The 72,089-nt window shown below is 39.4% G+C and overlaps 1 protein-coding gene across 2 annotated transcripts; it reads right to left on the bottom strand.

Moving 5' to 3' along the window:
- Positions 1 to 18,185: 18,185 nt before the first annotated feature.
- CEMIP2 (cell migration inducing hyaluronidase 2) lies at positions 18,186 to 68,953 on the bottom strand. Of its 2 annotated transcripts, XM_005530356.3 has the most exons (24): positions 68,706 to 68,953; positions 55,301 to 55,637; positions 50,750 to 50,890; positions 49,638 to 50,199; positions 46,364 to 46,533; positions 45,060 to 45,248; positions 42,213 to 42,382; positions 39,525 to 39,734; positions 38,910 to 39,115; positions 38,281 to 38,350; positions 35,534 to 35,662; positions 33,834 to 33,922; positions 31,835 to 31,966; positions 31,313 to 31,348; positions 30,451 to 30,606; positions 27,712 to 27,889; positions 27,008 to 27,223; positions 26,222 to 26,433; positions 25,512 to 25,697; positions 24,130 to 24,349; positions 23,451 to 23,549; positions 22,188 to 22,336; positions 21,367 to 21,473; positions 18,186 to 20,629 (listed from the first exon to the last, which is right to left on the bottom strand). In XM_005530356.3, exons 2-24 carry the CDS (start codon positions 55,623 to 55,625, stop codon positions 20,433 to 20,435), a joined length of 4,149 nt encoding a protein of 1,382 aa, XP_005530413.2. In that variant the 5' UTR covers positions 55,626 to 55,637; positions 68,706 to 68,953; the 3' UTR covers positions 18,186 to 20,432. The 2 variants fall into 2 exon arrangements, with proteins under 2 accessions (XP_005530413.2, XP_087910473.1); XM_088054347.1 differs by lacking the exons at positions 18,186 to 20,629; positions 21,367 to 21,473; positions 24,130 to 24,349 and having other exon boundaries at positions 22,198 to 22,336.
- Between the last annotated feature and the right edge of the window lie 3,136 nt (positions 68,954 to 72,089).

Below are 72,089 nucleotides of genomic sequence, written 5' to 3'. Positions count from 1 at the left end.
GCCCATGGCTGAGACAAGAAAAGCAGTTGTTCCAACCCATCACCAGTGTGCAGGAAATCTTCAAGAGGGGCCAGCATTACTGGGGAGGTGTCCCTCGAGGAATCGCAGACTGCACGTCTTACTGCTCCTCTGTTCTCAGAACAATGTTTCTCAGTGTCATAAGTGAGAGGACACAGAAAAAATGTTAGTAGAGTTTTTCATTTAAGCTTCAAATTTATAGTTAGAGATTGATGGAACAATTTACTTGATAATGGATTCATTAAAAAAATTAGGCTACTACTCAGTTCATCATTTAACAAGACAAGAATGACTTTTTAAAAAAATATTTAATAGCATTTCAACATCATTCTGTACACTAATTACATGTATTTGCCTAGTTCTGTAGAGAATCAATCCATTTTGTATGTTTTTAAGAACCTTCCCTGACAGTACTTTTTGACTATGGAGGACTTGGAAAGTTAGTCATCTAGCAGAAGGTGTCTGAATCACCCTTCACATATGCAGTAAAGGTCACAAAGATCACTCCTTTATTCAGCAGCATGCCAGAATGTGTGGCTTCTATGAATTCCATGCTGTATCTCTCTCATTCTTTTCCCTCTACTTCTACTTTACTAGTGTGATAAGAGATCCCCTATGTCATGACCATGCTATGAATACAAATATTTACATAGTTTCTTTTCCATTTGTGGGTTCTGCGAATGAAATGATCAAAGAGAAGTGAAGATTAATTACAGACTGGAAATGGTTTGGCCTTCTCCAGCATCTAGTCACAGGAAAGAGGGTGCTTCTGATGCTTCTGGCACTGAAGAATAAAATGTAGAATAAAAACCCAAAGATGAAAATTAGATCATACTGTTGAAAATACAGTTAATTTGCATGAAAAGCATCTGACAGAAGAGGACAAAAAGTTGGATCCACACTAAGGGTCCCATAACAGAGTATTCTATATAAAATCGCCATTAATATAGAGATGTTTTAATGCATAAAGAAATATATCAGACCTTTGTCTTCAGATGTTTCTATTTTGTACTTCACTAATTTTCAAAATGCTACTTTTTTTTCCCACAAATGTAGATCCCTTCTTCTCCAATACATAAAATTACTGAAGATGGTTAATGATACATCCAAACAGAGATGAAAGACTGAAGTAAGCGTGGAAAAGGCAGACTAGGAAGTCAGGAAGTTACATCAAACCTCTGGAGCTCCAAAACAAACCATCCTTAGAGGGAGTGAGCAGAGTGATGGAAGTGGTGCAGTGTGAAGATGTGCAGGCTGCACAAAAAGGCCTCTCATCCCCTCCCAAGGAGATGTGCAGCACATGCTTTTCTATTCAAAGAGTACCTCTGGAGGAAGAGAAATTTACATCTCCAGGTAACCAAAGATTTCTTGAGAGACAGCAAACACTTTTAGCTCTCACCTTGACTCCCAAGGGGGCTGTGTTCCTCACAGCTTATGTTCTCCCTCCCCAAAACTATTCACCATTCTCCACAAATTTTGCCTCACTCCTGAACCTATACTATTATGGCTGCTTCATTTCCAGCATTTTCTTTCTAGTGATGGATTTCTTCAGGAAACCAGAACTTTCTTGTGCATAAGATGCAGCTGTGAATATCAGTGTACTGTGGTAAGATTAGAGCAAGGCAGTGGGTGCTGATTGTGTGACACTACATGCAGCTTTCCAGGTTTTGTTAAATTACTTTAAAAGAGAGAAAAATAATCCAAAACAAAGATTTGGAGGAACTGGACTGCCAATATAACTCTGATTTAATGTTTATGCATGAAACATTTATGCATGGGTCTTCCACCACATACTCAATGTTTGGGTCCACATAAAAATTAATGATGCTGAAAAATTTCATGGCTTTAATTAGAGTGAAAAGTTCTAAAAGCCATGTGCAAGGTAGCAATTCAAGATATTTAAAACTATTGAAAAAAAATTTGGGAAATTTTGATTTATGCTTCAATCTTTGAAGCCATCCACACTGCTTCTGCCTGATATTCCTCCTGGGGTTAAGTTTAAAGTCTGCCTTGCAATCAGAACAAATGGAGACTATCATGTGTGTGTTACACTTCTGTCTTCACTCAAAACCTCAAATTATATTATTAGTTTCTAAAATAAGCCTCAGACTGAGCCAGAAGACTGCGATGAGCTGTACAATTTAAGCATTCTCCAATATAAACATGTTCAGGTTATCCAGAAAGATATCTCAGTTATTTCTGCCAAGGTGCCAAATTTTTGAAGGGTTTCTCTAGCTGCACTGCAAAACTTTTAAGACATATATTTGTACTTGAGGAAAAAAATCTGAAGTGTCAGACATATGTAAAAATACACATATGTATTTTTCTGTGTGTAACTTTTCATTTATATAAAAACAGGTGGATGCTCTGCAACAAAAAAAGATTAACCTACCAAAATTTAGATGAAATTACTCTTTTTATTACTGAACAGTAAAAGGTTTCACTAGCACTGATTAAAGTACTAATTATTAAAGCATTCTAACAGGTAGGAAGGAACACATAAGAGTGGATAAGATAGCTGCACCTGATAGGACAAAGGGCAGAAGCATTGCTACAAAGCAAAAACCTGTTAAATCTAGCTAGTGGGGGCAGCAGCCCAGCATGTAAATTAACTAGATAACAAGTTTGAATGTGACAGATTTCCAATGGGTGTACCTTATTTTCCTTCAAAAAATCTGTATTTCTTTTGCAGTTACAGCAAAAGCATGCCATACAAATATTGACTATTTATATTTCTCATAAAATTTAAGTAAAACCTCACACAAAGTCATCAAGAAAAACCTCTTCACAACAGTTCACAATAGTGGGAGAAAGTTGCTATACAAAACTTCTCCAGACAGATTTCCATGCACAAAAACATGTTGGCAGGGTCTGTAGCTGGTGACATTTAATGATTCTAATGGTCAAAATTACTTTCAGAGGAAAATAAGGCAAAAAAAGGAGCAGGGGGGGAGTGCAGGGAGAAAAAGTGTTGTGGTGTCCTCAGAGGAGCATCCTCCCAAGTGTGGGTGTCCTTCTTCCCTCATGCAGCAGGTGATTTGCCTCAAAGCATTTTCCCATACTAACACAACCGGTTTTCATCAGGGCCTGTTTGAAGTCTCTGCTGTGTGGTGGTGCTTTTGATGTCCAAGTGAAAAGACAAATCAGTTTTTGGTAGAACCGCTTTGTTAAAGTTTAGGGCTTGACATGCTTCAATGATCTCAGACCTAGGTGGGAGTTAACAAAGCTTAAGAAGAAGGATGTATCAATCATATCAGACACAAAGAATGCAGAATTTATGGGCCACAAGGACACTTGGCAGAGCTCTGTTGAGCTTTGTGCTGGTGTGTTACTGGATCTCCTGGGGCTCCAAATGGAAGCCAGAGCAGCAGCTGCAGGGTAGGGAAACAGAGGAATGAATCTCATCCCACTGGCAACTGCTTCCCAGGAGAATCTGCTATAACAACAGCACAGGACTGGCCATGGAGAAGGCTGTGAGGCCTACAGCACAGCAACAGCAGTGTGGCCACAGCACAGGTAAAACACTGCACTGGAGACCCTGGGAAACACTGTCCCCACAGCCCGGGTCAAAGGGTGCAGAGCTGTTAGAAGAAAGCTGCAAAGGGGCTGCAGGTAGAACATCCAAGGAGCTGAGCAGCAGCGTGACACCCATGTCAGAAGGAAAAGAAGATGGTTATGGAGATGCTGCCAGTAAAACCCACAGGGCTGTCTGACAGTCATCTATGGAAATCAGTGAGGAGCAAAGGCCAGTCACTCTTTAAACCCCTCAGCCTGGAGCCTCATTGTTTCCCTTTTCTTATTCAAATATCAGAGCAGTGGCTTCAATTCCAGCTGATTAGGTTAGATTACCTGATTAGAAGAATCCTAGCACATGAGGGCTGCTGATACTGCTCTTTGCAAGACCTGTCTATTGCAAATACCTGCAGAATCTGCAATCCAATAATCTTGTTGGTAGGTCAGACTTTAGGTATAGAATGCAGTCTTCTGTATAAGTCAATTTTGTGCTATTTTGGCAAACAAGGAGAAAGGAAAAACATTAGAAAAATAATGGAAAACTGAGAGACAAGAATAAAAAAACAAAGGACAGAAAAAGTAAAAAAATATTTGCTCCAAAAGTACCCCAGAAATACATTATAAGGAAACTTCAGTTACTTATGAAGTCCAACATTTACAGAGGCAATGGAATAGTGACATGCGTGGTTAACTTGACTAGTTTGAACATAGCTGATGAAAAAATAAATCTTGCTTCAAAATATTTTTTCCCCAAAATCTCTATTCAGTATTTATTTACTTGATGGAGAGTGATTTGACAGAAAAATTTCTTTTCAGGAAAGGAAGTCCTCTTATCAACGTTATATGTGATACATGAGGATTGAGCTGAACAGAGAAGAGCCTTCTGCACCAACAAGAGACCAAAATCAGAGTTTGGATGCAAAACCTTTCATGTAATTATCTCCCGTGTACAAGAGATAATTTCATGAATCCTATGATACTTAAAACAGAGCAAATGAGGGCCCAAAAGAGCCACTGTGGTACACGCTGAATGTGAGGACTGAGAGCTAAAGTTTCCGCCAGGATCCTGACAAGTGTTTGTATCTTTATATATCTATCTGTCTGCATCCATTTTTACTCTGTCTTATGGACTGTATCTCAGAATCTGAACTGCGGGAAATAACGTGTTTTAAAATATTTGTCTTGTAATAACTACTCGCCTAAGAGTTTTCTCCTGAAAAAAAGTAGCCATCAAACCTCTTGCTTGGAACATGAAAACACCAATTGCAAAGCAAGAACAAGCTGAGAAATTAAGCTGTTAAAAAGCAGCACATGTCAGAATTGATGCCTTTTCCACCTAAAGGTTTTTTTCAAAATGTAAAAAACTTCATCAGATCCTGATAGCACTAAACAGAGTCACTGGAACAAGCTCCCCAGGGAAGTGGTCCCGGCACTAAGCCTGAGAGAGTGCAAGGAACACCTGGATGCTTTGAGCCATATGGTTTAGTTTTAGGTAATTCTCTGAGGACTAGGCAGTGGGACTCAATGAGCCCTGTGGGTCCCTTCCAAGCTGAGATGTCCTGTGATTCCATGATTCCCTGTGAACATGCCTGGAGATCTTCATGCCATCAGCATTGTAGAGTAGCAAAGCTGGGTCTTGAGGTAAACATAGTCTGCTGCTCTTGGCTCTCCAGTGTGTTTGAGAGTGTTTATAATACAGTATCTCCTGCTGGGCTAAACATGTGCTTAGATTGTAAACTGATGGGTTTGAGTGACATGCTTTTATAGGCAGCTGATCTTGGGCTGACTCAAGATTTTACTCTCCTTACCACACCACTCTTTTCAGGTCAAAGTTTCCAAGCCTAAGCACAAAGACAATGCTCTTCATCCATCTCAACAAATTTTCATAAGGACTTGATTGCCTTGTAACCAGCTTAGACTGAGAGAAGCAAAAATCATCTTGGGGAATCAAGTCATATTAAATCACAACATCCAGGGCCTGACAACATTTACTAGCACCTCATCATAAAGAAAACAGGAATGTGATTTTCATCTACCTCCCTTTTACAGTGAAATGTATGTGTGCTCATCCTGAGAGTTTCTAACAACCAGACTAGGTGTTTGCACACAGCAGCAGGTGCTACAAAAATTTGCAACAAAAAACCAGTGCTGAGCGGGCTAACAAAAAATCTGCATCAAAGATTGGGAGATGGAGAAGACCAGAATGAAGTCAGCAAAAATTGCTGGATTTGTGCACAAATTAGAATGAGATACCCCAGCCAATGTTAAATGTGAGGTAAGAAATCATCTTCACAGGTATCAGATCTAAATTAGGTAAAATTGATTATGAAATGAATAATTACAATCTAGTAACATGCTTGTATCCCTTTTAAATCAAAACACACCCAGAGAATCTGCAATATTTCTGAAGGGAAGAGCATTAAGCTCAGAATGGAGCCATTTAAACCATTTGTGCGGCAAGAATCAAATAGGCTTGATGGTTTAAATTAAATTGTTTATCCAGAGTCATCAGTCTAACTAGCATGATTGATTTGGACACCGAAAGAGAGGCAACCCCTGCAAGGAGGAGTATGTAAGGAAATTAAGGAAATGGGCAGAGCAAAGGACCTGATGGGGAACCAATGACAAACCAGATCATGTTTCTCTTTCCTTACTTCCCTACCTTAATCTCCCTGCCCTCTCTTCTGCCCTGCAGGGTCTCGTTTGTCTACCAATGGCCACGGCAGAAGTGTGCCACAAGTGTGTGGATGAGGGTGGCTCTCAGAAATCTGCTCACCCTGGGGACACCTGGACATCCTGCTCTGGCTCTGGGAGAACCAGCTCCACTGCCAGCCACGGCTACCCATGACCACTGTGAGCAATCCTGTTTCCCCCACTCCTGCTTGTGGCCCCCCAATTGCTCCTGTGGCTGATGGGCTCCTCAACCCTGCACTTGTGTTTCCCATGTCTCCAGTGCTTGCTCTGCATCACAGCTTCTCATCTTTAATATTGTCCCCTCTCAGGCCAGCTCTTCATCTAGGACAAACCTCCATGAGATGCAACTATAGCACACCCATTTTTTTCTGCAGTCTGATGCAGCCCGACAGGGCACAGCTGAGCTTTCATGGGGGCAATCTGCAGTTTTATCCACAAGAAATATGTGGGGATGATCTTACATGACTGAACTGCTATTTACACTGGCAGACTGGAGTTTCTAACTCATTTCTGTTGCAATGGATGTGCTAAAAATTACTATAATTCAATTTAAAATTTTTGTTCTATTTTGTTGGCTTTTTTTTTAAATCCATAGATATAAATGACAACATGGCTACATAAAGTCCATCTGCTCATGAAGGGAGGTGTTTGCCAGTCATGCCATAGTTTATTCTCATCACTCTGGTCATCACCTGTTCCTTTTCAGGCTAATACAAATGCACAGTGTATCTCTTCCTCCTTCTTCTCACATTATGTAAAATCATTTTTTAAAATTCTGAAAAAGTTAAACATTTAACCTCATTTTCCATGCTTCTCATTTTATACAAGCCTGGGGGTGATAAATAAAAGGTACTGTAGCATCTATTTGTGTATTTTATAAGACAGAATGAATAGTATGTGGCAGCTGTATTGTAAACGTCAGTGTACAAAGGCAACACTGCTTTTTTAGAGACCTGCACTACCTACAGGCTTACAAGAAGACACCAGAGAGAAGCTTTTAAATGCAATGGGAATGGCATCATTTAGAATCACAAATGGGGGTAAGCACATTTTTTAAATTGCTTGGTTTGGCCATGCAGGGCAGAATGGCCACAGAGGTTATTTCTGTGGGGCATTGGGGGACAAATGGAGTCACACAGTAAAAGCCATCAATCTTCTGAAAGCAACAAGGGTGGTAACATGTCAAATGAAAAACACAAGTGAAAACAACAGGCATTGTTCTCACATTGTCACTGAGGATCCTGTTAGCCTCAGCTGTCATGCTTACCCCCAAATCAAAGACATAAAAAATTTCAGACAAATTGTACCTCTGCAACTCTTCCTGTGGGTGGAATAGGAACAATAATTAGATAGAGGTCTACAAACAGGTAGATTTGTTATTTAGTACATTTTGAAGAAAAAAAGTTATCTCATTAGAAGGATCCTGCTGACAGTTTCTTGCTAAGGCAAACTTTCAACAAGGTGGTGGGCAAATATGCCATAAACTTCTGCCTAAAACCAGTGCATAACTATAGAGTTTGTCAGCTGTATTGCATATCCATGGGGCTAGAAAAAAATTCTCAGGACATATGACTCCAGCAGGGCAGGGCTCTACCACAGAGCCCACAGGAAAGCCCTCTTTTTGTATTACCTATTTCCAGCATCAGATAGCAGTAAACCACAAACAGCCTCCCAGGATCTCCCCAGGTCTCTCCCAACCTTCCCAATGTCTTTTTGCCCTGTATAATGGATCAGAACCAACCAGCAGGACAACCAAATGGAGTGGATCATGTGCCACAGAAAGCAATAGGTATCTATCACCACAGCACCCTGCAGAACCCAGGATTAAAAGCCCGATGTCTAAAACACAAGGTTCTAGTGTTCCTGTTTCGCAAAAAGATCATGTTTAATCCGGAGAGGAAGGGAAAGAAGAGGGTCATTCTTAAAAAAACAAATTGTTTTTCCTCAGACATACGCTACCATCCAAACCAAATGGAGATATCTTGACTGAGATTTCCTATCTGAGGAACTCAAAGCAATCCTGCCAAGTCATGGATGATCTGTGAGAAATACAAATATCATTTTTGGATAAAATAGCATTAAATTAACTTAAGTTTTGCGCAGTAGCGACTCCACGCAGAAAATATAAAGGATGGTTTTACTAGCCTGTATTATTTTCTTTTTGTTATCCTGACCTAATTTTTTCAACACCTTTGCTTCCTATTCACACAGGAGCTGCTCAGCTCACAGCACCTGACAGAGCAGGGGCAGCCTGGCAGCTGGAGGTGCTGGAGGTGCAGTGGCCAGTTTACCCTGGGCTACAGCAGGGACAATCTGCTGGTTTTGCCCCTTGTGTTCATATCCTCTGACACAGTAGCTTCTGTAAATTCTTTGTTAAATGCCTACATTGTACTGTGAGAATGCCTACTCAGTACATCTTTGTACTGTGGAAAAATATGGCACCCTAGAGGAAAAATGTCCAAGCCTTTACTTAGCTAACTTTCCCCTACAGGGAAGTGAGGAGATGATATTATTTTTAAATATGTTAATTCAACAAGTAGTTTTTCTCACTTGCTTTCTGTCTTTTAGCTATGATGAGGAGGCAGTGATTAAACTGGAGAATAAGTAAATCCTACATGTATAGCGCAGTGGTTTAAGGCCCGAGGAAAAACAGAATAATATTTTTCCATTTTCATGTGACCCAATCAATGGACTGAATTCTAAGTATGGTCACAGTGCCCTCTGCTGAAATATAAAGCCCTACATGAAAAATAAACAATGTTAAAAAAACACAAACAGGCAAAAGAACAACATAATTCCTATTCAAATATGAATGGTAAAATACTTTTGAAAAGCTATTTGGGACTCCAGACTTTCCCTTCACAGCAAAGTTGTTGGGAAATATTTAGTTTCCAACTTTGCTGCTCTGCTATGAAAACTGCGCAGCAAAACTCACAACAAAAACCAGAAAGCCTTTTTAAGGGATCTACCTTCCCAGCCGGAGTGCTCAGAATGAGACCCTAGCAGTCATACTCCCAGCACCAGGGACTGTCACTGCTGGGACCAAAGCCCCTTTGTGCTGGACTCTCCAGTGACCTGACCTCACTCCTACACATTCTCACAGGCCCACGTTTCCTGGCTGTTTCTTGAGCCTTTTTTCTTTGTGGTTGAGGGAGAAAATTATGGCTAAGAGCAGGAGAGAGAAAAATATCTAATAGGTGCTTAAGTCTGAACTAATGTCAACTAATGTCAACTAATGAGCTTTATGCATTTGGTATCTCTTAAAAGTAATTGATCCGGAAGGAAGAGCTCTGTAATGGGCAAGGATAAAAGGACCCAAGTGCCTCTCCTGATATGGTGTGCTGGGCAATGCATGGGGCCTGACCCCCTGCACAGTATTTTAAGAGGATGTGTAGGCAGTGGGTTAGGAACAAACAACTCCACAGGCTCAGCTGCAAGTGTGTTTGGAGCAGGCTGTTGTTGCAATTATTAGTTGGCATCAAATATCCCAATGCAGTTGCTGTCCTCTGTCTCCATCTGTACCTTTCGATCTGCTACTGAAAGGCAGAAGCTCTTTATTGCCATGCATATCTACTCATCAGAGTCCACACCCTAATGTTTGGTGAAAGCATAGCTTTAAAAGAAAAAACTCCAAGATCAGAAAACTCCTATCTCCCAACTGAGTTCAATTTCTCCTGTCTCCAGTGCATTGTTGCCATGTTTTATACAAGAGGCAACTCCTTCTGATGTTTTGTTGTTGCTTTTTGTAATTACAATGTAAAATGGCATAAGAGCTATGTCAGAGATATCTGAGAACATTTCTGCTGGTTGATTAAACCATGTTCTTCAGTCATGCTAAGAGTTAGCCCCAGAATTTACTCAACAGTCTGCTCTCAGGTTTGTGTTTGAGGATGGACATGTGCTGGAGATTTTCTGTGAGTTTAATGCTTGGGTTCATGTGGAAGCTAAGAGACAAGAAAAATCTCTTCTTCAATAACTTGTGTTGTCTCTTTTAATTCTTCCTTCATTTCCCCAGTGCTCCCATCCAAGATACTCTTTAATCTGCACTCATGGCAATGCACACTTTATGTTTCTCATTTTGGTGCTCAAATGATAGCTCCACCTAAGTTCACTCAAAGGTTATTCTAATTCCCTCCATCAAGATTTCAATTTAGAGGCTTACACTAAGCTATTAATTAAAGTGACCTTTTTTTATTACAGCAAATTCATCTTAACCAGTTAATGTGGTGGCAAGTCTTTGTTGTTTTGCCTGGCAGCAAGATCTCCTGAAATTGCAGTATCTGCTGGAGGGGTGCCAAGTGGTAAAGCAATCCACAATCCCTGCCATTTGGCACTGCCTCTTCTGGCTCCAAGCACACTGGAGCTGCCAATACTCCAGCAAGGGACCCCTCACCATTACAGGCTGTAGCTGAGACACACCAAAAACACCTTTTGCAAACAATCACAAACCTCCCAGGGGCTGAGATACCATGCACTAGCTAACACTCCTGAAAGGTTCAAGAAAAGCTGTGTTTCAAAGAAGCCTCACTCCAAAACATTTCACTCCAGAAATACTTGGCTACAGATTCTTCTGAATTTCCGAGGTGCTCAGCCATATCCTTTCTCTCTCTGTCTGCTGGCTCCAGCCAGACAGGTGTGACACCTCTACTTCTCATCTGTGAGCTTGTCCATGGTTTCTCTGAGTATGAGACCACAGTGCATGAAGGGTTTTCTCTCCATCTGATGGCAGTGCTTGTAAAATCAATAGGAGTAAATTTTAGTTTTGCAGATCATAGCACATCTTGCTTCACTGGCATTACCTTGCTGCAGACACAAAAATGTAAATTTTACTGGTCAAAGCGGTCGATAGCCTGATGCTAAGCTATTCTTGAAAAACTTTCTTCAGAAAAGAACTTCCATTTTTCTGGTAATATTCCTGGGAAAATTATTTTGCTGGGAAATGTATTCATCTTCCCCTATTTGCTATTCCATATCTGTTACCTTTTGATCTAAGTATCTGTTAGGGTGAGAGCATACATTACTCTGTCTGAATCAGATGTGATAACTGTGTTGAAAGCTGGAGCATTTGCTTCTCTGCAGTTCTGCAATGAATTATGCATGGCAGAGGAAGGAAATCAGTAGCCACTGTACTTGTTTTGCTTGCTCTGCCACTGTCTTGGCCTAACACACTCTGTTCCCTGGCCCCTCTTACGGAAGGGCTGTTTCCTGCACAGGAACCTATTCCTGTTTGTGACATACTTTATCTGAAAAAGAAAAATCATGCCAACATTTACAGACATTTCTCTTCTAAACTAATTCTCTTCAGTGACGAATCAACTATCTTTCTCTATCCTGTGATCCCCCCGCATTTTGTCTGGGATAGTCTCTACATACCCAGCAAAAGAAGCTTTGGGGGTGAGCTTTGGTGACTTTGCTGGGAATTAAAAGATTTCTATATATAACTACTGCACTTGATTTCAAAACCAGACTTGAAATGTGCATATACTCTTCCTACTGGATTACTATATGGACTGTATATTCTTGTATCAGTGTAATTAGCTCCCTATGTTCCAAAATATTATGTACAATTACATTCCTGTAACTTACCTGTCACATGAAAAACAAGCAATATTACAGCAAATGTATCAATGCCAAAGAAGGGCAGAGAAATTTGTGAAAATCAATGAAAATACACACACACAACCCACCCCCAAACCTTGCTACCCACTGTTACATGGAGAAAGGTGGGTTTTGTTTGACTTTCTTTTTCAAAATCTTACTAGTTGGTTCTCTGGAGGGAGCTGGGTTAATTAATTGTTTAAGGAGAATGTTCACAGGTCCAATATAAGAACTTGGTTTACAAGGAGTAGAATTTAAAGCAAGAATTAAAGGACTTCAACAAGAAAAGCAGAATTAAACTCTCACTTTAGGTACAAATGGCCAAATTACTTCTCCAACAATCATGAAGAGAACCTCACACTTGCATTCAAACACTTGTTCCTATGATCTTAACCTCACATTGTTGATTGTTCATAAATTAAGCATTTTGGAATGAGAGCTTAAAAAAAATTACCAAGATGGCCAGGGTAATTGATGTCTTTAGAGATCAAGGATTTGCCTGTACCTATATTGTCACATCTCTGCCTAGTGAGAAACTTCATCTCACTTTGTACTTTCATTTTGCAGGTATATTCTAGCAAATGACATGTTTTTGTACAGCTCCATTATTTTTGCATAACATTTCTGAGAATCCTTAATGTTTACAGTCGAGATACAGAGTGTTTCAGTCCTTTAAACACACAACCAGAATTTGGCTAATTGCAGGTGTGGGTTCACATATTGGTTATAGTGTACATCTAGTCACCTGTGAGAGAGAAAACAGGATTTTTACTCTAATTTACCATACACTGCGCTCCTAACAGAATGTTTGCTTCCCTGTTATGCTCTGTATTGAGACTTCATGCTCTGGGGAGATCCAGCAGTGACCTTCCTTAACAACTTCAGTTCTAGGCAATCTGTAATATCATTTACTCTTTCACTGATCCAGCTTTCACTGGCAAACAGAGGAACTGTTTGCACACAGAAATATTTTCATAAATTTCAGGATCTTTTTTGGAAAATGGTGTTTACGCACTTATGTATTAAAGACACAAAAATCTAGAAACTGAAATTCACTTGGGACCCTTGTTTTCTAGTTGTATAATCAATAACTGTTAAACATATGTGTATTAGTGTGAACTATATTTATTAGCTTCATTTTAGAAACTGAGCTTGTATGTCACTACTACTGGTGATGTTACTTGAATAGGACTGCCCAGCATGTGGGGGATAAAGAGTGCACAGTGACTGCAGTGAAAGTAAGAAATCTCAAGAATCATAAAAAAACCCAGCCAATTATTCCTACAAAGAGGGGTTATCAACATTTCCAAGCTTCATATTGACACTCATTCTAATCCCATAACCTGCACCACCAAGTGTTTAACCTGGTTCATTCAACGTGATGCTTATGGAAGAATTCAAACCCACCCTGACTCACAAAGGGCGTGTTTGGTGCCCAGCAAGCAGCACTGTACACAAAAATAGGGAGTGGAAATCAACAGTTTTATACAAGTTCTGTGCTATTAATTCCTTCAGTCTGAGGCTGAGAGGTTGTGGAGCCTCCCTCATTCGAGGTACTCTAGAACTGTGTGGATACAATGCCATGTGCTCTGGAGCAACCCTGCCTGAGCAGAGAGGTTGGACCCCATCACCACCTGTAGTTCCTTCCAAGGTGACTGATTCTGTGATTCTGTGACATGGGCAGTGTCCCCACACCTGATGCCTATTCACCCAAGACATTTCTATGCATCTCTTTGATTTTGGACATGCTGCTACAATGTGAATGACAAGGAGCAGAGAATTTTATGAAAGAGGTATATTTTGAGTGATGGCTCTTTAAACAGAATCATGAATGAGTGTATTAGGTTGCTCAAGGAATCACTGGCAAAGGTAAAGCAGGTTTAATATAGAAGTGAAAGTGTAAAAAGTTTGTTGGCAAAGTTCACTCTATTATTTACTGGACAGAGCACACAGAAAAATCTGACTAAAATCTGGAGCAATCAGTCTAAAAATAAAGTCAATTTAAAATCATATATATAGAAGCTGGGGATGGGAAAAAGGTAAGGATGGGAAAGAGTAAGGATTAAAAGAAATAAGGTAGACTCTCCTACTGAATCACAAGCTTTAGAGTGGATGCCCTTGCTAAACTGAGCCTTGGTCTTGACCGAAGGTTTAGGCCTAAAGGGTTTAACGTCACTTAAACTTAACAGCACTCAATCAATATCCTGACTTAAATAATTTGTCAGAAGATTACATAGAATTTACTGCAGCACAATAGTAACTTACAAGACTAATTCTCTAAGAGAGCAACATGCACAGCACATTTGCTATAGCATGTTCACACTTGTATGCACACAGACACAGAGGAGGATGTACAAGGTGTATACCTGTGAAAAACAGCCCCCAAGTTCAGTGAAGTACTCACATGGGGTGCCTTCATGCCTTCTCAATAGGTGAAGAGTTGAGCCCTGAGGATGGGGGTCAGCGTTCTCTGCAATTCCAGAGAATCCTTCACTGGCTCTGAAAGGTGCCCAAGGGAGCAAGCTTGCCCAAGCAAGCTCTCCAAGGGAGATTTCTGGTCACACCCCACAGTGGTCCAGGGGAGTTCAAAGGGTCTCACTTGGCACCACTGTTATTAGGGTCACAAGAGAATTTTCTTTAGCCACAGTAACTTCCCACATCAAGGCCAAGGCCTAATGAGACCAGTTTCTGAAGTCAGCGCAGCTCGAGGAGGCAGCGGGAGAGATGCGCCACTACAGAGTCAGATTGCATTCTGAAAGGGTGGGGAAACAGGAGGTGTCCAACCCACTCTCTAAGAAACTCTGTTAACAGATTTAATGGAAAAGAAAGATTGAGTTACTCAAGACAAGTCTGCAGGTGGCAAACTGTTGGAAATATCACAAATGGAAATTGGAATAAGATACTCAACCAGAGCAGCATCACAGCCCTTAGGGACTGAGAGGAAAGTGGTGAGGTTCCCTACAAAGCAAAAAGAGAAAGGTGTGAACAGCTTATAGACAATTGTTGAGGTTTTAAAGCACTAGATAAGAATATCACTAGAAAAATTTACTTAAACTTTCTTTATGCCTTTTAAGTTTTAAGCCTGTTTTGCCCTTCTCCTAATCCATATCTCACAGCAAGAAATAAGTAAATTTTTCTAGTGATTTTTCAGCTAGTGCTTTAAAATCATGACAGCAATAAAGACTGCAAACCATCTTTTCTTATATTTTCATTTTAGTCCACGTTCAGCTATTAAAGCCTGACAATCAGTTCCTACTGTATGTTTGTCTGTTGGCTAGCAGAATCAACCCAGTGGCAATTGTGCATGCTGCTATGATTCACAGGATTATAGATACTCGTATCTTCTAACACTTTGTATTCCTGTAGACTGTATCCACTGTAGTGAAGGACAGGAAAAGCTGATCTCAACAGAAGAATCTAAAAGGAGGAATGTAACCAAAACATGCTGCATATAGAAATTCATATTCAACTATTAAAAACCATTATAAAGCAGAAATGTGCAATATCTACTACTGTGATACCCATAATAGAATAAATTTTCAGAAGCAGAAAAGAGACCACAGATAATTTTAGTGTTGTTTGCTGTTACTACAGACATACACCAGTCATTTGCACCAGAGCTGAAGGAAAACTGTTAGATCATGGTTCACACCCTACAGATGGAATAAACCATCTTCTCATGAACTTCATAGATATTAAAAAGATTATATCATCTGAGATCCATCCCCAAAAGCTACCAATTACACAAAATACACCCTGAACTAACTTTGGGGTATCTTTTGAAAGTGTCACTGGAAATGCTGCATGGAAAGAGAGAGTTGTGCTTCCAGCTGCTTATAGCAGTTCTAGCAAAGAACTTTTCTACTTAGAATAATCGCACACACCAAAATAATCTTGAAATACCACTTAGTTTTTATTTCTCATTTAGAATAAACTACATAAAAAGTCAGGCCTTTGTATGTTCTACAAACAATACCTCAAAAAAATACTATAAATTAGAATATTCACCTAACAACTTATCTAACTTGGAAGAGGATGAAACAAAGAATTCACTCTCCGGGCAGGGTAGTTAAATCTGCTTTGTACTCATAAATACAACAGAAAAAGTTTAAAAGTTTGTCTGTAGGGAGAAAGTTTATACAGACTGATAACTCTGAAATTTCTCTGAAATCTGATCAAGCCAATTTCTCACTAATATATCAAATGTGACAGCTACAAACCATTCAAGAAAAGCAAAAGTTTCTCTGAATTTTTTTAATTTCGGGTAAAGAGCACAAGATGATATATACCAAAAAGTCTAGGCTGATCTCAGATGATCCCACAAGTGCACTCTCCCAAAATTCACAGATTCATAGAATGGCTTGGGTTGGAAGGGCCCTAATGATCATCCAGTTCCAACCCCCTGCCATGGGCAGAGACACCTCTCTCTAGACCAGGTTGCTCATAGCCCTATCCAGACTGGCCTTGGACACTGCCAGGGATAGGGCATCCACAGCTTCTCTTGGCAACCTGCTCCTGTGCCTCACCATCTTCACCGTAAAGAGCTTCTTTCTAATAGCTGACCTAAAGCTACACTCTTTCAGTTTGAAGTCATTCCCCCTAATCCTATCACCACATGGCATTATAAAAAGTCCCTCTCCAGCAATCCTGTACCTTCAGATACTGGGAGGTAGTGGTAGTGACTTCTCTCCCTAAAATTGTTCCTATTATATCCAAAAACTACTTTCTTCTTTTTTTTTTTTTTTTTTTTCTCTAGGATCTCATCATGGGAAAAAAAATTGAAGAGGAATTCTATGACTTGCCAATCCCATCACTCCCAGTCATGCAAGTCAGTGGCCAGACACTTTTCATTTAGCAAGTAACAACTGGTAGTACAAATTAAATCCGCAAAATTGTAGTACTCCCCAGCTATACAATTAAAAAGCTCATAAATTTTCTCAAGCCAGAAATGGTCTTAGGTACTTCAATACTGATTACTATTTTAGAATTTTGAATAGCCCAAGACATAGGGCAAAGGGGAGGCATTAGGAAAGAAAAATACATTTGTGAACTCCAGGAAGGGTCAAAACTTCCCACAAGTGCTAGAACAGGTAAGACCAGAAGACACAGAAAAATAATGACTGGGAAAAGCTCACATTTTGAAGTAGAAAAGTTACTGCTTTCCACAGATATTCTGAAAATAAGGTGACATCAGGATTACCTTAACCAAATATAACCATGACAAACAATAAGACCTTCACTGACCAGTGCAGCTACAGATCCAGATAGCATCAAACCCAGCTGACTTGAGTTTTCTCAGAGCTGGATACCTATTGTTAGATCTACATCCTTCCTATGTAAGGTGAAAAGGAGTTGAGGGGAAGCAGAGGAAATCATGGGACTTGCCCTGAACAGGAAATTCATGGCCTGGGTCAGAAGTTATCTGGGGCCTCAGCTGTCACTGCTGTCCCACAAGACACAAAATTAAGTCTGTATTTTCCTAAGCATGTCCTTGCCATCATCCAGGCTCTTTGGGGTGGGTCTCGTCCCTCATTTACTGGGTTTCCAGTGGTGCCTTTGACCAGAGAGAGGGTCTTATTCATAGTACACTTAATCTGCTACTAGCTGCAAGGAATTTGTTTCTTCTTTTGTTTATTTTTAAAATTTCTTTACTGCAGGATGACATAATTTGAGCAAGGAATGGAAATCAGTCTATTTGTATACAAATCCTGAGCATGAAGAAGCAACTACAAGATCTTTCGGAATGGGTCTGGGGACTCGCCAAGTTTCAGACATGAGAAGTGTCTAGCTCAGCCCTTGCAGGCTGTGGCAGCTGGTGCACCTGGAGAAAGAGGCTTAGGTACATCAGTGGTTTTAACTGTTAAAAACTACAGCATCATCTGGCTGATAATCACCCCTGGAGAGTGCTCAGGATATTTGCTGTCCCAAAGCATGGTCAGTTAAAGTTTTCTCCTCCATAGAAAAATGTTCCACAGGTGCTCTGGCAATCAATTCCAGTGCTTGACCACCTAGTCAATAAAAACTTTCCTTCTGTTTTTGTGGAACTGCATTTCAATGTGTGCCCACTGCCTCTTTTTCTCTGCCACTGGGCACCACTGAGAATGGCTGGTTTCACCTTCTTTACTCCCCCACCAGGTAGTTAAAGACACGGATAGGATGCCCCTGAGTCAGTAACAATGCTGCTCCTTGCTCTCCTGAGCTGAAATGACTGTGGACTCAGCAGCTCAGACAGGCTTCGAGATACCTGGCTTTCAAGACAGTCCCATAACTTCAGCCACCATCAGTGACTTTCACCTTTCCAGTGTTGCTAGCTTGTCTCTGAATGAAGAGTAGGATGTTCTCCACAAACTTCACAAGTAAACTGGTGTTGCAATAAGAGAGTTTGTATTATTCACACAGCACACATAATAAAATTACTTGATACAACAGACAACAGACTTGATACAACAGAAGACACCCAAAATTTTATTGCCTTGTCAGATGTAAAAATTTATTTATGCTATTTATCAAGTGTTTAAATTTACACAAAAGACAAACACTTTAACTTCAGGTCCAATTGTTCACCAGTAAGCCCTACATCAGAATACCCTTGACACGTCCAAGGACAATTTTTACAAGACGCTTAGAACAGCAGAATATCATAAATAATGGCCAACTTCACAAGCCTGAGGGTCACTACCTCATCACTATTTCTCTGCTGAGCATAACCCACAGAATAGAGGAAGCCTTAAAGCCATTTTAATCCCCAAACACTATCACTACTGCACTCAAGAGCATTTAAATCACACTGCCCTGCATTAATAACACCAAACATTACAGCTAATCTTCAAGATTTATCACAGCTTCCCCTAACAAAATGACTTTTCTTTTAAACATTACAAGAGAACTGTGCATCAGAACTGCGAAATACACAATCATCCATTTGGCTTGGTTTTACATTAAAATAATATCGGTCATCTATTTGTTAACTTGAACTCTTGTGTCATACTCCTTACCCCCTCCCTTCTCACTTAGGAAACTACACTAGACCAGGCAGTTTAATTGTAGCACTGAGGTAGCATATTTTAATTGAACAGAGTAATACATTTGATATTGTGCCTCCTCTCCTTTAAAGCACAAAAAAAATCCCCACAGTTTTTCAACATCTTTGGAGAAGACAGGCATATAGTCCATTTCCAACAGTCACTCTATTCTGAATTCAAAGCACAAAGCATCTCTGAATGGTAGATACATTATACCAGCTTGAATGAATGAGAACATATACAAGAAGAAGAAAATATGTCAGTTTTATTAGAACTAGGGTTACATTTTAGCCCTATGGCACCTATTGTTCCCTATTATGAAATGCATCTTTACAGTCCCTGAAATTTAATTTCAAAGACAAGGATCTTGAAAAAAAGCAGCTGTGCCACTATTCTAAATGATTTTCACTCTGTTGTCAGAGTCACATAATTGCAACAAAACCAGATGAAATCAACAGACCTAATATAAAGTCACCAGGAATTAACATGTGTATACTAAAAGAATCAAAGTTAAGGCAGAAGGTATGACTTAATGAACTGAGAGCACTTTTCATTCACTTAGAAGTTAAAGCTGAGATAGTCTTAAAAATAATTAAAGAAAAACCAACACCAAAAACCAAACAAACAAAAACAATGACCCAAAACCAAACAACCAACAAAACAAACCCCCCAAAACAACAACAACAAAAAAAACCCCACCACTGCAAGAGTAGAATCCTAATTTCCTAACAAATTGAGAGTAACAGTATCTCAGCTTTGCCCTTCTGGCTAAAAGCTTTAAAAGACTAAGCTGAAGTCAAGCTGTACTCAAGACTGCAGCCTTAACTTCTAGACTGTTTATTAAAGTAACTCTTACAGACACACCTGTGTATTTAGAGGGAATAATAAACAGTGATCCTAAAGAACAGGAGTAATTTCCGGCTCTGCATACCATGCTTGTACACATAGCCTTGTAAAACTCTGCTGAATGGTACACAATCCTAACCCAGCCCCAGGCTGGATCTTTGAATTCCTCCCTCCAACTTTCACACAGGAAAGCAAAAAATTTTACTGCAGTTACAGTCCCTTCAGTCAGCTGAATGCATAGGGGAAATTGGGTTTTAACACATTGGGAAGCAGCATGAGAATGTAACTGAGCTGACTGATAAATAAACTCCCAAGGAAACACCTAAACAGATGAAGGAAAAATGCTTAAGTTGTAATGACCAATTGAAGCTGTTTATGAAGGCATTGATGTTAATTTTTCAAGTAACCCAAAATGCACTCCAACACCTGTTATTAAAAACTTAAGGCTTTTATGAATACCCTCTTACATACAAAAGGAGTATTAAACAGAAGGAACTTGTTTACAGTAAATACAAACATCTGAAAAAACTCTGAAACCTGTTTATACAAATACTAATAAATTCTTTAATATTTTGTACAACTAGAAGGTGCACAGATTGGCATTCAAGCAGTCAATGCTGGCAAACATCTGTCAGACAATAACATGATTTACTTGGATAACAATATAGTTTAAAATGCCATAAATTAAAAAATAAGTTAGTTCACATTTTTTTCCCCCAGATTTTATGTACATCTTAGTCTTTAATGAGATCGTGCAGCCTTCTTCAGAAGCTCGAGGTCTTTCCGACGGCTTTTAGTTACTCTGGCACAGCCATACTCTTCCAGTTGCAGAGGGATATACTTTTCTATCTGAACAAGCCCATGCCCAGCAGGACTGGTAAACAGCTTAATCCAGGATGGCTTTATGTTTCCTCTGAAGCCCAGAAAGGCCAAGCTTCCTGTGATAGAAAAAGCTCAGCATTACCAAACCAGCCAAGCTCACTGCAGCACAATATGGGACTGCTTAGGTAGGAAAAGTCACATTCCCCCAAAATTCCTTCTCCCACATTTTTCAGGGCATTAATCCACTCTCAGTTTTACATGCACCTCACTAGGTGCAAATAATGATTTGCAATTTCCTTTCTCAATACTTAGTATTAAATACCCTGAAATCTTAATTTGAAAACACAGCTAACTGGACAGTTATAAAGTGGGCTTTCTCAACCACAGCTTGTGGCATCACTCTGAACAGATGAGAAACCTATAAACTCATCATCCCTCAAAATACCAATAGCGTCTCATTTCTAGCTTCGTGTTATTTTAGAACAGGAAATACTAGGCAGGAACAGGAGACTGCTTGAAGACAGATCTGCTGTGTGAGGCACAAAATACAAGCTTTAGGAAAAAAGCCTGGAACTCCTTTTGCATGATCCACAGGCACAAAGAACTGCTAGTTACTTCTCTGTTTGCAACAAGCTTCACACAATGGGATAAAGGGGTTTTCTGCCCCATCTGCTGAAGAGCTGCCCACCTCCCCTCTCAACAAGAGCTGACAGACAGCAGCCACACCAGTGCAAACTGGCAACCACCCTGCACCAGCTGCATCCTTCTCACACACCCCATGAGAAACCCACCATGCCAACATAAACACAAAGACTGAGGCGGTGTCAAAGAAATGTGCAACATTTCCACCAACCGTTGCTCTGAAGATAAGGTGGTTTCGCTGTCCCCAGGGACATTAAGGCTTCAGCTAAATTATTAGGAATTGCTACATCACCTCTTGTGCTCAGTAGAATGATAGACCTAGAACAGGAACAGCACAGACACAGCAGCTGTTGTAACACATTTTTTATAATTCTGTTGTAAACACCTATTTTTTAATATTCTGCTATACTCCTTTACAGCTAGCTGCCCTCAGAGTCCAATTCCTTATGAGTACTTTTGACATGGAAATAGTCAACCCTTTCTGAAAGCAGTACTTAGAATTTCTTGGTTTTAAACTGACTTTAACTTCAAAATCATTAGAAAGTGTTATTTAACTGTTTAGTGTCTTGTATCAAAAAAATCAAGTTTAGATATTGATCCAAAATTAGAAAACTAAAATGCGGATTATTTTCTAACATTAACTCTTTATTTAGTGGTATCTTCTCCCTATATGGAGCGAACAGTATATCTTTCACATAGTCCTTGCCACTGTCCTTATTAAACAAAAAGTTATTCTTGTTTTAAGCAAAGCAGATGATGTTACATGATGTTTTGTTTAAAAAAATTATTTTTGAGGAAAAAGACAACACCAGAAAAATTTTAGGTGTTCAAAATCTGCTTGGTTTTCTTAAATAAGGCTACACTGTCCAATAAATTGCTCCTATATTTTTCCTTTGGCCTGAACTGAGACATATGTTTTGCTCACTTTCAGTGCTCATGTATCATTACCTATTCATCATTATTTAAATCCTTGTCAGAGAGCAGAGCTACAGCTTGCAGGGCACACTGGAAATGAGTGGTCATTGCACATACCTTTGTGGAATTCCAGATTTTAAATATCCATCAACATGCCTAATGTCTACTCCAGAAAATAATTTGTTTCCCAACACTGTGCCAGTGCAGGCATCTACTACAACAATAAGTATTCCATTACCCTTGAAGGAAAACATGGTTTCATTGACCTGAATGGGAAGAAAAAGAGAGAGAAAAAGAAGTTAATATGAATCAAACAGCAATTCTACTGCACTCAGTGTTAATCAATCTTACTCTAGTTTAGACACAGTCATTTCCTTACAAATGCTTCCTTCTCCCTAGCATCTCTTCAGTTTTCCCCTTGAAAGGACACTGCTTAATAGGACTTCTGAAATTGCATGGGAGTCTTAAGCCTGCAGCTTCTATAGGAATATTGCACATTCCAGGTGACTTTACTAGCTGCCTCAGTCACAGTTCCTGCTTTGGGAAGCTAAAATTCAGATACTCCCTGTACTCCTTGAGAGCAATACAGTTAACTGATCCCTGCTGCAGGCTAGTTCCAGCCCAGTTTCCTCCTAGTGCTTACCTCTTTTGGATATGGCACACACATTCCTGAAGAAGTTTGCAGCTGCAAAGGTTAAGCTGCTCAGCTGCCATTTGTCTACCCGGACAAGTGAAAGTTCAGCCAGGCCAACAATGACACTGCAGAATGTAAGGCATGTGCAGACTAAGCTCTGGGATGGGAGCGTATCTGCAAATGGTGTTTCACCATCACGTGCAAGTCTACTTCAGCATCTGAATAGAAAAGTCAAACTAAACTACTTTTTATACAGTATCACGTCACTGAGCTTATGTGGGCCACATCAGAACAAATACAGACATCTACTGATTCTTTAGCAATTGCCATTTAGAGGACTTTAGCAAAGCTTAATGGCTTGTGTGACCCATCCCACGTTTTACTAATCTGCTTGCACAAGAACAATTTCAACAAATTGGATTTAACTGAGAAATCGCTAGGTTATGTTACTTCCAAAACCAGCTAAAAATGTATACCCAAACAGATTTAAACATGAAGCTGAACATTTTAAACTCTAATGGGAACATTTTTCTCTTCAGCAGGTAAGATTCAAATATGAAATGAAGCTTTGAAGCCTCACTTTCTGATGTTTAAACATAAGCTTTTTGACTTGTTTTTTTAAACAACAAACCAATCTTTTCATTCAAGTGAAGAAAACTGAGGTCTGCATTATGTAGAACTGTACAACTGTTATAATACAAACTGCTGTAGTGATATTTAAGAAGAAAACCATAAAGAACACTTACATATATAAATGCTTTCTGACCTCTGCTTAACTCTTTTTCATCAGCTGAATTGATCTGCACAAGGAGGTAGTTTTTGTGAGGGTCACTGGTGAATACCATCTGGATATCAAACAAAACAGTAAAGTACACATATTAACATTTCTTCAACACTTTTTGATGCCAGTTTACAACACACAGCCCAAGTTCCAAAGCAAATGCATCCATTTGTCAGTGGCATTATTTATGGTACTAGTAATCCTAACAAATATAATGATACATAGTGTAACCTATTTTATCTCTTAATTTCAGTAATTTTCTCAGCTTGTGTAGCTGAGATAATTTCAAATTCATGCCAATAAATAAAGATCCAAACAGAAAGAAGGTTTGCCATGCACATGTCTGCAGCAAAGCTCTCCATGTAGCACAGACAACACTGTAGTGCAAGACATCAATCCACCTATGTCCCTTTTCTGCAGCACTTAGAACAAGAGTTGCACAAAAGAAGAAAGAAAGCCCTGAAACCTTTGTACTACAGAAAGGACTCCAACCTCTCAAGGAGTCCAAGAAGATTAACCAGCTGACCACTGCAATTTGGTAGGTGCAGTGTTCTGTGCTGAAAGACTGAAATTTGGACTTGAAATTGAGTAGACAGCATCACCAGTTCTACAGCTCATGGAAGTTTTTGTTTATTTTATTTTACCTGAGTTGTGCCACATTTTGTACATGGTACAGTAGTTTTTTCTGGCATCTGCTTTATGACGGTTGGTACTTGGTAGTACTTTGGGTAAGCTTTTGCCATGCAATTACTTATCCCTTTTGATGAATCTTTGGTCACAATCTTGATCCTTTCACATCCCTGAGATGAGCAATAACTGTGACCATCCCTATTATATTTGGCTTGAAGAAATAAAAACAGTAATCTACACAAAAAGGGGAAAAATAATCTATATTAAGCGGTGAAATATAGATATTTATATTCAGTCTTAGCAGCTATATTTCATGATTTTCAGAAGCAGACAAAATACAGTATTCACTTTTGCACCATTATCCAAGGGTTTCAAAATATTTAGAGTTCACTAGAGTTAGAAAATATCTAACAACTTATCTAAAATTCCCCACAATTAAAGGAGACATCAATATAAATGTAGATGCTTCAGAAAGAAGAACCAGTCCTCAGATCAGTGGCTTGCAGAAACAAAAACCAAATTGCAGAGCATGACTTTTTTCCTTGCTCATAGTTCTTTGCAGACATGCAGCAGAAACATTCAGTTTCACCCACCAGCACTGAACAAGATAGTTGTGCTACTTCAAACGCTTGGTAATGTAATTTAGGGTGTAGTGGTCAATAATATTCACAGAAGACTGGCAGGTTTTTTATTACATTTTAGACTGTTACCAGAGCAGCTCTTACACAAAGTAACATAAACGTCTGTTCTACATTAATTTGTGTTTTTACTACAGACAGGCACAGTAGCAGGTAACCGAAAAAATAAGTAAGAAAACAAATTATAAATTTAGAACCAATATTTGTAAGACTTGAAAGAAATGTATATAGGATATAATTTAATGGAAGTTGACCACATCTAAAACCTCTCAGAAGAATCTTAGAGGCCTCTGTGAGAAGTACTTTTGAAAGAGAACCTAGGACTTTTAAGTTCTTTTGAGATGGCTGAAAACAAATTAGGATTTTCAAAAAACATAATTTTTAAATGTTGGAAGGGAAAGCTTCTTGGAAATTCCTAGAATTTTCAGTTTAACAGGAAAACAGTTAATTTCTCTGAAGACTAAGAAATTAAATCCCAAAAGGCACTGCTCTGCAGCACACCAGAGATGATATCTTCCCCAGACCTATGGAGTAGGAAATAACTTTGGCAACTGTGGTGCTCTTGAAAAGTATTTCAATTACAATGATGGTAGTTTGGAGATTTAAAGACACATAAATATTCTTCCAAAGGGTTCTGGGGTCCTTCTCAACAGCTTCCCTTGTATGCAGATGTCTCAACCAGTTGCTTTTAGCCCTATCAAACTGGACATTTCAAGGTTAAACAACATCTTCCAGTAGAGTCAAATGACAAGAGTTACCCAGTACTGTTGTCAAAGTAAAACCTCTTGTCCGATCGATTCTTTTCAAGCTCCATCATTGAAGATACAGGCATGTAGCGCTCCACCTTGCTTGACAGAGCAGATGACCGCCTTTGAAAGGTTTCCAATACTATAAGAAAATCTGTCTTGGGCTGGTAACAAAGACCAACACGAATCCAGTCATTCCTAAAACCAAAATAAAATGTATCAGTCCTTGTAGGAACAGTTTAGGTGTCAATACCTGCAAACAAATCACTCCAAAAAGAGAGAAACAGGAACAAAAAAAGCTCCTAAACCCTCACCAGATGATCAAATCTGCACAGTCTTTCATTAAATGTTTTAGTAACTCCGATTCTCTCAGGATATATTTGATTATATACTTCAGAGATATCTAGGAAGTTTATCTGCCAACAAAAAGTATGATAAGCTATTCAACTGCAATTCTGCTTGACTTCACTATTGTTGCATTTTCTTCTCCAAAAATTTTTTTCTTAAAAATACTGTACTGGAAAAGCGTTTAAACTCAGGTGCAGGTCTGTTGTTTAATCCCTTACATTTCATACATTACATTACTATTTGTGATTATGAAAAAACATCCCAAACCCAGGCTCTGGTCTTCCAGATGGCTGCAAACTCATGCACAGTAATTTTGCAGGACAGAACTTCAGTATTGCCTTATGGATCAAAGCCACAAAAGAAAATAAACATACTTGTTGAAGTTAATGAGATACAGATAGGTGACATTTGGAGCTTTTCCATTCCAGTGTATTGTATAGCCCTTTTGGAGCATCACCACTGGCTGGTATTGCTGAAAGGCAGCTGCTCTCTGATTAATACCTCGAAGAACCATGGGATTGGCTGGATATTCATCTCGGACAATAGTCATGGAAAGATTCTGTCCATTCCAGGTTTGGACATAAACCTATATGATATTTAAGAGGGTGAAAATTGGAAGATTTAGTCTCTTTGTAAAAGAAAATGAAAGAGAAGCACAGTGAGTACATTATTAACGAAAATGCTGCGATTTGATGTTCTGAGTTATGTAATACACAAGTCTCTCCTGAATAAAAGTCCTATTAAAATACCTATTATAGATTTTTCCCATTTTACAGACAAAAAAGTGTATGGAGGAGAAAAAAATACAGCTAAAACACCTGGCCACACAGAGAAAGAGCCAGAATGGGAATCCACTCAGTGAAAATAAAGCAGACAGACCTTGCGTGGAAGAAGACACCTTCAAGACAAAGATATTTAGCAGATAAAGCTGCAGCATCGAACTCTTGGCAAACTCATTTAGTTTTATCTTGCAGCATACGATACTGTACCCTCAGTCTGCTGAGAGGAAGCGTGATACATACAAAACTGGCTGAAGTATTTTTAGAAGTCAAAAAATTTTGAAATAGAAAGACAAGCAATTTTGCATATCTTACACTACCTGACTTCACAAGTAGTTCATATTATAGATTTACACCAAACAGAAAGTCAAAAGTACTAGCCTGTGCATAGTTCCCACTGCAAATCACTCCACTCCATTCTGTGATGTTAATGCATCTGGGGTGTTGAATCAAGTAATTATCCATTCGGCCCACATAGGTATCCCTGTAATTAGTGACTGAACCATCTAGATCATGAAATATTGAGTTCTTGTCACCATCCAGATCTCCTTCTTCAAACCAGGGACCAGGCTTTCCAAAGAAGGCTTTCAAAGAAACCTGATGACAACAATAAAAGTTTTTGTTTTTCCTGAGTTGAAACACAGACTAACATTTGCACATGTGCAGACACACTGGTATTTTTCATAGCTGATTAAAAACTTGACAGCAAAAATGGCAGATTCTTGGAAAACAGACATGCTGGGTTTTAGCAATAGGCTCGGGCCAGCTCTTGCTTCTGAACAGTGTTAAATTTGCTGCAGAAAATTTGTTACTAAGGAATATACCAAATGTTACAACATTTTAAAAAAAATTATTTTCAGTTTTACCATAAGCCATGAATCATTTAGTGTAACATATTCTACATCTTTGTTGGTATTGGTTTTTTTGCTCAGGAGATGAAGGATATCTGTGTGACCTCCCGCCAGGAGATAAACTCTGAAGTAGGCGTGTGTAGAAGGGATGACCTACAGTCCTTGTCTGCATATGTTAAATATAAGAAAATAAAAACATTTGCAAGACTTAAGGAAAACTTGTCATAAACTTACGTTTGGACCAAACTTCACAAGAGAAATGTTATTTTTTGGAGTCATCTGCCATGGATTTTTCATCAAGAATCCAACTGCACTGGTAAATCTGTCTGGAGTTGGCATGAAGTTTTTAAATGTGCACTTGGTAAGGTGAACAGGTCCATCATAAATCTGAAAGCCTCTGATTGGAAATGTCCTGTTGATTCAAGCAAATATTTATACCATCCTGTAACAAAACTCATGATACACTTGAATCTGTGTCAAATACATTTCCTCTCACAGAAATCAATAAAGCAATAATTAGACAATGACCCACAAGATAGATTTTAGTAAAGGAAATATGGTTTCTGCACTTCTCCCGTGAGTCAAAAAATCCCCTACTCCTAAATTTTCCTGTTAGCAGAGCTATCCATGTCCATTTGCAAATGTGCCCCTTTTTCAATATGAGAAATATAGCAGAAAACTAATACCACCTGCTCTTTGATTGATCATGGCAACTGGAAATGCCTGCAGACTGGAGGAAAGCAAATGTTACTTCTAACTTGAGGAACACCCAGAGAATGACAGGCTTAGCTTGATCCCCAGGAAGATGATGGTGCAGCTAATCCTAGACACCATTTCTAGGTGCCTGAAGGATTGGAAAGTCATCAGGAATCATCAGCATGGATTCACCAAGGAGAGGCTGATGAACTTCTGTGATTAAATTACTGGCCTGGTAGAGCAGTGGGAGAGCAGTGGACACGGTCTACCAAAACCACAATAAGATCTTTTGACACTGTGACATGTAAGATCCTCATGAAGTATGGGCAGGATGAGAGGACAAACAGCTGGGCCCAGAAAGTGATGTCACAATGTCTACTCGGAGACTGATAACTGGAGATGTACCCCAGGGGTCAACACCAAGTCCAGCCTTGTTCATTATCTCCATGAGTGATCTGTATGATTAGGCCAAGATCAGTCTGTGGGCCAGGTTTGCAGAGGGCACAACACAGAGGGCAGCAGCTGATGCAGCAGAGCGTTGTGCCACCACCCAGACAGGAGAAATGGTAGATGGGAACTTCATGAAGTTTAACGTGGGGAAATGCAAAGTCTTGCACATTGGGAGCAGCAACCCTCTGTGCAAGTGAAAAGGACTCATGGGTCCTAGTGGAAGCCAAATTAACAATAAGCCAAACAGTATGCCCTTGCCACAAAGAGGCAAAAGGTATCCAAGCTGCACTGTGAGAAGTGTTACCACCAAAATGAGGGAAGTGATACTTCCCATTTTTTCAGCACTGGTGAAGCAACAAGTAGGGTGCTTGTCCCCAGTACAAGGCAGATACGGAGGTACTGGAAAGTGCAGCAAAGAGCCACAAAGATGATTAAGCTCCTGGAGCATTTCTCATGGGAAGAAACACTAGGAGACATGTTCAGCCTGGAGCAGAAAAGCCCTTTTTCCTTTGGCAGGAATCTCAATGTGTATCTGAAGTGAGGGTGCAAAGAAGATGAAGCCAGGCTATTCCCAGTGACAAGACCAGGAGCAATGCACAAGATGAAAAATAGGAAGTCCCTGCTAAACAATAGGAGAAACATTTTCACTGGCTGAGCACTGGCACAGGTTGCCCAGGAAAGCTGTGGAGAATCCACCCTTGGAGATATAGTAAAGACACCTGAATGTTGTCCTGGAACAGGAGCCCTAGGTGACAGTTCTTGAGCAGGGGAGTTAAGATGACCTTCAGAGGCCCCATCCAGCCTCAGTTACATGACTCCACTCAAGACTGAATATCTCATATCACCACCACATTAACTTCTCCTCTTTAAATGGCTAAACAGCAAAAAACTAGGGTGGCCAGAGCCCACATCACCCTTTGTCCTACTTGTCCAAGGATGTGTGGGGACAACCAGGAGCCATGTGGCCATGGCCAAGACATTGTCCTACTTGATACCATATTGCATCATGGCTAGGAGTTGGGGGAAGGGACTTTCATTTCCTGAAGGGAGAGCGTTTCTTCTTCTGGGGAAGCAGTGGGGTAACACTGGTCCTGACCAGAGAGAATACTTTGGGGTGTTGATAGTCTCTTGGCCATCTTGTTCTTTGTCTTGGAGGTCATCCAGTGCCAGGTTGAGTGGTGAGCAATTTTTTGTACATAAATCACCTTTGTTTTATATACTTTTGTTATTAGTATTGTTGCAATTACTGTTAATATTATTAATCTTATTGTTTCTAGTACACTGTTCGTGTCTCAGCTTGAGATCTCTGTCTTTTGTCTCTCTCTCTCTCCTGAGAAGGTGGGGAAAGGGGACTGGCTACACGGGGCTCAATTTCCAGCTGAACTTAAACCAAAACAGTCTTCTTTCCTATTCTATGGCAACAGGAGGACTTTATGCTATGTTAAACAAGCATCAGTGCAAGTCAAAGAGAAAAGAGAAGAATCATGGTCACAGATTGTGGTTTGTCACAGATTGCAGTCTCTAGTCCCAACTGATGTCTGAAATCCTTTTACCTGAAAGCTCTCTTCTAGACTGAAATACTTTTTAAGATTTAATTTAAGTAGGATAACTTAAATTGCTATAGAATTAAGCAATCTGTGGAAGTATCAGATGAACCTGCTTCAGCAAAAAGGTGAGAGTGACTCAGCGGCACAGACAGCATTAAAAAGAAAAAGAGAGCATCACTTTCAATGGAGTCTTAATCTCTGATAGCTCAACCAAGAAGGGTCTTTACATCTGAGAGAATTATTCTCATATTTCTACTTCCTTCATTCATGACATACTTACCGATTTCTAGGCAATGTGCGTGTCTTGTTGTCTATTCCTCCAGTTCCCACATATTTATTTTGTCCACCTTGAAACCCATAATTCTTGCTCTCACCTATGAACAGCGATTCTGATACTTCCTGGCTGGCACCTTCATCATTTGGGAAGCTCCCATCACTATCAAAGTACATCAGAGATAAGTCTTTAGTCATGACTCCCAGCAGATGATTATATCAAGGCATAGCTCTACTTTTACTTCTGTAAAAATCCTCCTCAAGCAAAGCAGTAGACTTCAAGTACAATACACAAAACAATAGATTTAATCATTAACATGAATAGAGACTAACTCACTGAAATGTTCAGCAGAGCCAAACATTAAAATTTCTAACTCCCTTTGAAGTGCAGCACCTTTTTATTTACAGCCCACTTTTCCAATCCTAGAACAAGTTTGTTGTAATCTAAATAGCAGCAATTTCAGCTCACTACCTAAGTTACTCGGTATTTTTCATTAGAAAGAGAATCTACCCCTACTAAATGCTCAACCCCTTTCTTTTCCATTACTCACTTTCAGCTATTCAGGAAGAAAATAAAATACTGCCTAAGGAATCATACAGTACCAAGAATACCTGGATAAATATAACCCTTCTGGTAAAGAGGCAGCAAACTGTGGTGTAAACCAAGCACAGGCTGAACTAAAGTGTAAACTTAGGCAGCTGTGCCAGTTTACAGCACCTATAACATCATCTGCACGACTGGAAATACAACCAGGCCCCAAACAGAAACCACAGCCTTATGAAAGCATACCTATTAATTTTAATAGATGCATGTAGATTTTCTAAGCTTCTATGTAAGGAAGCACAGAAATTATTAACAAAGTACTCACCTAGCAAATGTCAAACCTATTCCATTGTCTGCAAACCTACAAGAAAGCCCAAAACATCAGGGTTTTTTTCTGAATTATCCTACAACTGACTAATGTAAGCACACATGAAAAATGCAATGAAAAATCTTGAGTTTTTCTATTAATGGAACTTAAAACCACCACACAGTTAACTTTTCTAAAGCATTGTTGTTAAAAAGTAGTAGAATAATTTTCCACACATCTTAAGCAGGACTGAAGAGCTTCAAGGAGACAACAGAAATTCTAGTCTAAATTTACTGTCTCTACCAACTCTTAAGCTTCTTTTTATGATAGTTTTTTTCCTGTGTAAGGCAGGTTCTCATCTAATCACATATAAACTTGAATATTTGAAGTTGTGAGCCAGTATGGAAGCTAATCATACTGAGAAATTCCTAAAATCAACCATCAATCCTCTCCTATAATCCTGTTGTAATGCACTTTCATAAACAAAGCTTCAGGGTAAACTTCTTAACAGCATGCAGCTGTTTGCTTCCAAATACCTACCCAGAGTTCTGAATGAGGATATCCCCTCCCCTGACCCAGGCTCCATGATCATTGTTTTTGAAAGAGATTAATCTGTCAATCAGGGCAGCAACTCGGGGCTTTTCAGGGTCTGCATCTTGATGAGGTCGAAACCTGGCAGAGACAAACACTCAGTACAAGAAAACTTTTTATTTCACAGGTGCCATGTATGTTGCACTGAGTAAACTTGAAAGATAAACATTCATCTGATGGGCAAATTCCACTCTGCTTCATGTTTGGAGTGAAAGAAACTAAAAGCAGTTACATCTCCGGCCCTCTAGCACTAGAAAAGTCTCTTTGGGGTTTAATGAAGCAGGAACATGAAATGTCTCTTTTCCAGTAATTCTCACAGACTCTTGCTCACTCTCTCTCTAAGCTTCTTTAGCTGCCTTTAGCCACCCTTTGTCACCTTTTTCTTTCTGCCCTCCCTATTTGTAGTGAAGCATTAATGTCAAAGTTTGATGAAGGGAATTATAAGCTCCTTGGAAGGACACACAGGGCTGACACAAGTTACGCAAGAACAGTCTGAACATTTGTCCAACTAGTCCTTCAGATGTTTCAAACTCTTCTGACATACAGCAGTGCTGCTTCTTTGGGCAGGCCTGAGATTTTTTTATTGCATTGCTACCAAGATGGTCCTCTGCAGTACATTATGGCTAGAATCTAGTTTAAGTAGTAGGAAGAAACAGTCTGATTAAGAACTGGTGACATTTTCACTTGATTACCCCCCAGGACCCCAGACAAAAGGCAATACATTTTAAAAAAATTGCAATTAGGCATTTTGAGTGGGTAAAGATACCTATCTGCTATCCCAATCACCTAATACTCTTTTGTTCAGATTTGCATCTGTCCCCTCCCTATCAAAGGGAAAAAGGGGAAGATAGGTAAATGTTATGTTTTGATAGTCCCAGTCTTCACAATTAACATTTGAATTCCTCCAGTCTGGTTCCATGTGTAATGACTGGGGACCTCAAACAGTTATGCAGTGCCTCATTCCTTTTATTTCTGCTGTGAAACATGCAGTTTCATGCACTGAGTTTCTTGCATCCTCAACACACTACAGGCTCTCAGAGGGCATCTTGCCCTTCTCAAGCTCCTCATGATTACCTGTTATGACTGAGGTAAACCACAGAAATTATATGGGCTTTCTGTCAAAAAATGGAACTAGTAGGCTCTTTTCCAAATTACAAAGTATTGAGTATCACAAAAAAAAATTTGGAACTTTCCTCTTGGCATCTGTAGCAGTCACTTAAATGTCCTTGTCTAAAACACAGGTCAGTTGACAATAATTTTCAGTGCTTATAAGTATAAGCACTGTTGACATAATAAAATGTTGACAGATAACAGTTATCCAATATTTATTTAACCACTATCCCAGGCTATTTTATTTGAAGTTCAGGAGAAGACTAACCAGGCACAGTATAGCTTGGAACTTTCCTAGACTCTCCATTACTTTCTTTCACTTTGTAAACTGAAGAAAATGTGGTTGATTGTACCACCTCTGTAAAGAGCCTTCAGTAGAACTGTACCACTGAGCTACGACTCCCAAGTCTAGAAGGAACAGCAGAAACATTCAGCAGTGGGAAAGGTGAGTGGATGCACTACTGAAACCTTTTTTTATCAACTAGTTAAAACTCAGTTATAAATCAAAAGATCAGATTTTAAAGGAATATTTTTCTATTAGCAGCAATTCCAGAGAACATTTTAAGCATGACAGTAAAGCATGTTTAAAACAACATCTTCTAAGATGGAAACTATACTGACCAAAAGCTTAGAAGAAACCCAAATCCTTTAAGAGACACCATCTCTGTTGTTCCCAAAACAGATTAATAAATCAGGGAAAAGAATGCATATGAGCTTAATGTTTGGTTATAATTTATAAATTATTTTATTGTTCTAAAAGGATTTTTCCCCATGTGACTGTAAGAGCAGTCTCAAAACTTTGCTGTTTTTCACTCACTTGAAAGAAAATATCCTTTACCTTGCATTGTTGTCCAAACAAAGATATTCTCTGGGATCATCAGCACTAGCATTAGTTGTTTTTACACCCTTATCAATGAACAAACCAGCCTGAAATAAGCAAAGAAAGAAATTTCATACTATCCAAAATGAAAGATAGATTAAAAATTAAATTTTAAAATTTTAAGCATTGCATTCCATACACATATTAGAAACTCTTAGAACTTTCAGTTTAGCTTCAACTGGCATATTGTCTAAAGGAAAACTAGCTAATTAATATAAAAAACCAGTCTGTGCTAAAAGAAAAGGAATTATCTGTGATTTATAAAAAAAAAAAAGGTAATGGAAAATGATCAAAGTTCACTTCAGATTTCTTTCACAAGATGTATTTGAGGTTTTCCATTTATTACCACATGCTGTTCTGGAAAATCTGGAAGCCAATCTTGCGGCGAGTTCAAATTATTGTCATAAATGGAAAAGAAAAACCCAAAACACACTGTGAAAAATACTTTGCATTTCACTTTAATTTAAACTACCTTTACTACTGAAGTATATTTGGTCCAAGCAGTAATAAGCTTGAAACTTAATAATCCAGTATGAAATAAATTACTTGAGAAAATAAAAGCATGAGGAAGCATTTGTGCTCTTTTACCTGAATTACACAGAAATACCTGTGACTACTTTCACCTTGGATCCAAGTTATGATTAGAACTGAGTCTTATACACAAGCAGATTCTCTGACCTGCTAGTGGAGTTCTCTTTCAACATGGAATTTTAGCACACAAATTGTTACCCCTATTTAAAGATGATAGTAACTATACAGGTGGAAGTATTTTCTTCACAATGCACTTTTGTATTCAGGATGTTCCAATTCCAATCTGAACAAAATGCCCTACAATCCCAAACACAGTGATAACAAAACTTCCATCAAACATTTCTTAGTATCCAGACAGCTGCCAGGCAAAATCAGTTTCACTCAGAAAAAAAAAAGAATAATCGATAAAGATTCTATGAGGTTTCAATAGCTAAACTATGAGAATCTCCCACAGCAACCAAACACAAATAAGTGTTTATTTAGAGTTAGGTAGCTTTGTAAATGTCATTATATTTATAAATACACACAGCAACTAGATTCCAAATACTGTAAGGACACCAGCTGAAGTGAAGCTTTAGCTGAGATGTAGAAAAGATTTGAAAGTCATACTAACACAACACTCCTCAATAACTGTAGGCTGAGAAGTCTGTAAGAAAACTGTTGCAAATAAGTGAGCTCCTGAAGGCAACATTGAAGCTTAATATCTAGCCAGAGGCTGTCACCATGTGCAAACACTTGAGACTCAGAAAAGTAAGTTGTAGCTACTGCAGCAAGCTATGAGCTGAATCACTACTATAATAAACTTTGATTCTTCAAGGGTCAGCTTTCTTTGGAGTAGGAAATAAAACTGTAAAAAGTAGCATCTGAAATACTACTTCTGAAAAAAGTAGTTTATTAGAAGTATTAACTGATTTTAGTAGTTTACACCTTATGAGGATCTGAAACAGTGAATACTCAAGATGTAGCTAGAAAACACACCCATGATGATTATACATTGTTCTACAGTACAGTTCAAACACAGCACAAAAATCTTTCTCCTACCCAGCTTATAATGAGAACAGACAAGTTTTAATATAAAATACTGAGAAATAAAAACTTCAGATTTTTTTAATAGCATACTACATTACCTTAAAATTAGAATGAACCCTGTTGTTATAGAAGATTCCTAGGGGTGTAAGCTCTGATTTGGTTTCAATGCCTAAACTATGAGAATCTCCTGTAGCAACTCTGTGGAACAAATACCAAATTCCAGCATCCTGCAAATAATAAGAGGAAAATATTACTTATAAGTGATTCTGATACTATTATTGGTGCTGATATAAATTTTAAAATAAAGTCTCCAAACAACAATTTAATCATTGAAAGAGTGTGATTTTGCAAATAGGGCTAAATTCTAGTGGACAGTATCAACTAAAAAGTGTTTTGCTTCTCAGTAAAGCCATTCAACACCACATATTTAAGATGTTATAATATTTCAAAGTAGAAAAGTGTCCAAGTTTATGTAACTTCTGCTTTTCAGTTATGTAATCCAACACACTAGATTTTCTTTTACTAGCAGATAATACTATTCACAGTAAGATATGCAAAAATCATTTCTCCTGTCCTTACTGTTCCAGTCTGTTAAGGCTGGTTCATAAAACTTTAAATGGCACAACCAAAAAAGCCCTCAAGAGCTTTCAGAAGACAGGAAAAAAAAACACATCAAGAAATCTGGCTATTACGGGGCACTGTGCCAATGACATGCAGTAATAATTTTAGTATCTGTTCATTTTCTATACTTTAATATCTCTGCTCATAACCTGGATTTATCTGCTAAATAAGACCCACAAAATTTTGCTTTTAGCTCCATTTGCATTCACAAGAGGTGGCATCATGACAACATCTGTATTGCAAACACCTACAGACATCAAAACTTTTGCCTGACCATAAGTTGTGTGCCCTTAAAAAATAATAAAAAAGGCACATTAAAGGATTAAAAGGTAGCTAAAGAAACACTGAGTGCTTCATGTCACAAACAAAGTCATCAACCTTTTCAAGAAACATGGATAAAGCCAATTCACCCTGGCTTAAAAGATTTTATGCTTTTCACGCCAAGAATATAGTAATTTTCCAATGAGTGCTGGAAATTCTAGTTTACAGTAACGCTCCCATCCCAGTGTGTAATGATGATGCACTGACATTTCTGGTGATTAACCATTACAAAGCAAATATGGATGTTCCATTAATAAAAATACCAAAATCTTACCTCACATATAATTAAGTACAGCTCTGTGCTTGGCAGACTCAAATTTTATCCAAAACACCCCCTGATGCTTGAAAAATAAGACTTAGATAAACTTAAAAGCTTGCTAAACATCTGCAAGCATTCAGAAACCTAAATAAGGTTGGGGATTTTTTCTCTTCTCTCTCATACACACCAAAAAGAAAGAAACATCTACTGCCTATACAGCCTTACAATAGGCTTCACTGCATAATTAAGGACCTGGGGGAGGAAAGGAATTATTTGGCCGTGAATTGCTCTAATTCATAACAGCAAAAGCTCTATAGGGCAGAGTCTGTATAAATACAGTCAAATTATTCTATTCCTGAAACAATAAGCTGTGGTCCCTTTATACTAAAGTGCTTACATCCATGCAAGGGATCTGTATCAGAGTGGCTAGACTTTGTTACAGACAAATGCTTGCTCCAGCCAGGAACATCCTGCTAACAAAAAGATGTAACATCTGCTGGGATGAGCTAGACAGGCAGAAAAAGACCTTGCAGATCTTAAGCACCAGATCAAAGAAGCAAAGAAGCTGTTTAACTTAGCCTGCACTGCCTAAACTAGATATATTACATTAAGCAGGCAAAATGTTAAGACATTGAGTTGGACAGAAAAGAACTGGTTTAATTTGGGAGGTGAGTCCAGATTCCTCCTAATGGTAGACAGTCAAGTAGAAAATAAACAGAAATAAACCCACTACAATAAAGGCAACAAGAATTAGATCACACAAAAAACAGAACAAAATTTTCTGATTTTTTTTTATACTCCAGATATTTCAACTCAGCTAAGTATTTTGAATTCTATTCTATTTATTAATAAGTCACCTGTTAATAAATAAATCATTTATTTATGTAAGTGTTATCAGGTATAGATAAATATTATCTGTGGCTAAAAATACGCAGGCTCATAGTCTTCCAACACTAGAGCCTTTGCAACATCAATAACCTTTCCTGTTTTCCATTTCCATTGATTTCTTCATAAAAATCCAATTAAAAACTTTACATATCTCAGCCTCTCATCCAATACAGAACAGACTCCAGCCCTCCCTCCTCCACAGTATGTACAGATCTTTCTATCACAGGCAGCTATGACAAGATATTTGCACAAGGTTCAGAACAAGCAAAAACATATCAACAGTCCCTGGCTGGAAACAATTGACTAACCACTGACAGAAAAGAAGTGGTTTAGCTGTTTCTTATGCAACGAACACCCTTTTATAATAATTTTTCATTCCATTGACTACAGCTCTTGCAGAGCTGTCACTAAACTCATGACAACCTAATAGAAAATACAGTAGACTTAATATGAAATGCACGAATTCCATGAAAATAAAAGGATTTCTTCATAGACACTACTACATTTCTACACTGTCAGGTCTATTAAATTCAAAGAAGAGATCTCCTCTGTTGCAGCCACAACAAATATTTTTGGCATCACTTAAATGCACCACTAGACATACCCTGCACTTTCAGTGCCAATATGCTGCCAAACATAAAATGATTCATATATAAAAAAGAAAAATATATGTATATCTGGCAGTGTAAATGTTACAGGTTTTACAAATGCCAGTGACATAACCAGTTTGTCTTTAATGACACCCATATGCCTTACCTGTGAGCCTGCTGCTGCATTATTTATAAGATGATTGTTGGGATGAGAAATCCAGAATGTTGAAACAGCCCTGAAATATTATTCAGAAACAAGTTACTACAGAAAACCTCTATCTCCAACAGAAATAACTTCCCTTTTTAACATCCACATCAGAAAAGTCTAAACTGATGAAGTAACTACTTCACATTCAAAATACAAATCAAAAAACCTCCCACACTGGAAGTCAAAATGCCTTTTTATTTTTTAGTTCAGTACACAGTATTGTGTTTAATATTGTGCAGAGATCCCATGCAATGTTAAACTGTTTTAAGAAGCTTTCAAAATAAACAAGTAGTATTCAGAAAAAATAGTGGTGACAACCTGAGAATATGCATATATTTATGCAGTAGTGAAGATATTCAACAGACTTTTAAAGTCCCTAGTATCACAAGAAATAACAATATTCCTATAATATAATATTCCATTTTTTTTCTTTAATAGAAGACTACACGTTAATTTTTGTTGCTATTTTTTAAATACCATTACTACGTGAACTACATTCATTAAATTATAGACAAAAATGTTTCCATCTGTATTTTGTTAAGAGACCGTTTTTGGTGGGTTTTACTTTTTCATCATGACATACTCACATGCAGTCTGTGGCTGGCACTGGGACATAACTTCCATACACCTTATCCCTAATCCCAATACACATGCTGCTGTTTCTGTCTGTAGGTAGAAGAGTCCCTGGTTTTGTGACTAGCCCAAGGTTGTGGAACAAAGTATTCCTCTGCTCAATGCCATCTTCTATGAAGAAACAGTGACCTAGTGTGTCGTAGCCAATGGTGTCCTTTATCTGTAGAAATGCAAGTTCATTATGTCAGTAGTAACAGCATTTACTGAGATTTATTTGACAAATACCATCTAGTTTTACTATCTTGGCACAGCTGCAGAGTGAAGTGTCAGTATCAGCAGATACTCAGAAGATTCAAGCACATAGTTTTATTCATCCCTTACAAACACACTTCTGTGTCTGTGGAATTTAGCTGTCTTACAGCTGTCATACAGTTAGCTCCTCTAAGAATCTGAAAAAACAGAATGGTGAGAACTGCTAAATTACTGCTTGCAGTAATTTATTTATCCACTGAAATAAGAAAACCATTGCTGAGCATTGGATTTGCAGAAGGGATGGGATTATTTTGTCATCTAAATGTTCTTTGTAATATTTATTCAAACATAATATGTTTTACTCTCCATGTACCTACCAGTAAACCATTAGTTGCATGAACAGTCACACATCTGGAAAAACAGTGATGAATGGAAAGACCTTCCAGGTAAGTTTTAAAAGTATATCCTCCTTTTTCATCCACATCTCCACAGAGGTGAAAGTGAACAGGGTAACTTCCAATCTGCTGCTGGCCCATTTGCTTCAATTCCACATAGGAAAGGTGAACAGATGTAAAATTCTTCAAAATCTAAAAAAAAAAAAAAAATGAAGTCCAGAGTGAATAACCAATTTGCTTTTTAACCAATGGAAATTTTAAGTTAATACATCATCTACCCCAGATGTACAGAATCTAGATGTACACAGTTGCCACAGGCCAATACAATAAAAGTTAGAACAAATGTTACTGTCTTTCTCTACAAGATGCCTTAAAAAAACTGTATCCTTCATAGATAAGTTCAAAATGTAAATCTCCATGTGGCTACAACAGAGGAATTTTCACCAGACATACTGCCACACTTTACTGTTTGGTCTTTACCAGGTGGCACATTAAATATTCTTACATGTACTCTCTAACCAAGCAGAAGTCACCTACATCTGGGTGTGTCTGTAATGAAGCTGCATCAGCACAGTCCACCTGGGAGAGGCTTAGCTGAATAAAAAACACAAAATAATGCAGATTCAAAGGAACTTGTTGAGATACCTTGTCCAGTTGAGAGCTTGGTGCTGGGTCAGCTTCATAAGACAGCTGCTCATTGCTTAGAGAATACCTCCAGTCACAGAGACGCTCATGATGTCAATTGGTTTCATTTTCCCAGTGTACGAGCATTATTTGCCTTCTTTAAGCCTGGTCCCATTGCCTCTTATCCTACTGCTGTGCACCTCCAAGTGCTGGAGGCCACTCTGAACCTCCACCAGTGCCTGAAGACAGCAGCAAGACCCCTCCTCTCAGCTCCCTGTCACTTATCATCACACACTGCCACACCACCTTTCCTGGACACACCCCAGTGCATCTACGTTTTCATTGCAATGAGAACCCAAAACTGGACACTGCACTTCAGAGAAATGTCTTTACTAAAGAATATATGAAATTATCCTCACAATCATGCAAGTTCACAGTAAAGTTATTGGGTACGAAGTAAAGTCATAATTGGGTTGTACTAGAAATGCAGGAAAGAGAAAGTATTTTCTTCCACCGACTCTGCTATAAAAGCATAAACAAGTACAACAGCTGAACTGCAAGGAACCAACCTGAGTTAAAAATCAAACAAAAAAAACCAGAAACCAAACCGAAACAAACGCTACTTATTTTTATTTTTTTTTAAATTTCATTTCATTAATTTACTTGTACTGAGTATTTATCAAAAATACCAATTTTCATAGAGAAATCAATATTTTTTTTTCCTCCTCTTATAATTGAATTCTTAGGGTTTGCATACCTAACATATAGAGGGATGGTAAAAACCTGATCTTTTAGGCATCCCAAATCTCTAGCTCTTACTACTGAAAAGCACCACAACTGCAAGCCAGTGTCTCTCGTTACTGGCACTAAGCCCCCTTTAAGGCTACTGAACTAGTGACCAGTAGGAAATATAGATGTTCAAAAGCTATTACATTTCTTAATGTCTAGGATCCCTCTGCTTGAGCATGTAAGAATAAATGTAATAAACCAAAAATACTTTCAGTGCTGAAATCTAGATCTGGCAGCAGAAACCACTCAATCTCCTGGGAACAATTTCACTTTGATGAGTCAAAATGTTTGTTTTCTCTTCTACCTTCCAGACAACTGAAGGTCTGCCTATGTACACTTCTGTGGCAATCAAGGTCACACTTAGCAAGATTCACAGCTCGTCATTATCTTCTTTCATTACATTATCTTGATTGCGCCTACCTTCTTCCACAAAACAAAAGCTGCCAACATAGTAAGAAAGGGCTTATTTTCTTTACCACTATTATGGTCACTGCTATGAAATTAAAAGCTGTATCAAAATACAGTAGAAAGAGATTTAAACTTGATGACCACATAATGAGTACATATATATTTGCAATTAAAATTTGAGGCCTCAGACTTCTCTAGCATCACTGAAGCACTGCTGCTCAAATCTTTCATCTAAAAATGTAAGTGAACCCAAGTTTAAATACTAGTTTCTAGAACACTCCTTCTTCTCAGCTTTGTTTATAATTATAATACAAGAAATTTGAAGCAGTTTCCTTTATATAACCTTAGTACTTGCATATTTTTAAGAAACTAAATATAAAACCCCATAGTACTTGTCAGTTTCTTCCCCCTCTCTGCCTCTCTAGTGCTCAGGTTCAGACGGGAAAACTGAATTAGGATTCAGTGTTCATCACCTTTGTACCTGGGGAGGTACAAAGACAATGAAAGGAAGGAAGAGAAATACAGGGGAGATCAAGCTTTATTCTGTAATGTTATAGGATGCATATGCATGGATGTCACTTGTTTAATCCCTGCCATACAATGTCACAATACCTGCTAAACGTTTCTAGAACAGTTTATGCATTATATCCCTTCCTTCAATTCTGCAGACTAAGACTTAAGGAGTTAAATCTAATCTGGGTAAAGCTGAGAATGAAGTAATTTCCACACAAAGCAACTGAATGAATTAATGTTCTTTAAGTTTTCAAATCCCTTGAAGTTAAACATTAATCTTTTTGTCCTTAATATGCATTTATATGACAGAAAGTTAATTTAAAATGTTTCTCAAACCTTGATATGTCCACCATATGTATCATAACTGAAGAACTGACACTCCTTTTCAAGATAGCAGGTATTTTCTGTCTCCCCCTTTATTAGGATATTTCTTGTAAGAACTCCAACTTCTGCTCTCATGTCCACTCCATCAATTATTTCTCCTACATGAGGAAACTGAGGGTTTTCTGTCCAACAACATGTTTTGTAGCAGAAGGGAAAAAAAAGAAAGAAAGTCACCACAGATAAAAACCAGAATCAACATATATAAAAAAAAACAAGTTAACTGCATCAACAAAAACTGTGCATTTCTCTTCCTTAATGTGCTGGTCTCTCTTAGCTTCTCTTGTGGTAGATATATTTTTCTTTTTAATAAGAAACTAATCCTCAAAAAATATCAGCATTTTATTTTCAAATATGTTTTACAGTTTTGATCCAACAGTTTGTAAACAGAATGGAGGAAAAAGTAAGAAAAGTTTAATGTAATAATGTTTTAAATTTCTTGTGAAACACAGGTGCAGACTTGTTTTTAAAAGAAAAAAGATGCTGGCTGCTTAATCTGTTTCAAAGACAAATTAAGAACTGAAAGTGAAGCCAAAACACTGTTTGAAAATGCTGTATTTATCTCCTCCTAAAGAAAAAAGGACTTGCTTTCCTAACTATATCCCCTCTTTCTTAGGTAGCTATTCTGAAGATGCATAAGCTCAGAATTAGAGAAAAGGAGATAGTCTAGTTTTATACCCTTCATCAAAAATGCAATCAATTTCTCATTGAAACTGAGAAAATGATCTGGTTCTGTAAACCTTAAAAAATGCATTTATGCATTTATTGATACTCTGAATACAGACTATCACTATCCCTCCAAGCCTTAAAAAAAAGGATATAAGCCTAAACTACCACAACATGAAGCAGAACTAAGAGTGATACCAACACTGTATCTGCCTCTGAGGATTTAAAAAGACCAGACACATCTGTAAATGGCACTGCACTCCTCTCCCTAAAGGCTTGCCTATTGTTTTTCCCTGTATTTGACTAGCAGCTAAAGAAATCAAGGGCAGACAGAGTAACCAGGGCTCCTACAACACAACACTTTTTTTGTTTCTCTACTACAGAAAGGTCAAACCAGCAAAAAAACTATGAAAACAATGCAAGAAATAATTTCAAAGGATGGTATGTTCTTCAGCATGTCAAGTTTATCATTACACAGAAAATTCATTCTCTGTGGAACAATTATGTAGGGTGGTATGGGGATTTTCTGAAACTGTATAAATTACTATGTCAAAGAAAATTATATTGAGGGTGGCAAAGAACCCCAACTGGGAAAGTTGACTCTAAGTCCACCCCCTTTAATATCTTTTTAGTTTAGCCAGGATTTACATTAAAAAAAAAAAAAAAAAAAAAAAAGGCCAATATTTTGTATTTTATGCCATATTGTAAATCTTGTGAAAACTAATTTTTTTAACCCTTAAAAGCAGCTGCCTTTTCATAGCACGTAATTTCCAGGATGAAATAGTCTACACACATACTATTCAGTGGTGACATGAAGCTTCTTAAACTTCATGCTGCAACCTTCCAGTTAAATTTGTTCTTTAAAACACTGTACCAAATAAAACACAGAACATGACGCTTGAGAACAAAGCCCAGAAATATCATGTTCAATAGCACCAAGTTAGCTCTGCAGCTTCATTCAAACTGGTATTCTCTGATGGTGTAATAAGGTAAGCACAGATATGCTTTCCTCATATTTGAGATTTTTCAATGCAGTAAAACATACATGACCCATACTAAGAAATGTGTGAGAAGCAAATTTCACCGCCAGAGGGACAGACAGACTGGCATTTCCTTAAGGCACAGGTGGACAGGGAAATCTGAGGGTGTTGACAGAAAACTTCTGAGAATCAAGAAGGAGAAGAGCAGTTTGCAGAAGAGGAAGTTGCACTGTGCAGAAATTAGTGGGACAAAACCAGACGGAGAAGAGCACCCGTGAGCTGCTGCAAACTAACACTGCAGAACAACACTCGTTAGTTTATGCTATGGAATGACACTGCAGCCCACCAGGAGCGAGAGGGGAAGCTCTAGACCAGAAGCTGGAGGACACCAAGGGGAAGGGCGGCACCATGGAGCAGGTGTGGAGCAGCAGAAGGAAAACAGAGACGCCAGCATAGCTGGCAAGCCAGTCTCTTGGGAGGCTCTTGTGATGTCAAGCAGAATGACTCACATAATAAAAAGAAATTGGTCAACAACATGCACGACCATTTACTTGTGCATCACACCCAAAGGAAAACCAGACTGCAACTACTCAGGGACATCCTGTGAGAGCAGAATCTTGGAAGGGCCACCTATTTTATAATCATTTTGTTGGGGAAGTGATAAAAAGGAGACTGAGAGAAAGAATAAAAAAAGAAAAAAGGTACAGGTTCAAAGGTGGCATTTTTCTTTTTTACTTCCTATTTTTATTTCTACTTTTTTAATAACACAAGAAACAGAAAAAATTATAATGATAATAGTTCAAAAGATGAGAATGACACTAAAAGCAAGGGAAACAAGTCATGACTGCAACAGCTATTCAAGCATGTATAAAGAGTACTTGTGAAAAGACAGAAAGGAGCCAAGGAAGGAAAACAAGCCTAACCCTACTGTAAAAAAAAAAAAAGGCATTCAATGAGCCTGGGAAGAAATGAGAAAGAAAAGTTAGCATGGTGAGCTTGCTCCTTTATAGCAAGAATAATTACACATCCGTGTATGTGGCAACAAATCCATACAGCAATTTGAGAAAAGGCTGCTCTTTACGGCTTCCACTCAAGAGCCTATCCAGCAGCAAATACACATCTCACACAGATCTTCAAGTGGCGACTGCTCTCATACCTTTGACTTTAACCTGATGCATGGTACACTCTGGGCAGGGAAGGAGGGTGAATTCCTCTGTCTGATACATCGAATAGTCTGTACTCGCAACCACAATCCTGTCTCCAGGCTCCCAACTACTAACATCATCCAGAAGATTCAGTATTACTCCACCCACTGCTTCCACCTGGAAGCCTGATATAGGGACACCTAATTGGAAAAAAAAAAAGAAAAAGAAAAAAAAAAAAGGATTATATTCACCTTTATATCAAACAATTCCCAAGAAGATACTGATAAATGGTGACTGGAATAAACTATGATTTATTTTTTTTCTTCAAAAAACCCTGCTATCATATGGCAGTAATTTGTAGGTCCAGCTACTTCTGCTTGTTTCGACTGACATTTTTTTTGCTATTTTAAACTCTACAGATGTAATCAAGGACTTGGAAAACAAAGTGTTTTTTAAGCACAACTAATAGAACAGTTTGGCAGACTAAATTGCACACACATAGAATTTCATTGGCTTACGATGAATTTGCATAACTTCAGCTGCTTTTGCTAACTCTTGAACCTAACTTTACAGCACCAGTAAGTAAAAGATGTATTTTGGTGGATTACTTTTTTAAAATGTAAATCTATACATTTTCATGGGGTTGTAATGAACAGTAAAGGGGTAATACCAAATAGCTCAACTGCCTAACAAATAAATTCATGACTACCATAAAAATTTTTTGAGGAAAACACAATAGCATTTAGTAATTCTAAAAACAGAAGGAGATGATTACCCATAGAAACTCAGATCAAAGATATCTTAAATTTTTAAAAAAAATTAATAAAGGACAAAAGCAAGCAAGTGGCAGGTTTCTATATTTTTATACCACATACTCAATTTTGTATCAGAATGGCTGCCTAAAGTTCAGCACTCTAACAGCAACCAAAAATTGTAACAAGAATAAAACATTTCTTTTGGCTTTTGTAGGTTTTTTTTTAGTACCATGATCAACATCTCAAAAGCTTACAATTAAAAATATACATGACTGCCAAATTACTAAAATAAATTTTAAAAGCATCAGAACCTATCTTCATCTAAATATACTAGAATTTAGGAGTCAATATTATGCTGCTCACATACTATATACAAACTGAGTGAGAAAATAGGTAGAACTGAAGAACTGTGTCCTCCTATTTCAATCATAGCAAGAAAAAACAACTTATAGAAGCATTCAAAAATTTAAATTGCAACCAGAAGTTCTAGTGAAAAAAAAAATATAAAGTATTTTTTTTCCTTTTCCCCAACTGTAGGATTTCACAAAACACTTTCCTACCATCATTCCATTCGCTGTAAGCTCTCACAACAAACTTCTGACCATCCACTGTGAAAAACTCTTTTTGAGCAAGAGCTTTCCCACCAGTGCTGTGGTTTTCATAGTTTCTCACTGATTCATTACAGGAAGAATTTCCACCACCTATGACACCAACTAAAGCCCAGGCTTGCCTGTGAAAATCAAAAGTGAATGTTTAAATATAATGGCCCTTTAAAAATTCTTTACAAAACCCGGAAAAAACAAGGAGCATAGTAGTCATAAAAAACCCTTTTGCTTGCTCTTCCAAATTAATTTTAAAATGCAACTTCAAAATGTAGAAGGAAATGGGCAGTGGATAATTAAGTTAAAATAGTATAAAATAACTGGGTGTCCTATATACAAACTGGCAAATACAAGAGCTCTTACTTGGGAAGACTTTCAAATACATTTTTAGTAAAACATTCAATAAGATATTGATATACAATATTTTTCCAAAAGCTTATTGTTAAGAGATGTGTGACAGAAGCCACACAGGATTCTACTCCCAAACAGCTTTAGCAGGGCCCAGGAGGAGAAGGAGTCAATGCCAATGCTCCTGCCATAGCCCCAGCAACACCCCAAAGGGGCAGTCAGGACTCCAGGGGACCATGTGTTCCTCAAGCCAGCAGGGATGGACACAACCAGCAACAGCCACTGGTGCTCACCCCTGTGCTAGACAGGCAATAGGATCTTTCCTATTTGAATCTTTCAGGATGCTCAGACCCAGAAAAGGAAATGCATGCACAACCTTTGTACAATATACCACTGATATGTGTTTGAAAATTAAAAGCAAAGCATGCACCACAGAAAACTGCCACCAAGTTAAAAAAATAAGTTTCTTTTGGTGTCCTTTACTACTCTGTAATGCAAAGGAAGCAGTCGAGATCATCTATTAAAAAGCCAGACAATTTTGCATCATTAAAGCTGAATCATTCATCTCAAGTGAAAACAGTGTCAGCTAGCTGGACTGCAGGCTGTTGCTAATGATTAATTCAAAGGCAGATATTAAACCTACCTTCAACCCAGTTGCCTTTATTTTAACCCTTCCTGAAGTTTTTGTTGATTCAGATCAGAAAGCCAAACAATACTTTAGGCATTAACATATTCACAGGAATAGTACATACTGGGACAGCTTTTTGGTAGCAGCAGCAAACAAGTTGAACATTTCACATACTGACATTTAAAATAAAGTTATTTTGATGCATGCTTTGGATTTCACATGTTGCAGGAAGAAGTAGAAGGGGAGAGGGCTGTAATGGAGTATTCACCTCCATGCTGACATCTTTTTCACTAGCTTTAAATGTTTAAGAAGCCGGCCCCTGCTTTTCCTGAGCAAGCCATCAGGGAAAGCTTCTTGCCTATCTTCCACCAAGAACAAAATAATTTTATGTGCTTACAGAGCCTTTACTGACTAAGAAAAGCAGACAAGAATCAGTTCAGCAGAGAGGGAAAAAAGGCTGTTTCTTCCCAGTTACAGGATGAAGTTCCTCATTTCAGACAAACTGGTGTGGAGGTCATAGGCAGAGACAAATACCAGAAACCTACACGCACCTCTCAGGGCAGGCTGGGCTGGCTGCACCAGAACCTGAGCAATCTGAAGCCACACAGGCTTTGCTGCTTTCAGGAAGTGGTATTCTACTATAGGACATCCAGGTCTTGACACTTTTGGCCAAACTGCTTCAGAGGCGAGAGCATTCCATCCCACACCCCTGTGCTTACATAGCCAGTGACACAAATGTACTCCTGACAGGAACTGAGGTCAGAACATGCCATCCTGACTGACACGCCAGCCTGCCTCTGCCAAAGCACAGGGAGGAAACTAACTGGAATCCAGATGTCAGGGGATAGTGAGGGATAAGAATAGAATGGAAAAACCAAATGACCAATTTCCTGGAAAATACTGGACAATACAAAGAGGTTATACAACCATCTTAATAGAAGAAGAACAACAGACTGATAGGCAGTTAGGAGACTGGGTACACTTTTCACTTGTATTGCCAACACAGAATCACAGAATCATTTAGGCTGGAAAATATCTCTAAGATCAAATCTAGCCTTTGACTGATGGGCACCTTGTCAATTAGACCGTGGTACAAAGTACCACATCCAGTCATTTCTGGAACATCTCCAGGGATGATGACTTCACCATCTCCCTGGACAGTCTGCGCCAATGCTTAATATCCCCTTCCATTAAGAAATTCCTCCTATGTTGAACTGCAAACCTCCCTGGATGTGGCTTGAGGTTATGCCCCCTTGTTCTGTCACTGGTTGCTTACAAGAAGAGACTGACCTCCACCTGGTTTGTAGAGAGTAATAAGGTCTCTCTGAACCTCCTTTACTTCAGGCTAAACATTCCCAGCTCCCTCAGCAACTCCTCATATGACTTACATTCTAGACTCGTCCTCAGCTCATTGCCCTTCTCTGGACATGCTCCAGCACATCAACCTTTATTGTATTAAGGGCCCAGAACTGGACACGGGACTCAAGATGTGGCCTCACCAGTGCTAGTACAGCACTGCCCAGTCCTACTGGCCACATTATTGCTGATACTAGCCAGAACCTTCTTGACTGCCTGGGCACAATGCTTTGCGTTGCCCAGACTAGTGTGGACAACCCTCTGCAGTAGAAAGCCAAGTTCAGAATGTGCACTAAACTAAATGAAGAGCAATGAAGAGCAGTGCAAGTTTCCTGCTTTAATAATCCCTGTTTTATCTCTTCTACTGTCTCACCATCCAAATCCTGACCAACTGAAAAGAATGGCCAAAATATATAGAAACACCTTGTAACTGCATTTCAATCACAAAATAATTTTACAAGTCAGGTCCTTTGAGATCTCAGTGGGGAGGTAACGTACTTTTATTTCAACAGCACAGGAGTATGAATAAGATGTTTGATACCTGGGATTAGTATCCCTTAGAAACAACGTTTTGGGTTGGAAGGAACCTTAGAGATCATTTAGTTCCATTCCTTGCTCTTCCAAAGTCATACAAATTAAAAGCTTCACCTAGAAACTGTTATCTATGTCTTAGTTTAATTTCTAGAAAGAACAGTGATAGCAAGTAATTTCAAGTAAAAAAGTCTGTCACACAGACACCAGTCTCTGCACTGTACTGCTAATTGAACACTACTACTGCAGCACTATGTACAGCACCAAGAACTCTCTGAAAACTTTATGGAATGTCAAAGCTTAACAAATCCCCACAGCAAAACTGCGTGTCATCTTCACTCAGCACAAAATGGAAAATAAATTACTTACCTGTAACTTAATCCTCTGACAAACTTACTTCCCAGAAGATTTTGAATAGTCACTCTGGTTTCTTCCAAAAGATTTTTAGCAGCTGAATCTCCTACAGCAATAGCAATAATGCGACCAGGATGCCCATTTTTCAGTAAGTTCTGGAGCTTTAAGCTTTCCTCTGCAAATTCATGAGTATCAAACTTCAGCACTTCCAAAACCTCTGCTGTATCTTGATCGATCACTCTAACATTTAGTCCTCGGGAAAAATTCTTTTGAAATGTATAATGACCATAGGCCAGCCCTGAGAAATACATAGTCTTTGACAGAAGAGTCCATGATACCTTCTGGTGCCCGTGCAACTCCAGTGTTCCTTCAGGGCCCACGCCAATAAATTTTTTGCCAAATTCTGGCACATCAGCACCTTCGTTTGACTTCCCATACAAAATAATAGTTGCTTTGGATTTATAGCGGCATTTCTCTGCTCCAACATGAAGCATTCCACCATCCTTTATCAGGATAAATCGAGTTTTCAAGGTAATATTTTTAGAACCTTCTTTATCATCACCAAAAACAAGTAAACCTAAAGGAAAAGAAGTATTTCTGTATATCAAAGCAAAATTCGGAGAGACTCAAATAACCAAGCTCTGCAGTAAGAACAGAAAAAAATACAGATTTATTTTTCATACCCATGAATTAAGCTGTTATGTTCTTACATATATTTAAGAATGTTTGGGAAAGTAACTGCTACCAATTGTGATTTATCTTTCTAAGAATTTGCTGATTTATTCCAATTCTTTTTCTGCCTGTTTGATAGGATTACTAATATATAACAGTTACCATTGGAGGACAAACAGATTCAGTACCACGCAGGCTACTAAACAACCTTGTTTAGTAGAAATAGAAAACTACATCAGTGCTGCACTGAAAAGATACTAGAGTATCATCACAGAGAATTCATCTTTCGAATTATATACTCAACCTGGCAGCAGGCTGAAAAGTAAAAAAGCATGGGAACTGGTCAGTAAGCTGCAAGATGAAGTTTCAACATATTTTTATGCAATCACAGAAAAAAATCTGCATAAAAAATATGCAGGACACTGAAGCAAGGTAGCCATTTTGCTATTTCATACCTCCATCCTGTATAACTATAGAGTGTACTGTAGCGTCTGAGTTCAGACGAAACAAATCCCCTTTTTTGATAATAACTCGTTTTTCAGGATCTTTGCCAGGGCTCCAGTTTTTAAGGCGAGGATTCTGATCAGGACAATTCTCTGCAATACAATGTGAAATCCAACTTTAAAAAAACAAACATCATCACATCAATCAAGGCGGCATTAGAACGAACACAAGTAAGAAAAGGTCAGTCACCCACAAAGGACTCCCACATCCTTCTGTGCTTTCAATACTGCAGTCATTGTATTTGAACAGCCAAAAAGACATCTGAAAAACAGCTAAAGTCTCAGGAGTAGGAAGGCATTTTATTTTACAGAATTAAAGTACTATTGACCACACATTGTTGACCATACTTTTGAACCCAAACAGATTTTTCTTTTATTTGCTAGGTCACCTGTCAAAGATAAGTGGAATGCAGTCAGACAGAGAGCAATCACACTGCGCACTGGAAGCCTTAGGTTAGCCTAAGTAGGCTAACACGGTTGCAAAGCATCTCACCTCCTCAAGTCTCAACTCCGTCAGAAAGGCTGATCCCTTCTTACTTTTAAGCATTCAAATTCATTCTTTCAGTGGAAGCTTGCAGGAGGGACAAGACACCCTTAACATACTTAGTATAAAACTTAACTAGCTAGAGCAGTTTCCTGGGAGATGAGAAATTTCGGTCTAGCTTAAACACTTCCTTAGGAACTCAGTTTAAATATCAGGCTACAAACTACACAAGAGCAGAGACACACACAGTCCTTGCTGAAAGCCATGGCACTACACAGACTGTAAACTGAGCTACAAGGCCAGAGAAGGAGAGGAAACAGCAAGAAGTGACAGCTTGTAGGATTTCAGAGTAAGTTACAGCAATGCAGTACTTATACCACCCACCTCTTCAGCAAATTAAGCATCTGAGTAATGTGGAAGCATAGACATACTATAAAAACTGGAAAATATATTCCTTGGATTATCTTATCAAAATTAAAAATTAATATTTAAAAAATTAAATATTAAAAATATTTTTCCTATGTAAAAGACAAGAAAGAAGTTGCCAAAATAAACATGTTAGTGGGCCAACTGAGGTTAACAGCCAAAATAGCCTTTTCACATCTTGTGTTCTGAAGAAATACACCTACACTTCTAAAGTGCTACTTCGGATGCAAAAAGCTATCAGAAACAGTCCATCCTTGCAATATCTAAAGAAACCAAAACGAATTCACAAGTTTAATACAAGCCAGCCTTAGTTTTGCTAACAGAAATGTTCTTCCTTTAGTATTAACTCTCCTTAATTCAAATCCCTCACAACTCAGGAAAGCTACATAAACCAAGATTCAACTACCAGTGGGGAAACATTAGCAAACTGCGAAGGGCAGAAGGCATATAAGCATTATAAAAATAAAAACAAAATAAAATCTTTTGGGAGGATCCTACAAAGACAGCTTTCAGAAAATGTAATTCAATATGAGGGAAAGCCAAAACGCAAGGAGAACTACAATCAGCAAGACTGCTGAGCACTCACCAGATAAAGGCAAGTCTACTGCCTGACTCATGCAGAGTCCCTAATCCCTTTTCCCCAGACACCACACACACAAGCACTGTGAAGAAACACTTATTTCCTGGCTGGTAGCAAAGGGCAGTGTGAGGAAACCATGAGTCAGCAACCTGATGACTTCTGCTTACTGTGATTCAGGGAAGAGCAGATCTAGTGACCATATAATTTTCTATTGAATCAGAAAGAAAACGTATAAAACAGCAACTAAAAAAATCTATAAATTTAAAATCTATTGTACATTACAATCCAGCAACAAAGCCATCAGAATCAGAAACAGGCACTCCTGTAATGCAAACATGCTTTTGGGGCACAGCGGGTCAACTTTTTGGCAAGCAGATTAGATGTGTTTAGCAAAAGTATTTTGAAATTCTCCCTTAGCAGTTGTGGTGGGCTGCATGAAAACATCAAATATTTAGAATTTCACTGTATGTTATCTCCAAATTTACCAAGTATATTTTAGATTACAGTTACTGCCTTTAAAGTTTATTGAAAGTTAAATAAAAACATAAGCACAGACCAGAAACCGTTAAGTAGTGATGACCTTGCCAAATTTAGGCACTCATGTTGAAAATTTTTCAAGTCAAGCCTCTGCTTCAAAACATTTCTGTAAAAAATGGGTCAGCATTCTTTCAGGTTTAATGGCTTCTATTAGAGCTGGGGGGGAGAAGTAAAATTTCTGCAGGTGGTGGAGGAAAAGCACACCATCCCACCCCTAAGAAAGCATCTTGACCCCAAAAAACATCCCAGTGCTAGAACCTTTCATAGAGCAAGCACATGAAATTTGACAGGAGAAAAAGACAGGCAGGGAAGTTTTCAAGGTACAACTAAATAGTTACTTTCTACTTGTTTAGACATCATGTCCGGAACTTTTAAGAACTCTGGGAAAAAATTATCAGTGTTATCTTATGCTCAGCAGAAATTTATCAGACTTTGGCAGCTAAATTTTCTGAGGATCCTGTTTACCCTGGGCAAGGTCCAGCTGAGAGCTGCAAGAGCGAAGAACTTCTCCATCTCCCTAGGTTGTCATTCTGACCCCACATCAGAAGCCCGGGGAAATAGGGAAGGAAATTGCATTTCCATTTCTGTCCCTGATCTCCAGTATTCAGGACTCCTTAGATGAGTCAGGAGTAGATGTCAGGAATACAGATGCAAGGAGGAAAAAGAAACCAGCTGAAAAGCAGGAATAGAAATGCTGACAAGCAGCATTTTCCTTTTGGAGAAAGCATGGTGGAGGTTTAGAATTTATGTGCATTTACTACCAAGTGTTACATTCCTTCCATTGCCTTTTAAGCAGCTATTAAAAGTTCTGACAATATGGATTTCCAACTAGCCCTGAAGAAAAGCACACCTAACTGGAACTGGTGTTGTTTACTGCAGTACCAGACATGCTCGGGTCAGAGCTATTATGCACGTGTTAATGCACATTAACATTTCAGCCTGCTGGGGAACTTTTGGGGAGTTTCTGCAACAGCCATACTGCAAGATTAAAACATCAGCCAGGCTTTCCCTAGTGCCTCTAGGAGTTTCTCTTGTCTCAGGGTTTCACAGTACCATAGAATAAAAACAGCTGGAAGGGACCACAGTGGGTCATCTGGTCCAGCCTCCCTGCTTAAGCAGGGTCATGCCAGAGCACATTGCATGGAATTGTGTCCAGACAGTTGTGAAGTAACACCAGTGAGGGATACTCCACAGCCTCTCTGGGCAATCTGTTTCAGTGCATGGCCACTCACTCCTCATATTAAGGTGGAGCTTCTTATTAACTCTTGTCTTATTGCACAACAGAACCAAGAGCCTGGCTGCACTCCAAAGTATTTCAGAATGTTAACTGGGTAAGTCACCCTCCAGTATCCTCTGGATTTGTCTGTAAGAAAAGTACTTACAGCACATGTACCCGTTACCAGCAATCAGTATCACAGCAAAGGAATAACCTTCCATTTTCCCAGGTTTTGTTATTTTCCTTCATAATTATTAGGAAAGCTCAGTAACTTCATCCAAGGAGGTATCTCAGCAAGCCACCACCAAAAGCACTTCAGCTGTATACGTGCATCTGAAATCTTCAGTTGGTTACCTGATTTGTTCAGCCTGTGTTGCACTGAGTTTGGAAGCAGCATCCTTTGAATGACTATGTCAAAAGCCACTGAGAAGTCTGTTATTACAGTAGCCAACAGTTTCAATTCAAAATCCTGTTGAGCTTTTAGAAACCTGACTACTGCCTTAAAAACAGCCAAAAACTCTAAACTCACCAAAACAACTCACACTCCAAATTGTACTACCAATATTTAACAACTGCATCACATAGCGTTCTCTATGAGTGACTGGCTAGATGGATGTACACTTTGTAATCACATCACTTTTGATGCTTTACAATTACTAACACATTTCAGAGATTCTCCAAATTCCAAAAAAGTTGCCCAGTTTTCTAAAATGAGCTGAAAACAAAAAATCAGGGCTAACAGTTAAAAAAAGGTCCCTGCCCAATTTGCATATAAACAAAACAAACACTGCTGTTTGTTTTTAAACAGTATTGTATTTATTGTATTTTAAAAAACTATTAGCATAGGTTCTCAAAAATTTTAGAATTATTTTACTGTAACATTTTTATACCGTCTTCCTCAGTTACCACTGAAACAGGTAGGATTTAGTTTTGTCTGCAATTTGTGAACCTATGAGTTCACCAGTTGTGCAGATAAAAATAATTATGCTATTAAAGCATTCATGCCTCTTTCACCCCTCAACAATAATCTTTATTTACTGCTACGCCTTTCTGTTTCATGTAAGTAAATCAAACCATACGTAATAAAAACAACACTGATAACAAAAACAGGAGCTGATCTTTTCCCCCAGTCTCTGCCTCCTTCATTGTATTAATCGCAGGGAATGTCCTATTAACTTTCAACATTAGTCCTGATGCTGAATTACTGAGTTATGTTCACAGGTAGCATAACTTCTAGGATGATTTTCTTAATGAACTTACCATCTGGAGCATATTTTGAAGCTATTCCCAAAAAAATCCCCAGTGCAACAAAAAGTGAAAGGCTAGAAATGGCAGAGCAAATAAGAGTATTTTTATGCCTGTTGGCTTCTGCCTGTCGGCGGTGCTGCTCCACTGGTAAGGACGGGAGTCTTGTCTGGGCTTCTTGTCTTGCCGAGGTAAATTCTGCTGCAGCATGGCTCTGCGAAGGTGGTGGGGGACGGAGAGGGGCAATTCTCCCCAGGACATACCCCGAAGACCTGTGACTGCTCCCGTTCTGAGGATGGAGGAATGCAGGGGAGCTCCCCCTGGTATCAGTGCCTTGCATGTTATAAAGTCACTGGAACACACACATACACAGGGGGAAAAAATAAGAGACAGGCTTTCAGAATACAGAACAAAATACATAAAACAAAACAAAAAAAAAGAAACATCAACAAATGGCAATTTTAAGCCACATGTGTCAAGAACTGCCACTGAAGCTGTGACTATTTACAAAGTATCTGTTACTCAGTTGCTACTGGTCACTTGCCATGGTATAACTGCATGGAACAATAGCACATGTGTCTTCGACAAAATTTAACTCAAAAACATGTGGTGTGGGAACCCAGTACAGCCCAGACCATTTCTTCATAATTCCAGTGGGTATTTTTCAGAGTATTTTCACAGTTAACTTGTATTATGAGATTAAGAAATATGAACAATGAGATAGCAAAGCAACCTTTGCTTCCCCACAGTTACGCAAAGAATGTCTAAACGTATTTTTTCTGTACAGAAGCTGAACAAACTCCTCACTTTCCCTTATGGAAAAGAAGCTGAAAAAGACAAGCCTGTCTTCTACACTGGAAGCCCTAAAACCTGTTTAAATTAAAATACCAAATACTATTTTATTTCTAGTTATGCTGATGCAACTTAGGCAACACTTTTAATAAGCTGAGGTGTACAGAGACAGCAAACTCTTAACTTACTCATAGCAATTGCTAGTAGAGGTGCATCAGGAATGGTTCTGTAAAAAAGTCACCTGCATCTTACTTAGCAAACCCTGTGATTTTTCTCTGCTGACATGCCTGGATTTGGACACAAAGACTGGAAGCAACATGACTCCAGATCTCTGTACCTATTGCCCAGAAATGAGTGCTGTTATTATTTCAGTTACTAGTATTGTTTCCGTCTTTCTTCTGAAGCACACCAAGAGGAAAGCGTACCAGTGTCATCACTGCCTGGCCCATCCTCAGCAGCAGTTCTAACTCATCACACTTGTCTAGTTTAAGAGACAAACCTGCATTTGACAGTTTTCCCTGGTTTTCCAGTCAGCAGTGTTGTATGGAGTGTTCACAAAGCTGCCATAATTTTTTTCCCTCATTGCAAGTAATATTTCTTGTAGATGAAATCTTTTCAGAAGGATGCTCAGAAGTTTGAGTTAACTGAAACCGAACTTTTGAAACGAAATCCTGAAGGGGATTTAGGCATAAGTCATGTGCATTAAATAGGAAAAATAAAAACTACTAATAATGGAAGAGTATAAAGGTCCTCTTTCTGTTCTATTAACAAAGGGAAGTCTGAGCCATACTCTGATGTGTCAGGCACGCTGATGAAGGAGAAATGTGACAACTGTAATCTTATTCTGAGAAGCAGCACAGGAGCCTTTTGTCCCACATGCTGCAAAATCTGATACTTCACTGTTTCAAGGAAAAAGAGCTGTTACTATTGAACAGGCTGGATTACCCTTTCATGGGAGAGACAATGCATCTCCAGATGTATGCACAATGACAATGAAGGCACTGAAACATTAACTGGAGTTAAGCTATCCCAGAGTGCAAAAATTATTCCAAGTCCTCCAGAAGTGCTTCTTGCACCTGTTCATTATAACAAATTAATTTTCAGCATTCTCCTTTCTGTTCTTTGACAAACCTAATCCTAGGCTCTCAAACTTAACTGCCCAATCTGTTATGTGCACTGTGGAACAGTTTGCTTTAACCTCATGTGCTTTTACTCTCAACTTACCATCGCTCAGCAGTGAAAGTGATTTTTGTGTTTTAGATGTGGTATTAAAAGCTGGATAGAGATGGAGCTTTTCATCTGATTCAAAAACAGTATTTATGACTAGCTTCTTAATTAAACATTTTAAGAAATCTGATCCAGGATTGAGGTTTTGGTGGGTTTTTTTTAGTTTTTTGTTTGTTTGTTTTCGTTTGGTTGTTGTTTTTTTTATGGTTTGAAACCCCAGCTCCTTAAACTTGGTTAATTTTTCAGTTAGGACATTTTTCTGTTACACTCAGGAAATTACTACAGTGTTCCTTATAGTGTGATATCAACAGTTAAAAAGTTTTTCAACTACTCAGCTGTATCAACTGAATCCAGATTGGCTATGCAAGACTTGAAATAGTTTTACAAAATAATTTTCCCACAATTCTTCCCACCAAGGCCTTCTAAAGTACTGCCAGACCTCTAAAGAAATAATTTTAAAAACCCCAGAAAACATTCTTTACAGCAGCCATTGGAAACACTTGTGTCATATTTCAAGCATATTCTGTATTGTAGAAAGCTTTCTGCTTTGTTTGCAAACCTCATCTTGGCAATCATAAAAGGTTTTCAACTATCCCACTCAAGTGAAAACACAGCTTACCCCAAGGATGGGTGGGAAAGAGACAGCAGAATTGCTGTCTTACTCCTTACAAAATAAAAATAATTAAATTAAGCCAATGAGATACTCAGCACATTCTAAAGACACACCATATAGTTTTTCCATTACAACAAGCAGTAACCATTGCAATACTTCCTTCCCTCTTCATGTGTTATTTGAAATTCTCTAGCTGAAAAAAGATCTCTTCTATCCTGTAGAGCAGCTACCAGCTTTTTTGAAGGACAGACTGATAATCTGATTCAAATTATTGGTTTATTTCCACTCTGTGGAAGCCTTTAGAGAGAACCACACATAAGCATGTATAATAACTGTACGAAGGGCCAGTTTTGCCCCAGAAAATGCAATAATTTGGCTGCACAAAAAGGGTTTGTATGTCATAAATACAGCATGAATTTTACTCTGCAAAGGCATTTACAGAGTAAAATGCAGGACAAAATACCAAAACTGTTGAACCACTTTTGCTTGAAAGTTCCTATGCACCTGAATTTTCCCACATTTCCCTTTGACCTGTGCCTATGCTGAGGTCTCCTAAAGGAGATCATGATCTAGGCATATCTTCCTGATGGTCAGTCCCAGAAAATAACACCTTCTACTTTTGCAATTATACTGTGGTAGACAGCATGGCGCAATATTTTGCTTCGCAGCTTGCTTCAGAGTGCTTTCATTAACAGTCAAGTTCTCACACTACATACATCAATTACCTAACTTTTATAAAGAGCTCTATCTGTACAAATGTGTTATTTGTCATGCCATTTACAAATGCCGCTGTCTCACTATTCCCAAACTTTTTGCACGTCAGCTTTCAACAGACTATTATGTAAGATTTTAAATCCATTATTCAAGACAGCTTTTAGTTAGAGCTACACTGCATGTGCTTCCAGCCCACCAGTAAGAGGGAAGCTTCCAATGCACAGACTCAGCTGGAGTGTCTCAGATGCTTCAGCCCACGATGTATCTGGAGTATCTCAGATATTTCATTGCCACCCATCTGCTGGATGACTGCACTATTTGCATATCATTCTTTTGCTAGAGTAGCACAGCTCCACACAATCCAGGTTGCTGCTCATGCACCCCTTCCTACAGTATGAGCAAGAAAACAAGTACTTCTCATACTGGTCACATCAGCCAACCCAGCTTAAACCACCCTAAATTTAAAAAAAAAAAAAAAAAAAAGAAAATTAAAATATTTATTTTGCACAGCTTCCAAGTGAAAACAGTGAATACCTGCAAGCCTGGATATGTCTACAGAGCTACTGAGCAAACAGATGTGGACAGCAAACCCCAGCAGGCAGACAGCAGTGAGCCGCTGAACAGGCTGCAACATCTCCCATCTCCTCAAGTATTCCTTCACCGCTTTTAATTTGTGCCACTACCACACTCTCATACAAGCCCACATTGTTCCACACGGTCAGAAACTGGAAACATATGCACTGCACAACCCGGGGATAACATATGAACCTCCTGAGACACGACTCTGTGCTCGGAAGCAAGCAGCATGCTTACCCGTTACTCATTTTGGGGCTGGTTTCCTGGAAAGAAATTGGCTTATTTTACCAGATAATTCAGAACATCACATGACACCACCCAAAAAGTGAGAAAAATACCAAGATATTTTACACTTCTGTGTTGTCAAATGCTAAGTATAATAAAACATGTCAAACATGCTAAAAACCTCCCACACCTGCACCATCTGAAAATGTTGTAAAGAAAGTTTGCTTACTTAGAGTGCAAAGAAATTAATGCTTTTCTTTAAGCATATTTTAAGGATCACAGGCCTTAAAAATAAAAGAGAAACCAGAAGAAATGACACGCTTCCGTTGATCTGGGCCATCAAACACCACCAGCCCCAGTGCTGACCTATTACCACACTGTCTAGTCTCAGAGAATATAATCCCCACTAAGGAAAAGACTGGAGAAAAACAACATACGCAAAAAAAATATTTCCCTATGCAACACAGCAGTAAATTTGCAATGACACTAAGCTGGGAGCAATGTGTTGATCTGTTGAAAGGGACAAGGGCTCTGCAGAGAGACCTGGAATGGTTGGATGGATAGACAGAGTCCAGTGGGATGAAGTTTAATAGGTCCAAGTGCCAAGTCCTGCATTTTGGCCACAACAACCCCCAGCAGTGCTACAGGCTGGGGATGGTGTGGCTGGACAGTGCCCAGGCAGAAAGGGACCTGGGGGTGCTGGTGACAGCAGCTGAACACGAGCCAGCCCTGTGCCCTGGGGGCCAAGAAGGCCAATGGACCCTGGCCTGGATCAGGAATGGTGTGGCCAGCAGGAGCAGGGAGGTCATTCTCCCCCTGTACTGGGCACTGGTGAGGCCACACCTGCAGTGCTGTGTCCAGTTCTGTCCCCTCAGTTTGGGAAGGACGCTGAGACGCTTGAGCACATCCAGAGGAGGCAACGAGGCTGGTGAGGGGCTGGGAACACAAACCCTGTGAGGAACGGCTGAGGGAGCTGGGGTTGTTTAGCCTGGAGAAAAGGAGACTCAGATGTGACCTCATCACTCTCTACAACTCCCTGAAAGGAGGCTGTGGTCAGGTGGGGGTTGGTCTCTTTCTCCATGCAACGGAACCAGAGGACACAGCCTTAAACTGTGCCAGGGGAAATATAGGTTGCATATTAGGAAAAAGTTTTCCACAGAAAGGGTGATAAAGTACTGGAACTGTCTGCCTGAGGAAGTGGTGGTGTCACCACCCTTGGATGTGTTTGAAAAAAGACTGGATGTGGCACTTGGTGCCATGGTCTAGTTGAGGTCTTAGGGCATGGGTGGGACTCAATGATCTTGAAGGTCTCTTCCAACCCAGCGATTCTATACCACAAAAGTTATAACTGCTTTCCTGGTAGAGGAACTTGTCTGGTATAAACCAAAGGGCAGTGAGAAACCAATGAAAGGGACAAGAACACAGTATTAAAAAGCTCCTAAGTAGAAACAATTACTGAACAGAATGTGAGGTCAGGCAAGCTTCTAAAGCATGACATGCACACATTTACAGACCTTCAAGCTGGTCAACTACAACAGAAATAAAAATTTCAATGCTTCAAGTGCCTTGGGAGTCTCCAGTTCAACAAATCTCAACATCACCACTAAGAACAATTCCAAACAGGATGCCCACATGCTTTCCTTTCTGGTCCCACATCCTCTCCTCCTGCCTCATTCCGAAATTACCTATTCACTAAGACAACAGACAGCATATCGGAAGCAACCTACTTTTCCACCCATGTACAAAAGCTGGAAGGAATATGTGCACAGTAAGATGCACTGCTACAGTTAAGTAATTGTTGGAAATCACATATTTAGAACATGGAATATTTAGAACAGCCTGAACAATCTCAGCTGAGTTACACAAAAAAAAAAAAAACAAACAACAAAAAAACCCTGTAAAAACTCTACTGTCATCTAGACATATATATGCTGTTTTCTGAATGCTTCCACCAAGTTTTCTCCCATGCTCAGTACTTTCAGAAGAAAATCAGAGCAAAAATCAGCAAGAAACAAAGAATGGTAAAAGTTACAAAAGTTTTAAGATAGGCTCTACTGCACTAGATTTTCTGAGTTTCCTGTGTAGCAACTAATAATTTTTAGTAAATTTCTTGGCACATAGGAAACACTTAAAATTGCATGATACACAACCATTGGAAACCACCTGAGCCAAGGTCCGTATGTCTTAAACCAAATCTTTCAAACCACAGAACCACTTCAGTACCACACATCAAGAGACAGAAGTGAAAGCATGCATTATATTTACAGTGTAAGAGAAGACCTTTAGATAGAAATAATCTTCATCAGCTGGTCTAATGAAATCTTTGAGAACATAAGCCTCTTTCCGGAAGAAACTTCAAATTTATATTTTAAAACTTCTATGCCTATAAACAAATAGGGAAAGTTGGACTACATATGCAAAACAATTAAGCTATTATCTATGGATTAGAAAGGATGATGAGGTGAAGGGGAGAGGATAGTGAGAAGATTGCATTCCAAGGGAAAGAGGTAAATAGACACTGGAATAGAATTTGTTTGTGAGAATAAATATGAAATTATGGTCAAGTAAAACCACTCTAGTGTCCATGGCAGACAGCATACACGAGAGCCATGAATTTCATTTCTACCCTCTTGTGCAGGTGTTTGGCAGATCACCATTAAGGATGAGACAAAAAACAGAGGGTATTTGTATATGAGAAATGGTTCCCTGCTCCAATGACAACTGGGCTTTTGACCTTCACATACAGTTTGTGTGAACAAGCTCTGCAGCACTCACCGCATCCCACTGCAGAAACTACAGGGACAAGTTTTTTCCAGTTTCTAGACACCAAACATCATCCTATAAGCTTTCAAGAATTCTAAATTGACCAGATGACACTGCTAAAAGGGTAAAATGGTATGTGACATTTCCAGTGAATTCTATTTTCCTGTCCTTTGTTTCTTTTTGACATAGTTTATCTTTATAAATTACTTATAAACTAGGGAGGTCTATTCTGTTTTACATTCGCTGTTTAAAAAACAGCATATTCCGGTGGAGGAAAACATGTAGAAACAAGTGAATTACTGACAACTTAAATACAGCACATCCAAGAGCACACCAGGAAATATGGCATGTGCTGAAATAAGCAAAATGAATGGAAAAATTTTTACCGCTCACTTTCAGAAATTAAATGTTTAATAATTTGTAAAAGAGATCAAGAGTGGAAACTTGCATTTTAGTCACCCATTTGCCATTAGCTTGCTGCATGAGTCACAGATTATTTGGGCCCCAAGCCTGTAACATGAGAAAAAGAAGTGGTCACTAGCCTCACAGGGACATTGTGAGAGTTAGTTTAGAGAACGCTTTGGCCTCAGCTCAGTGATGCATTTGAGTACAAGCCTACTTTTAAGTAAATAAATAGCTACACTTAAGTCAACAACTTGCACACGAAAGTGATGGATTTGCCACATTCACCTTAGGGAACCTGAATATGATGGTAGGGAAAAATCCAAATTAAAAAAAACAGGGAAAAGCATTTAAACTACTTCTCATACGGACAATAAGAAGAAGTGTACAGATATCTTCAGTCTCTAGAAAAACAAAAATCCTAACCAAACAGCTGCAGCCTAGGACTTCAAGGCAGAAAATTTTCTGTGTAATGGTAATACACTTCAGAGAGGTAAAGTTGAGTTCTGGCACTACCTTGAATCACTGGCCCTACAGTGCTCCTCCAAAGAGAGAGCTAATAAGATTAGATATCTATTATTAAATTAGAAAAGCACATATAAATAGATTATAAGCATATAGGAAAATACAGAAAATATAACAGGCAGTGGGGAAAAGAGTCAGATCTGATATTTAGCTTTCGTAAACTGATATATGCAAAAATACTCCTGAGTGTACACATATAATCTCTTAATCATCAAAGGGTTGTCATGTTTAAGTTATATTTAAAACATGAATCAGTGTAATGACACACTCTCTTCTATATCAGCATGTGAATTTCTTTTTTTCTTAGGCAAAGCTGTTAAATTTTTAGAAGTTTTTTCTCTAGTCCAACTCAAGCTTCAGAAAATATGTTACCCCTTTTTCTGCATATTTGAAGGACTGTCTCTGCAGATTTTAACTGTGCATCAACCACAAAAAAATATGCTCCTTGAAAAACTGAATTGTTGCAGCTGCACACCCACATTCTTTTGTCTTGCCTTTGTATGAGCCAAGTTAAATGAGTCTGCATTAAAAAACAATTAAGAGCTGCAAATCACATCCAGTCACATCCAGTGAGAACACAGCTGTGACATCAGCACCTCTTAGCTCTTTGAACCCTCAAAGGACTTTTCATATTGGTGATGAATGACTAAGACAGAGGCTATATGACACAGGTCCATAGAGTCAGAAGTAGCTGGTAGAATGCAAACAGTATTTTATGCCTCTTCCAAGGAGTAAAAAAAAAAAGCTGACACAGAAGTGTCTGAACCTGACTCAATACTGTATGCTTCAGACTTCAAGAATTTACATAGGTTCAGAAAGCAACAAGGTTGCAGAAGAGAAGTGAGTAGGGGGCTATTGGATCAATAACACTACCCCGAGTTTAGGAAGTCCTTGAAACACAAGCTGGAAGCAGTAGCATAACAATGTAGCTTCACCAGATGACTATTATTCACCACTGTCAGACATTGGGTAATTGCCTGCATGGACACCTTGCCTGAAGTGATGTGGTCACTCTTCTATTGCACATTAAGACCTCATTTAACTGTTTTTCACCTTCACTTTTCCAAAATCATCTCTTTCCTCTAAGGACCAAATCCCCCCCAACTCAGCCACTGCAACTCTCTGCTGAGATCAGCAGTACAAAATACACCTTAACCTGATTAATATGCCAAACTGATACGTGGTAGCTGAAACATTGTACAGTTTCCATTCTGCTGTAGGAACAGTGGCAATCTAGCAGAAGGGCACAGCACACACCAGTAATGCGTGAGGGCACAAAGCCTTGTGAAAAGAGTTTCTACTGATGAGCTAATGAAGAATACCTTGACTGTATATCTGAATGCAAACCCATGGTTCTAAGTATCTCAATCACAGACCCACATGAGTGAGTTTTTGGTGAAAAAGGAACAGTGACTATGATATGTTTGTACAATTTTGTAAAAAAAAAAAAAAAAAAAAAATTCTACAATTCTCCTTTTATAAAAAACAAACAGCATATTTGGGATATCTCAAAACTGCAAAATCTCAAACAGCAAAACAAAGCCCTGTAATCCACCATTAAGTATGCATTCTGCTGAGGTGGTGGGTACACTCATATTCTGGCTTACTACAGTGAATTCCATTCTAGGAAACTCCAGGAACTCTGCACCCTACTGCCAAGTACTGCAACATCCTGCCAGGTATAGCTAGTCATCTTGAATGACTGCACCACTCTTTTTTACATGTTCTTCTTAATCCCATGTGCCAAAAAGATAGAAGAGCTACTAGCACATACCCTTCCGTTAACCTACTTCACAACAAAGCAATAAAATCAGTTACAAGTTCTAAAGTATGCATTCTTTAATGCCTTCAGTATTTTCTTTCCATATTGGCAAATGCATCATTTTTCTCCCTCACATCTTTGCTCAACTTTCCTACCCCTTTTCCACTTTCTTTCTCAGTATTACTATTCCAGGAAAATATTTCTGCAGATTTCTACACCCACATCGACAAATAATTCCCATTTGTCTTGCCAAAAATACCTCTATTAAAGCAATAGTGAAATCCCTTTTGGTAAAAATAAGCTGTGAAAGTATCAAGCCTAATCACAATTTGAGTCCAAACAAAAAACTGCAATTTACAACACAGACTTGAATCATGTTTTGGTGCATACCATAGGTGATTCTACGGAACAGCCTTACGAATGCAAAGCATGAACCTTACTGAAAGACTTCAGATTATACTCCTATGATTTAATTTTTTAATAAACAGAAAGCAAAATTTATAGGTGACAATTTTCCCAGTAATTTCTGTCCAAAGTTTTTAGATCACTGTGTGGTGCAAACGCACAGATGGTGAAGAACTGTGGGACAAGTTTCCTTGAGGTCGTGCACGATGGGGCCCATCAGCCAAGGAGCTCCTTCAGGGTGGGGCAGAGCTAGCAGAGCTGTGTCCTTACAGCTGTGGAGGCTGCAGCATCAGCCTCCAGCAGACAACGGGGACCAGGTTCCCTCTCCTCCCTGGTTCCCCCCAGCTCTGGTGCAAGACACAATCAAGAGGAGATGGAGCTCCAATTCCTAGCACAGAGAGTAGTCAGAGCCTTCCCACAGCTAAAGAAGCAAACAGCTCCCCTCCTATTCAACAGGTAAGATAAACAAAATTGAGTCAGTGCTCATTTTCTGCAAACAAGACTTCCACAGCAAGAAGCTGAACTGACATACCTCAAAACACACAAAAACAGTTATCTTTTGTGTGCTAAACATATTTAAGCATGTTTAATAAAACATGCTAAAACTGTTTAATAAAACATTTCTGAAACACACTGGACATATAATAAAGGAAGTTAATGACTGTGCTTCGTATTTAAAGCACATTAACAGTTACCCATAATTAAAAAACATTTCTAGACCTGACTGTCCAAGGCATGCAGACATTTCTTTGCAGCCTTGGTGGTATGTTGTTTTGAAGTATTTAAATAAGACTGAAAAACACCTGTCCCACTGCACCCTGTCTTTACTTAAGGAAATAAAACCTAACTTCCTTTGAAGTACGAGCTACTCAAATATGTATCAACTCCAATTAAAAAAAAAAATAAAGCTGCAAAATAACCAAGGTAGTCCCACAGCTTGTCTTCTACCTATTTTTATATTCATGCCTTAGAGGAAAAACAACATTTTTTTGGTCCTCTGGTTTGTCAACTTGGAAGTGAACTGTAGCACTAAAAGGTAACTTCCAGTCACAGGAACAGTAACATCTAGGAAACCTTTAGTGCATTTTATAGGGCCTTCTGAAAACAATGGCTTTTATACACAGGGACCACCATCTTCTACTAGTCAGTGTCTCTTAACTAGCAACAAGTCAGACAAATTGGCTAAAAGCTTCCAGGCAATCCTCAACACCAGTTTCCCCAGAAGATACTGTGGGGCTAATGTGTCAATATTGGTCATTAAAAAAACCCACAGTGTGCCACTGGAAAACATCTAACCCCATCTCAAAACAGCACACATCACAGCTCCTGTTGAGATCATACTCTGAACTCCAGAAGACACTCTCATTTTAGCATGGACCTCACAAGACCTCTTGTCTTTGTCCTCCTCCCCTCCTTTCTTCTTCCCGAATCCCTTTGTATTTGGGGGCACTGCTTGTGCTTTACATGAAATTTATTTCCCTGGCCTCTTGGCTAGCTCAGGTCCCCGGCATACAGTCTGCTGAATGCTATATTAGCAGAGAGAATGCAGAAGGAGCAGGCCAACAAGCTTGATTTGGCAGAAGACTTCATATTTGTGCAGGCAGTGTGCTGGTTCCATGCATACAAAGCACCTCGAAGAGCTGTAGATTCCTAAGAACAAAGATGAACCTCCCTCCTCCTTACTGCTACCCATGGGTGATTTCACATCGGTAGCTAAGCTGCTGAAAATCTTTTTTCTGTAATTCAAGAAAACATAATAATGACACACAAAAATACAAAGTACTACTTTATCCACCCTATCACACTATCTCTGTCGAGCCACAGCTGCTACTTTGTTTTTAGAACTACTCAGAAATATAAAGTCTCTTCCCTTTTAAGGAAACCGTGTTACTAAATACACATGTAAAATACAAACAAGGGTAGTATCTTCAGCACACAGCCCTCATCTAAGCTGTGATGTAGCACAAATGCAGCATTAATCGCTGCACACCCTCTTTTCTTAGAGGGGCTGCGCTGATGTACAACTCTCATTGCTTCTTCACGTGCCTCTAGGCAAGTAAAGCAGCTGTTGGATATCAGTCACCAGGCCGGCATGCCACGACAGCCCGAGCACTTGGGGATGCCTATGACAAGCCAGCGCAGCCACGCCGCGATGCTGACCTGAGCCCGGTCGCTCTCCACCGCGATGCCGGCAGCACTGGACCGGGCGAGCCAACAAAGCCGCGGCCCCGTGAGCGCGGCCCCGCCGCCGCACCTGCCGCGGCCCCGCGGAGCGGCGCGAGGCCCACACCTGCCGGGCACGCGCGGCCCCCGGGCGGCTCCTCAGGGCGGCCGCGCCCCCCCCCGGCGGCCGCCCGGGCCTTCCCCCCCGCCCGCCGGCTGCTCCCTCCTTCCCTCTCCTCCCGCCGGCCCCGGGAACAAAAGAGGCCAGTGCGGCGGGGCCCGGCCGGCCGGGGGCGGCGGCCCGGCCCGCGCCCCGGCCGCCCCGGCACGGCCCGGCCCCGCGCTGGCCCCGGCCGGGCCGGGCGCGCTCTCCCCTGGGCCCGGCGCGGCGGCGCGCACGGGGCGGCGGCGGGGCGCTCGGGGGGGCGGCATAGCGCCCCCCGCCCGGGACACGGCGGGAGGCCGCCGGCTGCTCGCCAACTCCGCCGCCCCCCGCCTTCGGCTGCCGTCCTTACGCAATTGGCAGAGGCTGCAACCCCCGCGGGGCGACCCAGATCTCGGGCCCCGAGCGGAGGCGGCTGCGCCCCGCAGCCGTGGCCCCGCCTCCCGCGCTCCCGCCGCCTCCGCGCCGGGGGGGGAGCGGGGCCGCCCCGCTCCGCCCGCCCGCCCCTCGCCCGGCCCGGCCCGGCCCGGCCCGGCCCGGCCGCACCGCCGCCCTGCGCTCCGCTGCCCGGGCCGGCCCTGGCGCTGCCCCGCGGAGCCCCAACACTCCCGCTGCTGCCCGGGACCAGGTGCCGCCTCCTGCAGCCCCCGGGCCTGAGGGGGCAAGAGGAGGCAAAGGGTTGCTTTACATCCGTGCCCTACGGACCTACGGCTCTTCTCTGAGCAGTGTGGAGCAGAGCTGATTTGCAGCTCAAATACTGGACACAGTGTTAGATGCCGATGTCCGTGCTAAAGTGATAGTAACAAGAGGAGGAGTAATAATAATAATAATAATAATAATAATAATAATAATAATAATAATTCCACAGTATAAACGCGCAGGTGCTGCCTGGGCGGTGTGAAATGTGCGCGAGGTACGAGGGCAGCTGAAGAGCCAGGCGGCAGCGAGGGAAGGAAGACACAGCGGGCTGTCTCCGGAGAGGCAAAGGGCAGGGATGGAGGGACACCCGGAGCTCATGAGAGGTGACGGTAGCAGAGGGCAGAGACACGCGGCGGCTGTCGGTACGTGCAGGCTGAACAAAGTTACTTACGGTGGTGTAGTCCGGGCAGTGTGACCAGGGAAAAGAGCCGACTGGAGAACCTGATTCCACTTTCTGATTTTTTTGGTTTTTTTTAAAATTTTGTTCCTAATTAAACAAAACGTTTAATTAGGTTTCTAATTTTCAAACTAACCCCCAAAATGTTCTGAATGTCAGGGAACCCCTGCCTGTAGCTGTTACACAGCAAAGAGCATCAGTTGGTGTAGACATTCAAAAGAGACGTGAAGCCTCAGGGCACCTCAGCCTCTTAGGCTGTCAGCTTTGATGTAAATCTGACAACGGGCTTCTCTTAAGTTCGGGACCTCCCACCATTTCCGTGCAGCAAGGTTGGGCCACACTCATTACTAATGAGACAGTAGAAGAAAAAAAACCACCCTGATCGGATTCAAGATGCTTCATTGAAATGCTTCGGGAAACACAGGCATTTCCCAACATAGCTATTTCCTTGGGAATATTCCAAACAGATGAAGTCAAAGTGGTAACTCACTTGTATGTCTATGAACACTGCCCTACTAACTTTGCCTCTAGCGATTTCCTCTTTGTTTAAAGCACAGTAAGCATAGTTTGTGTGGTGTGCTTGTAGCACATGGAGACATCTAGCGCCTAAATAATAGACTGCAAATCTGCTTCATTAATCTGAAATCTAGGAGATCACAGTCGGATCCACGGCTTTCAGTATTTCTCCCCAGGACGGCAGGGTGCAGAGCAGTTTTACTACAAACCATCGCTGCCCGTGGGCAGGGACCGCGATGGAATGAGCAGCTGCACTAGCTCAGGAGAGGACTGTGACTGCAGCTCTGCTGCACAGGTTGAGCTTCAGGCCTGAGATTTACAGCAATGACTCAAGACAGAGCTTAGCCCCAAAAGGAGTTGAGACAGTTCCTAACTTGCCTTTGTCACTAAACCACAGAGAGGAAAGCCCTTAGGTGTACAAATAAGATGATTTCATCTTGGCTTTGACGGTGTATCTGTACTTCTTTCTTTGTTAGCCCAGGAGCAAGATCGTTCTAACATGTGCAATTGTAAAACTTTGCCTCTTTTCAACAAACATATGCAAACTGAATACTCACATTTGCCAATTACTGAAATTAATTTGAAGGTAAGCACTGCTTATCCACCAGAAAGATACTAGTCCAGGAACAGATAGTATTTATTTTTTTATACATTTGTCTAAAGAAAGAAATACAGACTGCTGATCAACATCCTCAGCCAGAAGCTGAAAAAAAGCTCATTTCAGTGATACCCAAATGCAGATGTTTTTGCCAGTACTATTGCATAGGGACATAAAGTATAACATTTCTACACACTTAAATGGTCTGAAACTAAATATATTGCATTAGGTGTGTGTGTGTGTAGGAGTGTACAGTTGTGTATATTTTAGACAATCCACATAATACATTCTTTTCAGTCTCAGGCAGGTCACAAACACCTTTGAGCTGTAAAAGCACTAGATCACAGGACCACAGGAAAATTAAAGCTGGGAAAGACCTTTAGTATCATTAAGTCCAACTGCCAACTCAGTACTACAACAACATTCACCATTAAACCATGTCCTCAAGCACCATATCCACTGCCTTTTGAACACTTCCAGGGAGAGAGACTCCATTTCGTGAAAAAAGAAAATCAAAAAATTTAATCTAAACCTCCTCTGGTGGAACTTGAAGCCATTTCCTCTTATCCTGCCACTTCTTACCCAGAAGAAAAAACTGACACCCACCTGACCATGACATCCTTTCAGGTCGCTGTAGCTGTAGATCTCGTACAGAATGGAATTATCACCAAACAACTATAATGCTTTTAAATGATGGATACATTTGAATAAAACAATCTCTAGATCCACTAAGTATGCAAAATATTGGACTTTGAAATTTCCTGAGTATTTGAAATCTCTCTACCAAACCCAAATGGTGCACAAAAGCATTAGTATTAGTACTAAAAAGTAATACTGAAAGTATTAGTATTAGGACTCCATTTGGTATCACTTGTTTCTTCATGCTGCTTTTGTTTCAGCAGACAAAACGTTGCTATAAAAGTGTGTAAACCAAAGTTTAAAGATTACAAAAGATGGACTTGAAAGAAATGATTGATGCCATCACTGTGGTCTAATGCTTTCAAAATAAGCAAGACGGAAGCAGCTTTTGTCCTTCTGAATAAAAAGAGGTACTAGGAGAGAGGAGGCAGCAAGTTAGGAAGCAACAGGTGGGAGTAAGTATAGGCTGTTACCAGTTAAAATTATGCCTTATTCTCTCAATTCTCATGCAGATCCTTAGAAAATATTGCTGTTGGTCTATTGAGATAAGAGAGCAAATGTACCTATTTCTTTCCTTACCTAAGCCTTTCTGGCACATGTCCCAGGTACTCTGTGGTAATTCCTTTTCCGTATAGTAGCCATGTTTTAAATTGTCATAAAAAATACACAGATTTTAAATTAACTCTCTGGGAGTGTAGCACATGTGGCAAAAGAAAAGTTAAATTATTAAAATAATGCAAACATTGCCTAGTCTTGGGAAGGTTTGCTCTTGGTAAAAACCTGATCTGACTTTGACCTACTGTGCTTCAACCAAAGGTGACAGCAGTTAACAAAATGTAGCAACAGGTTAAGGGACAAGACAAGAGTGCAAAATGCATATTGGGGGAATGTAGAGGTCATTTTAAACCAAATTTAGTTTGGAGCAGATTGAGTGCATCATCTTTCCCTGCTCACTGAAGAGACAATGCCTTCTTTTTCTTTATGTCAAGACAACCCATATGCAACTCATTTACTTTTTGCAGTTTTACAAAAAAGTGTTACCTATTTCTGAGTTCTGCTAAATCCTACCTGTCATTCTCCTCTGTCACTCTCACAGGATTGTGTGTTCCCAAAATTTTTACAGTGGAGAAACTTGTCAGAATTTCAAGATTCTGGGTCATATAAAGATGAAAAACTGTTGAAAACCAACAACAAAACTTGTAATCTTTTTAGTGGCTTTTAGATTTCCTCCTCAGTAATCAAATGTTGATAGTGAACCAGCAAAATACTTAAAAAAGCTTGTGTTAATGGAGGATTATAGACTGCACTGCAGGGTGAAAGGAGAATTAATAAATCAAATTTATAAAAGAATAGTTGAAAATAAGTGTAAAGAACAAATAAGAATGGGAGTGGGAAGCAGATGTACATAGATGGAACACATGAAGAGGAGCACATAATTGAGACAAAAGGAAGAAAGAAAAAGCAACAAAATCACAAAGCAGATATGAGTACCAGAAAACTGTATTTTACATTTTACACTTCTGTAGTGCAGTTTGATAAAAGACAAAATGAAACAAAGCCATATTGCATTAATTTTAAATATCATCAGAATAAAAGTCCCTACCAAATCAATTCATCCATTCACA

The sequence above is a fragment of the Pseudopodoces humilis genome, chromosome 4 (genome assembly GCF_049639895.1).
Source record: "Pseudopodoces humilis isolate 2021_Gansu_Grassland_sample_001 chromosome 4, ASM4963989v1, whole genome shotgun sequence".
Taxonomy (NCBI): domain Eukaryota; kingdom Metazoa; phylum Chordata; class Aves; order Passeriformes; family Paridae; genus Pseudopodoces; species Pseudopodoces humilis.
This window is presented reverse-complemented; position numbering and strand designations above follow the sequence as displayed.

Bases quoted from the DNA above. Each gene is read 5' to 3' on its own strand.
- CEMIP2 (XM_005530356.3), bottom strand. From the start codon at position 55,625: ATGCAAGGCACTGATACCAGGGGGAGCTCCCCTGCATTCCTCCATCCT. The intron at 39,116-39,524 runs GTAGGTACATGG...GCATTTCTACAG, and splicing joins ATGCAACTAATGGTTTACTG to ATAAAGGACACCATTGGCTA. The intron at 21,474-22,187 runs GTATGTGCAATG...TTCCTGTTCTAG, and splicing joins AAATCTGGAATTCCACAAAG to GTCTATCATTCTACTGAGCA.